The sequence below is a fragment of the Myzus persicae genome, unplaced genomic scaffold, assembly GCF_001856785.1.
Source record: "Myzus persicae strain clone G006 unplaced genomic scaffold, MPER_G0061.0, whole genome shotgun sequence".
Taxonomy (NCBI): domain Eukaryota; kingdom Metazoa; phylum Arthropoda; class Insecta; order Hemiptera; family Aphididae; genus Myzus; species Myzus persicae.
Genome location: NW_019102426.1, coordinates 24,680 through 95,150, shown reverse-complemented (window position 1 = coordinate 95,150; position 70,471 = coordinate 24,680). Strand labels below are relative to the sequence as shown.

The 70,471-nt window shown below is 31.1% G+C and overlaps 4 protein-coding genes and 1 long non-coding RNA gene across 7 annotated transcripts; 3 read left to right on the top strand and 2 right to left on the bottom strand.

The window, feature by feature from the left end:
* Window positions 1-11,382: 11,382 nt before the first annotated feature.
* Window positions 11,383-31,242, top strand: LOC111032140. The gene is made up of 3 exons (XR_002604286.1): window positions 11,383-11,440; window positions 14,721-14,930; window positions 31,077-31,242. It is a non-coding gene; the product is annotated as an uncharacterized LOC111032140 (long non-coding RNA).
* A 7,809-nt stretch (window positions 31,243-39,051) lies between these two features.
* Window positions 39,052-41,555, bottom strand: LOC111032139. Its single transcript, XM_022312368.1, has 3 exons — window positions 40,844-41,555; window positions 40,226-40,441; window positions 39,052-40,149 (listed from the first exon to the last, which is right to left on the bottom strand). Exons 1-3 carry the CDS (start codon window positions 41,064-41,066, stop codon window positions 39,131-39,133), a joined length of 1,458 nt encoding a protein of 485 aa, XP_022168060.1. The 5' UTR covers window positions 41,067-41,555; the 3' UTR covers window positions 39,052-39,130.
* Window positions 41,556-49,688: 8,133 nt separating this feature from the next.
* Window positions 49,689-53,521, top strand: LOC111032135 (zwei Ig domain protein zig-1-like). 3 transcript variants are annotated; one of them, XM_022312365.1, is made up of 5 exons: window positions 49,689-49,863; window positions 51,095-51,201; window positions 51,785-51,946; window positions 52,064-52,180; window positions 52,925-53,521. In XM_022312365.1, the coding sequence occupies exons 2-5, from the start codon at window positions 51,099-51,101 to the stop codon at window positions 53,110-53,112; spliced, it is 570 nt and encodes a 189-aa protein (XP_022168057.1). In that variant the 5' UTR covers window positions 49,689-49,863; window positions 51,095-51,098; the 3' UTR covers window positions 53,113-53,521. The 3 variants fall into 3 exon arrangements, with proteins under 3 accessions (XP_022168057.1, XP_022168056.1, XP_022168055.1); XM_022312364.1 differs by having other exon boundaries at window positions 49,689-49,884; XM_022312363.1 differs by having other exon boundaries at window positions 49,690-49,888.
* Window positions 53,522-56,781: 3,260 nt separating this feature from the next.
* Window positions 56,782-59,392, top strand: LOC111032134. Its single transcript, XM_022312361.1, has 4 exons — window positions 56,782-57,393; window positions 58,242-58,310; window positions 58,437-58,529; window positions 58,998-59,392. Exons 1-4 carry the CDS (start codon window positions 56,794-56,796, stop codon window positions 59,115-59,117), a joined length of 882 nt encoding a protein of 293 aa, XP_022168053.1. The 5' UTR covers window positions 56,782-56,793; the 3' UTR covers window positions 59,118-59,392.
* A 1,084-nt stretch (window positions 59,393-60,476) lies between these two features.
* LOC111032132 (cationic amino acid transporter 2) lies at window positions 60,477-65,860 on the bottom strand. The gene is made up of 11 exons (XM_022312359.1): window positions 65,623-65,860; window positions 64,861-64,989; window positions 63,386-63,541; window positions 63,178-63,282; window positions 62,896-63,051; window positions 62,672-62,796; window positions 62,181-62,278; window positions 61,974-62,113; window positions 61,631-61,906; window positions 61,392-61,555; window positions 60,477-60,940 (listed from the first exon to the last, which is right to left on the bottom strand). The coding sequence occupies exons 1-11, from the start codon at window positions 65,837-65,839 to the stop codon at window positions 60,707-60,709; spliced, it is 1,800 nt and encodes a 599-aa protein (XP_022168051.1). The 5' UTR covers window positions 65,840-65,860; the 3' UTR covers window positions 60,477-60,706.
* Window positions 65,861-70,471: the final 4,611 nt, after the last annotated feature.

The window sequence follows — 70,471 nt, the reverse complement described above, 5'->3', positions numbered from 1 at the left end:
CCTAATACAAACCTTTTAAAAACTTAGAAACAACTTGTTTGAATTTTGAAAAATGTTCACATATACCTATCAACATTTTCTAAAAACTTATCCACTAAATAGTTTATAATAAAAATGTTGGTTTTTGTTTGAAAAATAGAAGTTTGTATCGCCACAGGACACTCCTTAAGTAATATAGAAAAAATGCATAAAATTTGAAAACATGGTCTTAGGGTGTACTTAAAAATTCTAAAAATCAAAATTCAATATATTCATTATTAAAGGAAAATAGTTGGAGGGAGTGAGCAATGAGTATGTTTGGTGGATCATCCTGTATAGTTATGCAGCGGAGATATGATATCATTTTGAACCGTTATTGGAGGATTGTTTGATATCGATTTTTTACTATTTTTTTTTTTAACATTTCGGCTATCAGTATTTTACTGTTTTTCAAGGTTGATAGTATCCGGTGATTCGTCATCAGTTCAGATTTTTTTTCATAACCGCAACATTATCTGTTATACGCACACAACTACGGAAATATACGATTCATCTTCCTGTTTACTGACATGACACAAACTACATATATATTTTATATCTTATCTCCTTTTATTCACGGCGGTGGTCCAGAAGAACCTTACACGATATTTTGGAGTTCAGCAGAATGATAATTTTAACGATCCCGGTCTTCGTTTTATACGTATTTTATATATATATCTCATAAACTCCACCTGTGGTATGGCCATATTATAGTATTATTATGTGTTTATTGTTGAAAGTATTTTTTCAATTTTCGTTGAAAATTATGATTTTTGTAAAACGCGCTTACTATATCATATTATTATCAACAAAATACAGGATGGCGATGTCTGGTTATAGTTCACATATCGTACGCATATTACAATAATATTGTGACAATCAGAGACGGTCTTATATTATGTTTGTGCCGCCTTTGACAATATTGTCCCATTGTCAACGAATGTCTATAACACAATAATACATAGATACTGCACCGGTGAGTCTGCTAAATGTCAATCGTGTAACGGAGATGTATGATAATGAACCTAGTATAATAATGGAGGAATAATGTAGTTGAATTTCGTCTACTTTAGAGTCGTTAACATTCAATTATACCTATGAGATAAATAAAAGGAAGCGGACGGAATCATCAAAAACATTAAAATAACGTCAATGATTGCGTATAAAAATAAACCTTTTCTGGAGGGCGGGCAACGAAGACGTCAACGCTGCTTAGCGCCTAATTATTATTATAAGATAAATGCATTATATACGAACGACGTCTTTGAGTACATCGTATAAATAGAAACTAAAACACACGTACGCACGTATGACTACAACTGCAGATACAGCATAGTTGGGCTTACATTATGACATGCAGTTTTAATAATTATATTGTACAATAATTACATTGTGAGACGTGTTCGATTACATTGGGTTATAGGAAAAAAGGCAATATTGAAAAAAAAGAAAACAAATAGCAATACATTTGTTTTTTCAATAAAAAACATGAAAAAAAACCAATTTAATGAGTCAAGATTTAATATAATAATATAATGTTAAACAATAATTTTATTTAATCATCTTTGGGTAGTTTTTGAGTCTTAATATACCTAATTAGATATGCAAAAACGTGAATTCGGTTATTTATCCCCTATTATCCATCTGAAATTCGGAATTCGTATGAAAGTCCTTTACCAAATATCTAACGTACAAGCAATCACACTGATAGATTGATTAATACATTTTTCAAGTTGGCAATCCACAAACACCCTTTTTGGAACATCGTGAAAAAAATGTAACTATAGAAATTGCAGCCAATGAAACAACATTTTACCAGCGATTAAATTAAATTATTACGTAATTATAATAGAAAAATACTAAATATCATTATTCTTATTTACAAAAAAACATAAAATTGAAAACATACAACATATAATTTTTTTTTTAAAACAAGAGTATTATAGTGATAATAATTTTAATCTTTCTAATTATTTATTAGCTGTATCCCATAATGGTCCATACCATAAGGTTAAGATAATGAATAAGCACAAATTCCAGCATCATTAGGGACCTACCAATAATATTACTTTATTTTTCAATTATATTAAATTTATGTTTGTATTGTAATTAATTAGGTAACTAACTTAATGTTTTTCAATTTTAAAGGCAACACTTGATCTATCTTTTTTTATTACATATACCTAGCCATATTATCTATGTTGACTTTTTTCTACAACAATGTTTAAATTAAATTTTTTTTTCAACATTGCCTTTTTTCTTAAACACAAAAAACCGTCAACTGCCGAGCATCTAATTAGAATATTGTTATGAGATAAATGTATATTATACGAACGACATCTAATGATTATCGTAATAAAATGTAAAACAGACAAGCTCAGCTGGTCGGTACTTCGTAGTTGGACGTATAAAAGTGCAGTTGTAATATCTATATTATTGAACAGTATTTATTGTAATAGTTACTGTGCACAGTGTATTATTAGTATAATATCATTAATACACACGAGTGCCGATTAAAGTGTAAAATAAAGATTTAATTTCGTATTGGCTAAAAGGCAATTTCTAACGACGTCACGAAGAAGATTTATCTGTGGCATGCCAATAACGGGGGGAAAAAAACCTAACCCAACAGCGGAGGGCTCTGCCGCAACGGATAATAATAATAATAATAATATGTGTTGCGAAATGCTGAAAACCAAAGGGTCCATTGGCGGCGGTCATTACTGCAGTTAGGAGAGATATTATATTTATTATATGTATATTACATAATAACCATGGGCGTTTGGGATGGTCGTGAAACTACAGTGATGGACAAAATTTACGATCGGCGAGTGTCCTGGCGGCGGTATAAACGAGCCGACGACGTATTTTCGTATAATTGGTGAAAAATTCGGAGTGTTTCGAGGAACCAGGAGGGGGTCGGTATGAATCATGGCAGCTAATTGACGTGATGGCGGAATCGGCTGCCGTGTAAACTCGCGTTCACGGGGTGTGTTCACAACACAATAATAATAAATTTTATGATGCATGTGTACTTATTTTATATATATATTGTGTGTGTGTGTGTAATGAAATTCGCGCACAAGAGACATATAAACGAGAAAACCCACTTCCGCCGCCCGGTCAGGGTTATTATATTTATATAATTTATTTCAAAGACCCTCTACCGCCGTCGCCACCGGTATGGTAAATAATAATAATTGAATCGCCCCGGACGCGCCCCGCAGCGTAGTATTTGCACTACGATAGTGTTATATAATATTATTATCGCACACATGCAGTGGCGTGTAAAACATTTGGTTTTTGGAGTTGCCCGGAAAATTTCTCCGCATACCTGCACTACCACAGCCACGAATTTCGGGAAAAAAATCCGAAGGCAAATAATCCTCGAAAAGAAAATCCTTGCAGTATAAAAGTTAATCAATTTACATGCTTGCTTAATGATGATTAGGGCCCGGCCGGATTTAAATGCCATATAAACTATCAACAAATGGTCTAAAAAAGACCGAAAATGCCTTTTCAGTTCCATAATTCTCTTTAAAAAAAATAACGTGAGAGGAAAATTCTGATTTAACTTGAGTCATTTTTAGCTTAACTAAACTGATAATAATACAAAATAAAATACCGAACTTGGGTTCACGCAGTATTTAATTCAATTTAACACACATTTCTTAAATATTTTTATCATACAATTTTTCTTTATTCACATTTTATGTTCAAATTAGTTGATATTATTAGTGTCATTTATGAAATGATCAATATTGTATTATTATCATTCTTGAAAAATATTTATATTTAATTAAATTTAACTTGTTCGTCAAATTATGTCATTAATTTATATACCTATATTTATGTAAAGTATCTATTTCTTTCTTGGTGATTTTTTTTTCAAACTACCCCCCACCACAACAATAACCCTCTTATGTAGAAATTAGTTCTTCTCATTTTAATTTTTTTTTTCTGCTGATTTTTCCGTTATGATTAAATTATGCACAAGTCGAAAAATGTTCGGTAGGTACTAAATAAGTTATAACAATATGTATTTTTTAGTAGATACTAAATACAGGCGCTTACCTATAGATACTATAACTAAAAAGGATAACATAACTCACTGCAGTGACATGCTAACATGTTAGTTATTTTATTATTACTATAATAGTACACCAGCCTAGATATGACCTGTGATATGCGTATCACTAGTTTAATTGAATTAACTAAATATGTTTATTTTGATTAGGTATGAATAGGTAATCAATAGATTTTAAATTCTATTAACCTATTTGCTAATTGTTTTGTAATTGATAATTGTATGCTTGCCGTAACTACTAGACGTAATACGTAATAATATTATGATTTCAAATGCTTAACAAACCGTATTAAGATAATAATTTAAAGAATTTGAAATCACCTAGGTAATAAAACCAATGAAAAAAAAAATTTAATTTAACTCGTTTATAAACGCATAAATTCAACATGGAAATTGTTTTGCATACAAAACAATTTCGTTCTACACAAATCATAAAATTATCATTTTTATTTATTCAAAATCGTTATTATTATTTAGTTGACCGAGGATTTTCTGACGGAGGAGATGGAATCTCACCTGGTTGGGGTGGTCACCGCATCTGTATACCTATGTATATTAAATAGTTGTGTGTGTGTGTGTGTGTGTGTGTGTGTGTGTGTGTGTAAGCACGCTGTGAGTCGTATACACAATATATAATTATATGGTAAAAAAGTATCACTGAACGAACCGATATATCAGTGGCCATCACGCCACTGCAGCGGGTAGACTAATATCAGCAGAGAATATATATCATATATTATTAAACAGCAGCTGCTGTTGCCGTCTCTAATTATTGCTCGTCGCACCGCACGTGTCTCGTCGTCGTACACGGTCGCCATTGTCGGGGAATAAGTTTTAAAAAAATATACGAAGCACCAATACCTAAAACACGCCACGTCGTGTAAGGTACGCGCGTATCATTAACTATTGTAAACGTATGTATATTCATAGAGTGAAAAAAAAATTATGTAAATTTGATCGCGACGACACAACCCGCGAAATGCATATCGATGCGAACGAAAAATCGTCGGGAGTAAAGCATAATATCCTATTTTGTACGTGTTCGACACGCGAGCTCAATGGCACTTGTGTTTGTGTGTGTGTGCAAATTTTGGTCCGTCGACGGCCATCACAAAACAAAAACGGAAAAACAAAACAGTTTAACATTGCAGTTGGTGCATTGTGTGTGGCGCTTACACGTAGCTAAATAATGTATAGGTAGGTAGGTGCTAATGTGCTATGCACGCATTGACGGAAATCAAATATCATTATTTTTTAAACAACTTTATAAACTTTGACACGACAAAAAAATCTTTTCGCTTTGCTCGAAGTATCGTCATTGAAGTTCCATAATAAATAATACCTATCAAGACATCTTTTGATTTTTTGGTTTTTAGAGAATTTTCATGTTTCAGGTACCTATCCAAAATTTAGAACATAGAAAAATTATTTTGTCCAGTTATAAGTCCATATCATTGTGACATTAAATTTAAATATCTAACATTTGTATGTTTAAGTAATGTGCGATTTCTACATTGGATGTCCAAACACTCCGATTTCATAAATATTTAAATTTATTTCTCGAGAAAGCACAAAATCTTTGTGAAAAATCAGGGATTTTTTTGCTTTTAAAAATCAAAATATTTTTAAACAACTAAATATTTACAGGTAGACAGATTATTTATATTATATATTATCCATCTATGTCATTACAGACGCTTTCTAGTGCAAGATACGTACGCGCCTGAATAATCAAAATAATTTTTCCAAACCATTTTCTTTGCTACAAGCTCCTCCTCCCCCGGTTTCCATCAAAGGGAAATGCACACACGTAAATGAACGTGTTATACAACTGCGGTTGTAATAACTCCAAATAGTAATTGATAAATGAATATCGCATGTATATAGTTGATACGCGTATGTTGTTGCGGAAACACAAACTAGGTTAAGCGAGCAGACTATATTGTTGTACGCCTACGTCATCATCTGTTGTTTGCGGGCGTTTACCACAATACGATTACATTAAAATATATATTTGGTACACATCATCAAGTTATACAGGGTGTGTCTGTCTCTGTCGATGATTTTTTTTTCTTCGCTTAATACAATTATGATGGCTGTACAGTGTACATTTCTATGGAAATATCTTATACTATTTATCTCACTGCAATACATAGGTAACTATCTTAACACGACCAACGAATTCAATTTCTTTAATCATAACTTTTACTTTGAATTTTTCGATTTTTTTTTTTTTATCCTTTTACGTCGTATTTTTTTTACTACTTTTTAAATTAATTTCGGTCAATAAAAACTTTTTACAGTTATTTTATGATTTTCATCTTGTAAGTCTTTGTTAACTAATTAAAATAATTAAATATATAGTTTTTTCTTTTTAATATAGCTCATTCGTATTTATGATATTTTTTCAACTATCATTTTCTTATCCATTTTTGGGAACTTGTAGTGTCCTTTGTTCTATATTTTTGGATATTTAATGATTTGCTTGCGTTTTTTAATGATTATTTAACATTTTAGTGCATTAATCACTATATTAATATTATACACTTATCCACCTAGCTAATATTTTATATTATTATTATTGTGGTTTCTAACAGTCTCATCTCAATCTACACCATGTTTAGGCTCGTTGAGATTAGATTAGTTTTTATGAACCAAATGTTTACCAGAAATCTAAAAAAAAGTATTATTTTCAAGCTTATTTTTTATATATCCATGCCTAATTATTAGAGTTGACCAGATGCGTACACTTTTTAATAGTTGAACTAACAGTAACTATTTCCATTTATCGTGAAACACTTATAGGTGGTCGGGTGTGTACCTATCTATACCACTAGAAATTAGAATAAACACAATGAGTCAGCGATAGTGAACACTGAGACACCCTGTACGTAGACGCGACATAATTTATAAAATATTGTAAAGTGAAGAGTTTGTCGTGAGAATTACAATTTAAATATTATTATTTTTATAGGTTGTTCAAACGTCGATCTCATATGGAAACATTACCTATAATTACCTATAAATCGTATATTAGTAGGTACTTTTATGACTGTGGTGGTCAAATGATTTTATCATGGTGGGTGGCGGGGGGGGGGGGTATGTATGGCTGATATTTAACATGCACTATTAATTATTACAAATATAATTTATGGTTATCTGATCCTATCATCCTTCGGTTGGCCGCCACTGTTTACCGATATGACTTAATTTCATTTGACACAACCAAAACATGAAAATACTTATATTATAATGTACAGTGACGGTCTTATAATATTATCATGAAATATTTCGGGTTCAAAGTTTATTAAATAATTACAAATGGCTATTATAATATGCGTATGTTGACGTTAGTAGTTTTTGACAGGTATCGGGTTTCCGTTAAATGTTTTAACACGGAATTAACTACCGGACAACTCTGGAATTTATTCTTTCAAAACTCGTTTGTAACGAGATCGGAGTGTCTTACTTCTTTGATATTGTAAAACCATATTAAAATATAATCAAGGCATTAAGCCATTAACCAAAAAATATCTATTTTACATATTATTTGTAGTCATTCATGAATAACTTTTAATGATACTTCATATTATATTATTAAAAAATTTATCGTAATATATTTTGTAGACGATATTTATCCGAGATGATCTATGCCGATAGCTGATGATTTATTGTAACGCGCCGATCATAAAAAACCATAATAATTTTATCACACGTAATACTATCGGAAAATTGTAATCACATAACCTGTAGCTGAGTTCTGGGTCTGTGTGAAATCTCAGATTTCAGGGCTCCCACAAGCGGGAGGGATGGTTATTTTAGAAGCCCGTTGGAATCAATTAGTAATTTTTTTAATTTTGATTGGAATACTTATTATTTATATTAGATAATAATATTTGTTGATATATTTGAATATAATATATATGAAGTCATCTTAATATTGGGTTAACCATGGATTACTTATGCAAATCGTGTACGGGATATCCACTGCATCGCTTCTAATGGGTTGTATTTTACTGGAAGTTTTGTACGGGTCCCAATATTTGGGTATTCCTATTATTATTTATTACCTACATGTCTCAGATCGATATTATTGATATAATTAGTAATAATAGTAATAAATAGTAGTTGAGAAAACTGTTGTTTATAGTCATTGCATAGCGCTGTAAATCCATTTGCTGCGTGTATTATGTTATTATACATATAGTGTCTGTACAATATATAATGATCAAATGTGAAATTAATGCCATTAATTTATGTAGATCATTGGTAAAACTATATATAGTACATTTATACTTGTATTTCTGAAAAATATATAATATGACAAAAGTACCCACTACACACAAATTACTATTGGTAAATATCCTAATAGTGCAATCTATTTAGTTTATTGGGATCCCAAAGCCAAAACTATACAAAGACCATATAATATGCATTGCGCGTCATTGCTATAACGAATATCTAAGTCTGGTGGACATCGTTATGGGTAGTGCCAATACATCATGTACAAAACATATATTATATTTTAAAACGTTTAAGATAATGTAAGTACAATATAATAGAGTTGACGAAACCTACAATTATTAGTATATTGTATTAAACGATTTGTACGATATATATTTATGCGATTTTTTATCTTTTCACTTTAAAATTTCAAATTCATCATTTTTTCGTTATTTTCAAATAGGTACGACCATTTAAATAACAATATATTGTACGTTAAATGACCCGTCAAGACTCGATCCATGTATTAACGCTTCGGTCAAACATATTAATATATATTATTCGATAACAATAACTATACACACGACAAACCGAACACTGCACGGTGTTATTATTTCTGAACCCACGAGTGTGTATAGAACATTACCTATGTAAATAATTCGTTCGCTTTAAGAAATTTCATTCATGTGGACATTCGAAATGATTGTTAAATTCAGGTTTTATTGATTTTTGTTTTGGTTTGGTGCTCAACCCGGAGCTATACGTATAATTATTATTACCAGTATAAGTTTATAGCGGTTTTCAGTTTTAATACGTATTATAAGTAATATAACCTAAACCTTACCTAACCTATATATATATATATGTATTATATTTGATTTGATTTTATCGATTTCCAACAATGGGTCGATTTTTTCGAAATCGAATGAATTTTATCACATCCGTCCTGTGGGTATATTAACAACGTCCAACGTATATTACGTACGTATACTTTATAGGGGAGGGGCGGGGTAACACATTCTTTCGAGTGGTATAATATAGTGTATACCGAAGGTATTCGACCAACCGTAATTTGGGTACCGGCTACGTTTACGATCCACTTTTTAGTTTTTTAACCGTGAGTTGTAAATTATTACGTAATATTATAGAGGTACCCCTGTGTGAGCTCACTTCGGAAATATGTACAATAACTTACAGCACACTCTCTCGGATTAACGTTTATTTTATGCTCCTACAATAATACACATACAACTGCGTACGCGGCTCATCGCACGACACGTGATGTAAATTAATATTCAGAACGACGTGTATCAAAAAATATTTTCGAACCCGACCCCTTTAAATTATAAGACTGAGTTTTATTGTTACACGCGTTTGTTTTATTCAAATGATATTAACCGAGCCGAGGGAACAATAAACAGCTTTGGTATTTATATCGTACCTATAGGTACTTAAAAACATTGTTCATCGTCCGACTCTCCGTGCGCTGTAGGAATATCATAGGTAACATCAGCTCAACTACTTCAATAGACGATTAAACTATTTGATTGACCATTATTTTGTGCAGAGATATTATGCACCATTCAGAATTTTCTAGCCCCAGTGATGAATTTTTTTTTTACTCCCTTTCCCTCTTAGTATGGGTTATCGTCAAATTATTACCAAACAAATTACTATAACTGTATTCGTTTTCCAAATGAAAAAATAGTAGAAAATGATTTCTAATTAGAATATGAGCTCGAATCACGACGAAGGTTATAATATAATAATTGTACAAATGTACAATGCGTTATAATGTAAGTGTTTCTAAACTCAAATACCTATAACCATGTTAGGATATGTATCCCCCTTCTAAGCTATCCCTCTACAGTCTACATAATACGTTTCTGACCGTTTTATTGTTCACTCTGAAAAAAAGTATGATAACTATTATTTAATTTTATGAAAAATACGAATTATACTCGTTTTTTATATAGGTACTAATTTTTCGATTCGTTATCTTTTAATAATATTACAATACAATAGTTGTAAAATTATTTTCACCATATACATAGATGTTACTGGATTCAATTACAAACGAAATTTAAAAAAAAAAACCCATAATTTTAGGTTCCTACATATATATTTTAACAACTTATACTATTTACTATAATTGTACCTACCTACATCTATTTTAGAGGCGTTCAAACATGATGTTATATTTTAATCGGAAGTAATGTATAACACACCGTAACACGCGCATGTGTATATCTACGATGTAGTTAAGTATACATTTTTTTCCAAAATATTTTCATCGTGTCATCTCCTTTCTCGGTCGTTCCTGTGCTGCAGTGTATACGTACAATAATAATATTATTATGCTATTCACAACTGCAGCAGTGCATCGTGCAGTTCGTGCATCCTCGTTCTGCTACAGGCTAGACTTTGACGGTATACAGTTTATAATATTTTCTCGGTCACTCGGAGGGTCCTCGTCGTCGCGAAGATGTTGAAAATAGTCGTCAGATGGTATAATTACATATTATTATTTTAATATAATAAAATATCATTTGCGGGGACAAAATGTCATAACGTGCGAACAGACGCGCCTCGCCCTGGGTCCTTTGAAGTATGGATAATTATCACAATACCATTAATGTTCCTGGTGCTACCATTGTAGCTGCTATAAAACAGCAACTTTGTGTAGCTAATAATACAACTCTCGGGGGGTCGCAGTTCGCTTTTGTTTGCCCCTCAAATGAAAACTCCGAGTAATTTAATAGTTTTTATTTTTCGGTAAAAGCCAGCTTACCGCACCTCCCTTTACACATGTATACGTAATATAGATACATACATATATATATGTGTGTTTATATGTAATAGTCGTATATGTACACGCGATGTCCAAAAATATCATTGTCGCGACTTCCGAGAGTCGTAACTGTACACGAACGGGCCGAGGTCAATCTATAATAATAATAATAATAATAATAATAATAATAATAATATTATAGGTACGACTGCTGCGTTACATTACGTGGACAGGTGCTTCTTTCGTTTCGAGTCGTAATCTAACATCTGCTGTTGTGTGAGTTGCGCGTTCCTTTCCTTAATATTATTCAAGAGCTGTAGGTAAGTACATTTTTTTTTTTTAATACAATATAATATCGTATTTTTATTTCTTTACCTAAGGGTTGAGCGTAGTAATAATAATATTGTGGACACCGACGATGTTAAACGTTCAGACGCGCTGCACACTTGGAACAGTATTATTATAATAACATATTACTTATGTTATTCGAGTTTGAATAGCTTTTAATTTTTTATTCTCGTTCTCACCGAAAATCTGTATTCACAAACAATTAATTTAAGGACGAGAAATATTATAACTGTGTAGAGCTGGCAACTACCCTTGAATTATAATGATTTCATTATCAAGATAATATTATATATGGCGTTCAGACCCGATGTATGGTTTTTATCTCACGCGACAATAGTTGCGACGATCGTATGAAAAACATAATAAATTACACTTGCCAAGATTATAATGACGTTTAAGAAATATTATTACATTACAAATGTGTGAGGGCTGTCGAAAGATCAAAAAGGTGATTGTCTACGTTATGTTTTGCTTTTGCGCTGTAATCAAAAATAAAATTATAAATTAATAATCACATCTAAGCAGCATAATCGAATCAGAATTTCCACGCAAACTGCAAATTATATAATATTCTGTAGGTATGCACAGGTATTCATTGAACACATATTTTAGAACTTAAAATTGGACGAGTAAATGTTAATTTTACACTGTCTTTAATGGTGACAGGAAAGTAATATTGTAGCGTTCACAACCCTAATTTATCCAATCTTACGTGACAGGCTTCTTTGTCAGTATTATTAACAGTTTGATTTTATAATTACAATATAGACTGATATATATAATATATATATATCACAAACTGTACGTATATGGGGTTTACGTCTTATTTACAATCAATTATCAACATAACAATTAATTAATATATTATAATTACGCTTGTTTAACAGGAATGAAAACTTATATGATTGATTAATTTCGAAATTCGATGCGTTCAATATTACATAATATCAATACCTACTTCTATGTAAATTAATATTATAAATGCTTACAAGCAATCACACAACAATAATATGTGACGTCTGATTCCGTTGTGGATCAGAACAACTTCGAAGGGTGACTCGCAAATGTTTAAAATAAAAAGGTTACACCAAAAACGTGGTCACAATCTATTTATGAGAGAGATGAATCATAGTTGAGTTTTGGGGGGTGATTCGTCACTCGATGAATTATTACACTTCGTGCACTCGCCCGTGCATTATATGTATGTGTATGCGTTATACGCGTCTCCTTGGGGATTTCTCTTTCGAAAAGACTTAACACGGACCTTTTTAAACGAACCCGGAAAGTGATTTGAAAATGTGGTGTACGGCACATCTATCACATTTTCAAATCACTTTACGTGTGGCGGTTAGAGTTGCGTGTCAAAACTATTTGTGTTTTCATGTAATAATACTTCTTCAATAGTTGTATTCCGTAGTTTAAGTTTTTATTATTATTTATTAATTTCGTTTCTATAATAACGGTACACGTAGGCAGACTTTAATTCATTAGAAAAATGCATTTGATAAAAAATTCATTTTAAATGCACAATATACTCTTAATCGCTTGAATACTATACAATCATGACTCTATCGGTGGTGTCTGCAGCTCAGCACAATATAGGTGATTTATCATTTACATTGTATTAGGTTTATGTTATATGAATCAAAAAGTGTCATCGTCGGGTAAATACCAAGGTAGGCTGTTTCTATCTTTCGAAATCAGCAAAAAAAACCCAAAACCCACACTAAAACAATGTCTGCCTCCAAGTGTTTTCCTAAAACAAAAATGTATTTTTGAAGATATTTTTCTCTTTTATTTCTCTACTATAATAATATAACAAATCGTATAGTGTAAAATGTAAATTATAACTATACCGCCTCCATACACCTGTTTAGTATTTGTAACACTGTCTTAACATTAAGTTAAGTTTACAAAATTAATCAAATTTATTGATTCAAATTATTTTTATATAATTATTGTTTTAAATCCATTCCATCACCGTAAATATTGAACTTTTTTTTCTAATAAAAGTATAGTAAACATACTTTTTAGGTCCTCGAGATGACTTTTTGCAAAAGTTAAGTAGGATCATGGGTATCTCAGATCTATCTGTACTTTATGTAGTGTCTATGTAAAAAATTCCTTACATAATATGTGTTTGCAGGTATTTCTAAATATTTGAATAAGTGGTCGACTCTCAGTATACATGAACAATTCGGTTGATTTCGAACTCATTTCACGACTACGGCATTTAGACGTTAACTCTGAGTTGGAACAATAAACTCGATGTAAAAGTTCAAACCTGGAATGTGGAAATAAAATTACGTTTCCATTATCTTGACGTGTCCATTGCCTTTGCTTAATATTATTATAAACAAGACGTGTGCAACCTCAGCCGATAAAACCCACGAATTCGCGTTTATGGAGACGTGCCCCATTAGTTGTGCATATTCCAATGTACACACATACCTACGTTAAAATATAAATACAATATTATTGTAATATGCGTAATACATAAGAAAAAAAAACGTTTCAAACAATGGTTTTTTTTTAACATTTTTATTCGTCAAAACCCGTCGCGCGTAAATACAATAATAATACATAAAAACAAAACAAACACGCGACAAATTATTACCTACACTCGTCGGCGGAAAAAGCGTAGACGTATATTTATCATAAGTATGTAGGTACTACGCCAGCGGACCAAAAACGTCGCGTCCTTGGCTGCAGGAAAAACGCTAGTTTTATCGTGGTTAAAGCGTGGTAAGTATATTATATCACATAAATGTCGAATTACGACTTGGTATAATAGACTTCAATACCATAAACTAGGTATTATTAAATTACCTAACAATTCGCGATGACAATTATTAGATTAAATTCGGATTAATACATGTGCACCGTATGCGTCCTTGGAAATAAACGTTTACTCGACTATCCCCCGCGTCCCCGAAGCATAATATTTAACGATTCTGGGTTAGACTTTATACTTTTCCGACGCGGTAGACGGTAAATCCGTTGATTTTGTTGATTATGTTGTCCTTAGTGTTGTTACTTGTTAGATAGAAGCAGTCATTCACTGCAAGTCAGATAACGACTTACAAAATAGCAGAATTTCAAACCAAATTTTTAATTTGTTTTGAACGAAAAAAAAATTGTAAACAGAATTTGGAAGATATTTTAGTATCATCCTTGTGTTTATTATTTTGTTCGATTAAGTCTACATAATGTTATGCTCTTCCGTTTAGTAACGAGATGTTTGTGTATCAGTTATTAGGTGGTTACGTGACATACCGTAACCGTTTTAGCTGTCGTCCACATCCGGTCTTACGTATCATAAGTCATCTGAGATCAGACTCATCACTTGGCAGTGTGGTGAAGTTCAATTTCATTATGGTGGATAGTTTAGGAAACACGTTCGTCGTAGGCCAACAGATGGCTTATGGAGGAATCAATCAACGTACTTGTCTTAAGGAACGGGTAAAAGAATTTAAATATTTGTATCTCATATAAAAACGTTGGGTTATCTAGTTAGTACGTAATAAAAAAGTTAGACATCCCTATGACAACTTTTCTAACGAACTAGGTGTATAAAATACAATTAGGTAGACTTCCTACAAAAACTTTCTCTTTTAAACAGAAGTGTTTTGTATTCTTTAATTAAAACAAAATATAATAATTAACACACTTGATCAAATACAATAAAAATAATATACGTATTGGGAATTAACTTATAAGTTAGGAATATATATTTAAATCAATAGATGACTACGTATTGCAATTTACTATATGAAAAAAACATACTAAATATTATACGACTATAATACTACTTACTTTTGTAATTATTACACAAGGTAAGGTTAGGTAAAACATAAATTTAAGACATACATTTGGACTAAATAGTTCATTTTTCTAAAAAAAAAAAATAAGCAAACACCAAAAAATAAAATTAGATAACAGTTATGAAACCACTTTAAATAAGACTATAATTATCAGAATCAGTTAAAGTATTAGACTAAAAAAATTCTTTTTTTTTGTAAAATTTAAAATTGTTTACATATAAATAACTATTTATTAGTGTTGGTACAATTAGGACATTTCAAATAAAGAAACCTTTCACAACTAAATTGATTTAAGTGTTTCCAAAATTGTATTATAGAATATTTATAACTAAAATTCACTTTGTTAATGGTTCTTAATCAGTTTTACTTGTAATAACAAGGAAGTAAATTGTTTTTTTTTTCACTAAATTTCGACCTAAATTCGACGTCAAAATTATTGGGGTAATCATTTTTTGATGAAAAAAATTCACTTGTCAATCATTCTAAATAGACAATCACAGATTTTTATTGGAGTGTAATACGTAATATGTAAATAGGTATGCATAATTATATATAAGTGCGCAGTGAACACGCAGACCAAATTCGCCATGTGTGGTTCTATATTATTATTATGTAGGTGAAACGAGTCCGAACGATGCGAGAGACATCAACAGCGTAACATTATAATATATTTTTTATGTGCTGGCCATAAATGGTAATTACAATTTTTTTGCCGACACCGAAAGACACAACTCAATGTTAATGGTTTAATAATATGGTCTGATTGGATTGTATTCTATAAAGGTACAACTATGTTTGATAAATTATTTATTTAACCAATATATATGTATAGGTGTACTTACACATGCAACGCATTAGCTATATACAGGTTGGTTTACCAAGTATGCTTACCCTCTTTTTTCTTCAAAAAATAAAGTTATTCAAATTATGATTTTTATAAATATTTTTAAAAACTATATTTCAAAATGTTGGAGATTTTATGTGTTACTCAGAGAGTTTCCCGTAGTAATACAAGAATGTAACCTTCCGTTCTTGAGAGCCTCCCTATTATGTTGTAAATTATTAAACGGATAATTTTTTTGAACGTTTTGATGTATCACAGTCAAAATTCGAACGAGTAGTTATTGAGTTGTTTAAAACTTGGTGTACTGAGGATAACAGGTCAATCAAGTATTAATAAATGGCCATAATCATAATGGGTTTGGAGGGTATGGGGATTATAGGGGCTGTATAGCGTTCTTTAAATTATTTTAGTAATTAATATTAACCTATCATAACACTTACCATTTGGGAAAATGGTCCAAGTTTAATATGGATATTAGATCCAATGTTACATCCATTTTATATTTTTTTAAGACCATAAGCTTTAGGACGCTAAATTATCCATTGAATAAAATGTTGACCAACTGAGAATCTACTAATTCGAATTTTTAATTAGGTACCTGCTACATCAGAAATTTTCCAAGAAATTATCCCCTTATTAATTTGTAGTAAAAGGGGGTGGGATAAATGAAAATAGTAAGTTTGTATTGCCAGAAAACATTTTGTACGTATAGTACCTACCTATACAAAATCTCAAGAATTTATAATTTCCAAAAATCAGAATTTGAATAAATTCATTACTAATTGTAAAAACGTTGGCAGCATGCTTCCACTTGAATCACCCTGTATACAGCATTCATATTTGAATCTGGTTTTTAAATTATACGGTACACGTCTAAATGGACGTACATAATTATATATTATTATAATGTATCATTTCTTGATTTGTGTGAAACTAACCTGTGATTCCGATTCGAAAATGTTTAATGTTAATAATTGTTTTGTTTTATGTTCTTTTAAGTACACGAACGTTTGATTAGATTATAATTGAATGATAATAATATGAACCGCAGACGTATGATGCGTTTTATCGTACTGTCGGTTTGTTCCAAGAGGCATATATCAGTCTACGGTTCTACTCTCCGCGCCGAATTTACGAGAAACAGTGACGGAGACAAACGTTTAAGGTTTGATACCACGTGTACAAAACGTCGACGAATGACATATTTATCAACGAAAGATAATAATATTATCCTTTATGTTGTACAATATTTATTTTAATGGGTTATGTAACAGCTGGTACGATGTCGATTAGTACATTTTTTCATTAACTACTTTCAGTATAAGGTCATTTTTCGTCGGAAATGGAATGATAAAATATTTCACAGTATTTTACATTTTAAGTAATGGACTGAACACTGAAAACACGTTGATAACAATAATATGTTCTTCCGCAGTGCATCTATTGGGGGGTCCGAATCGAAATGACCACATGACCTCCAATAGGTTAGAAACTATAAATTTTTTATCGAGCTCGGACCACTTTGCTATCACTGTATTAAGACGATTATTATATTATATTATATTTGTAATACGTCTTGTTCTTTTACCGTCTTACGTATATTGTGTCACGCGCCGGTCGTTAAAATCCCTCATAATTACATTCGACCAAATGTTTCACTGGCCTCAGCGTAATAATTTAATAATCATTGTTCACTCTTCAATTTATAACTTATATTATACACAAATTCACCAAAATTCGTTGCAAAAACATAATATTAACTAGTGCAGTGGGTGGACTGGCATGGACATTGAGCTGCACGGACTACCAAAGTATAAAATGGTTTCGCAACGTTTAACAAGTTTCCATAATTTCTGAAACATTAAATACTGTGATAATAATATAACCAAACATGAAATTGATGGCCTGCAAGACGCTGAACGCGATATGTCACAAACATCAAATTGTACAGTGGAGGTTTTATCAATTTAAAATTTAGGACATCATTATATTATATACTCATTGATGATATTTTAGACTAAAAATACACGTCTAGACTTGAATAGCCAACAATTTGATTAGAAAAATTTAGAAGATACTTAGTTTTATAGTGATATACAGACATAAACATTATCCTAATCATTATGAAATATTATTATGTCATCGATAAACGTGTACTACTATACTGTCCCGAACAAGTAGTGTTTTTATTTATTGAATTATTTGAAGCCCACATATTTACTCGCTCGAGGACCTCATTTTCTCATAATTTCGATTAATCAGCACGTATACAATAAAACACGGGGGTGATAGTGGTTTATCCAGAGGGGGGGTAGGGTTTTGTAATTACCCATCCACTGAAAGTTGTTAAATAATAACAAAATGTTCATAAATCATTTCCATATACAATAAGTCAACAATTCATTTTTACCCCCCCCCTCCCCCCCTCAAAAAAAACAATTTAAGTACTTCATTGACGAGCGACAAGTGGGGTCCATCCGCATAATAATATAAACGTATTAATATTTCGATCACATCTTTAGATTTTATTGTGTCGCAAATATTGTACTCCTAAACGGACTCGTCGATTATTTTCGGTTTGGAAACGTCTCGAAAATGATATCGTCGCGATATTATGTACCTGGGTAGCTATCGCAATAATATGTATGACAATTATTATACGATACCACGTATAACTATACAATAATCCGTATTACCCCGTTAAACACTTTCAATCGCTCGTGCAATTTCGACAGTCGCAGTTTGCTCATAATTTATTATTATTATTTTTTTTATTTCGGTAATGTTTTTCTCAGAACTCTTCATATTATTATAATATGTACAAACGCTCACATAACGGGGACACAGGGCAGGTGACGTTTTTATATTTTATGTTTCGAAATAAAATAATAGTTGCATAAAGACAGTCGCGCTGCATATTACACTGCACATACATTTAGATACACCAGACCTGGGGAGTGTGCATTATTATTTTGTTGAACGTGTTCCGTATCATTATTTATGGATAAACGGACCGGCGGCGAGGCCTCGCAGAGTCATAATATGTATTGTGTGTGGCAATTTATTTGGTTTGTTCATAAATATTTATGGTCGTCGTTTTTATAATTATTATTAGTACATTCAAAGGGTCTTCGATCCATATGTATTTTCAACACTACTTCATCACTATAATCTTAGTAATTATTTTTAATTGTTTTTTAGTTTCAAATTTAATATCGTAATGTTAACTGTAGTAAAATTGTATAATCTCGTAATTGAATAATTGTCGAGCTACCATAGTTACCGCTTAAAAACTGAAAAAAAAAATTATTATTACTAAGGTTTTGGTGGGAGCCACTCATTATATATTATGTATCATCTATATACATTATACATATTACCATACATGTATTTATAATATGTACAATTTTTCGAGTACGACGTCGCGGCCGTCGTCACATAATATGTATATAGTAATAATATGTAAGGACCGTATATATACATATATATAAATCTATATAGGTACCTACGAATAATAGACATCGCATTTCCTGTGCACTTCGGTGTGAAATAAGGTAACTACACTTATATAGGTACAACGTATAATACACATACCTTTGCGGTGCACTTTCATATTATATGATATTATTTATAGTAAATGGGTGTCTATAGGTTCCCGACGCATAATATCGTTAACTCTCCGTATAATATTATTGTATAATGCGCTGTACGGACAGGGGAGACTATCGTCAAAACGTTAAAATCGAATTCGTGTTGAATCTATTCCGCTGCAGTAGTTTTCGTCGTCGTACAAACATTACAAGTTATATGTTATACATCGTTACCGGCCATCTGACAATATTTTATTATAATGACCAAATATGACTCTTGTTTTCACACCGAAAAACTATACTCGAGACATATTAATATATCATATAATTCCTCTAATCTTCTTCAGAGACTACAAGTCTACAACTGATGTCCGAAAGATGGGGGGGGGGGTCGTTTGAATGAGATCGTAGTAAAAATTCCAATGATTTTGAGCAATTTAGTTCGATGCTTTTGATAGAATGATTTTAATATCCTGCAGTGATGCGTTTGAGCAGTATTTTATCAATTCTCTTATTTCGACAGTCTATTGATAGCTGTTTGTGAATTCCGAATTTTCCATAAACGAAAATAGTAAAAATGTTTTCAATTTTAGGATCCATATTTGGAACATTACACGTGATAACTTGTGTAGTAACTGCATTATAACGAATTAGCGTTTCTTAAAACCTATTCTTATGTTCGCACAATACTGTTATTCGTGCCAAAATTATTATGTTTGCGTTGATATATAATAAATCTACATTATAATATTAGATTTAAATCTCTAAGATTTTATATTTGATATTTTGTAATTTGTATTGTACCTATCGTACTCGCCCAAAACATATTGTTTTTATCATGAGTTGTAAAAAGCTAATTCGCCCAAAAACGCGATGATCGGCCGAAAAAGCCAGACGGCTGATTTTTCCACGAATTCGATATCGTGATGAATCGTCGCATTCAAGGTACAAAACCGATGTTATTGATGATTTCGTGTACGACTTACAAGTCTACGATAATATTCTTGTAATTGGTAAAGATCGATTTCGCTATGATTATAGAAACTTCTGTTTTTTGTAGGTATTATCTTTACAGTGGCTCGACTGCTGATTGTGGCTTGCACGCAAAATAACGCCAAAGGTTGAAAAAAAATTTTGATTTTATATTTAATTTTAGTGGTTTTCCAATTATTTTAAGTCAACCGAGAGCATAGTTAGTACTATATTAGGTCACACATTTTGCTTTTGACAACTTCTGTATTTATAACACCTATACTCATGTACAGTTATGCTGACAATTCTGGGATCGGCTTGAAATGTAATTATTACATTCATATAAACTATTATGTATAACATACAAATTGAAAATAGCACGCAAAATAGAAAAATCCTCGTAATGTTGTTTATTGTTTACAACGCTCCTCGAGTATTCAATATCAAAACGCGAAACAATGTTAAAAACGATTAAGGCATGAAGTATTTTATGTTGTGTTATGCGTATAAGTATATTAACATTAAAAACTTGTTATTATTATTATTTTAAACCTTACACAATAGATATTTACGCGAACAGAATTTGTGAAATACCATGCCTCGGTTTTTAGTTCGCGGTGTGCGTTGTTCGTCTCTTGCAAATCGATTTTTGGGAGCTCTTAAGCTCCCCTCGTCCCTACACGAAAAAACGTCTGATTTTCAAAAAGAAACTTGCACCTGGTGTCTCCCTTCTAGACTGTTGATTTAGAACATATATCCATTTATCTCCCTATTCAGCTGCAATCTCGGGTATAACGATAAAGTTTTCGAAAACAGAACATATCGTACAAATATATGTAATATACATATATAGGGTGGTTTATTAAACACGTACATTATTCATAGTACACTACTATTATCCTATGTAATATTTAAAACCGAAAATCAAAATCCTTATCCATCGTAAAATAATATTGTATAAGTATATATATACATAAATATAATGAAAACTAAAAGATACAATTTATTTGTCATTTAATTTACGTAGCAAAGAAATTCTTTCTCAATTATATTCAATTTTTGACTGAGCAATGAGCCCTTTGTCTATTTTAAGTGTTCTCAATCGTACTGTCAAAAAGGTTTAACGAAGTTCTCAAAATAGTACCTATACTCGTAATGGTCTTATTTACAACACCACTGAACAATGATTAAAAATGAATCGATTGATTATTCGTGTATTCTATGTATACAAATATTGTGTACGTAATATTGTAGCAGTTACTAGTATATAATATAATCTTTGTTTTTGAATTTTAATGAACATAATATTTTAATATATTTTAAGTCGTTTGCAGTTAGCAACGTGGCTTATAGAACAATATTAATAACAGTTTCAATGACATTTTAATAATAAGGGATTAATACCAGACTTGGAAACTAGACATGATGGCCTCTTTGTATTACTACACAGCGACCAGGAACAGCTAATATGGGAGATCAGAGATTACTCAGCGGGACTTCTCAGACACGTGAAAGAAGAATATTGGTAAATTAGTTATATAAATATCCTATATAATATCTATTTACAGTATATCAGCATTAAAGAAAGGTATTTTTTTAGGTACTAAATGGAATGTCTAACTATTTAAAATATCCTCAAAACGATAGTAATATTATATATTATGATAGTATTTTAAGAGATATCAAATAACGTAATATGCGCGTATTATAAAATACTTAGGTATACGTCATATTATAAAGTGTTATCTAACTTTTTAAAACTTCTTGTGGCTGTATATAAATATTGTATTGATAAATACCTAAAACAATCTCTAATTCGATCTATTGATTTTGCCACTGTACACTCAAAACGATATTATTTCGAAATAATTATCATAGTATACTATAAGCACACCTATAACAGCCAAAAGTCGGTTATACGAGATGAACTCGATGGTTTACAATGCGATTTTTATATTATCTATGTAGATTTTTAAACCCAAGCCAGTTACAAAATATGATGTTACTACCCAAAATGTAACATCAAGTCGCGGTGGAAGTTGACAATAATTTCCATTCGTATTAATAATAATAATATTATATTTTAATAATCACGTGTCCTTATGATAGTAGAGTAGAACAATGGCGATTAAACATTTACAAACACTGCTAACAAAAATAATGCGGGTTCATATGCTTATGTAATTTTCATTGTTCTTGATTGTACTCGACTATTTACTCACGATGATAATATCGGATAACACCACAACATAGCTTTATAATAATGTCATTTCTCCAGTGGTATATCAAAGTCAATCCTAAATATTTAAATTTGTTCGCTCGTGTATATGCGCATGCCACGTCGAACCAAGAAGACACACTATTTTCTCAAAAGTTTCTAAAAGCCTCATTCGCATCAAACTGACCGAATCGCTTCAGTGTTTAAAATTTAAATATTCAAGCCTAAAAAGTGATAAACTGTTGTCGCGATTCGAGGAGAAACATTATTCTACGAGAACGCCTTAATAATATATTATATACGTCCTCGAGAAACCGTGTTCGACGATTCGTTTATCAATCTGCCAAGTGATCGCATAAATAATACCTACACACGTCTTTGTTCCGATAAAACCTGTCGATTTTCACCATATTTTAAATTATCGAGAATTCATTATATTTATATACCTACTCACGAATGCATTATATAATAAATATTAAATACCTACCCTACGTGTAGGCATTATCGAACCTTTATGAGTTTTATGACCATTCAGGAACGTCTCGGTTGTATTCTAGAGACGACTAAAAGGGGTTGGTTTTTTATTTTGACACATCGGAAGCTAAACGGTGTATAATTATGATATTATAAATCAAAAGTATTATACCTCTGAAAAAGAGACATACTGACCTTCTTATTTTAGTAGAATATAAAATTGTCCATATAGTATAAAACGGTATACTAATATAGTAGTGGTGTACTTACATTCAAACTGAAATTTTAAATTATTAGAAATTCCAGAATGAATAGTGATGTCTTGTAAAGAAATATAAATATCAAACTAATGAGAGATCCAACTATAAAAATATCGGTAATGTTAATAGAATATAATATATATTGTAACATTTGAAAGAAAAAACATGTTAATAACAATCCTAAAAAATAATTGAATACATAATTATATACGTTAGAATAATATACACTAACACAAATAAAAAGAACATAAAGTATGTCCCAAAAAATCCAAAGTGAATTCAACAATAATTATTTTGTCCTTGATTTATTATAATTAAATAACTACATTCTAAAATTATTTTAAATAGCCAATATTTTTGGAACGTTATGGATACCCACTTAGTAAACTATTTATAATGTGCATACCTACTAATAGTTTATTTTTTTTTTTGTTAAATAAACCTTATTTATTATAAAAACTTCACAAACGAATTTAAATAAATGATAAAGAATGTAAACAGTTTATGAGATTTGTGTATGCAAAACAAAACTATTACTTTGATATAATATGCATGTTTGTGTTTTCGTCTATGGACGTGAAATAAACTGGATATACTCTAAACATTTTATTACAATTTATAAACCATAATACACTAATAGGTTTGGTCAAAAATTATACATGTGATGATGATATTATGTTATATTATAAAGTTCACACCTATCATACATATTAACGATGCACTGTAGGTATTCATTAGGCTCTCGATTTATGATTCGGACACGGCGTTGGCGTTTTGACAAGTTTTCATAGGGTTTTTGGAATCCACAACAGCATCGACCATTGGCCAATGGAAATATGCAGTTTTCCGGTCACAAATAAAGTAATAAACTTAGCGTACATACTTGCGATGTGTTTGTGTGTAATAATCAATACAAACACGATGATAAAATACAATTATGGTTACGCGTGTAATCCCATGTAAATAGTATACTATGGTGATAGAAGTTGTACACAATTATAATTTATACCATTGATATTTCCTATATGGTTTTCTCTGCACCGGTGAAAATCTTGCTCTGTTTCACTGCCGTTTAAACTTTTTCGACAAATTGCAAGCGGTCGTTAAAATTTCCTCGTGTCATTCGGATTTTCACAAAATTGCACTTTTGCATACAATCTAAAAATCAACATGCCACCGAGTAGAATTTCACAATACAAGCACAATATTATAGACTGCAATGGAAATAAACATAATATTATATTGATACTTTGCGCTGTCGTAGACTTGTTCAAAATTTAATCTCGAGGCCGAGTACGACTTTGGTGAATTTACGGTGGCCGTCATCATATTATTTTACTTGACGGTGTTGACTCTTGTCTGTTTATATTGATCGCACGATCAACGAGTATTGAATAAGTCCTAAGATTGTAGTCGACCTTTTCAGTGTATACAAGATTTATTTCAATACAATATAATATTCAAACATTTGATTGAATAACTTCGGTTATCGTAATTTTATTGTGAACACGTTACAATGGTGTTGAGAATAAAGAACAAACAGTCATTCTAAAGAGTCAAGATAAGTTTGTTGAAAAATTAATTCAGCTATACTTTTCGCCATTCAAAATATCAAAATTGTGAGCTATATTATTTTATTGGATAAAATATTATGATAATTTCATATTGAATTTGCAGTAAAATTTTCCTGCTTATTATAGTCGTTCAATTTGTATTACAACCGTGCATCCGGTGTAGTCTTAGCGTGGGAAAAAAGAGCAGTTACAAGAGAAAAATTGACCCCAAAAGTTAAAAATCAAATTAACATAAAATGTATTAATAGAAAAATTTGAATTTGCTTTACTGTCTTAAATTGTAATTAATTTGTATTGTCAATTTAGAATACTATCGCATCGTAACATTTTATTATTGTTTATACTCACATGCTACATGCTGCAGTTATTTCTCATTGTATATAGGTATGCCTACGAAGTTAAGGCGAGTACAGACCGTCGTGAAATCCATAAAATAAAATTATATACAAGATGGTATAAATTATATGGTGGTGTGCGCCGACGAGTGACTTTTTGTTCGACAAGGTGACACCACCACACCGCTGCCGCCGAGGGTGGGTTTTCTGGAAAGGCGTCGGCGGCTTTAGAGATACTCTTTTCGTCGTTAAACGATATAAACGCGAAAAGAATACACACACACACATATATACTCGTATTTATATATAAAATATAATATTATGTGTAACAACAATATGCAGCACGCGAGCCACACATCGTTTTTTAATAGGCTTTTAAGGGGTCTCGCCTCGTATGTTATAATAATATATATTATTATTATGTATATAGACGCTTGTGTGTATTATATTAATAATAATAATAATAATAATAATAATAATATTATATATAATGCGTAAAGTAGTCGTCGTCGCGGGAATCCGTCGTCGGGAGGCGCGACACAAGATTTCCGTCGTCAAGACAATCGCAACGGGGGACGCTTTTTACGACGAGGGACCGCTGCAGCGGCGGCGTGCTCGTGCTCGGCTGTACGAGTCGCGGATTTATTTGACGTTTTTACGGTTCCGTGGCTCGCGCCCGTCTTAAATCTCTACCTCGTATCACACGTAATAATAATAATAATAATAATAATAATAATAATATATAACAACAATATTAGGCAGATGCATATTGCGGGCAGGTTATAGTATAATACCTAATACGTACGTAGTGCGACGTACGTGGCTGCCTCGCGCGACCCTCCGCCGCCGTCAGCGCCGCCGCCGTCGTCGTCGTCGTCGTCGTAAAAGAGAAATTGCCAAGACACCGGGCACAAGACCGACGCCACCGCGGCCCAGTGAAATGAATAAATAAATGTGGAAAAAAAAATGTACGGAAAAAAGCAGATGGTCTTGGCGAATATATAATATAATAATGTATATTATAAGAGTGGTGTGCGCCAGGTGAGAGGGCCGCCGCCGCCGCCGCGCACGAGAACCCCGCTGTATATATTATTATATATGTGTAGGGTACGGTATTATACTGTTTTATATACATATAATATTGTGTTGTATTGTTGGCCCAGATTTCGAAGAACAACCCTCCTCCTCATTTTCGGTCCCTCGCCGCCGCCCCTCCATGTCCCCGCTTTAGAGCGCCGACCGCGACACCCCCCTTCCCGCACACAGCCCCGAATCTTTGGCCGGGGGTTTTCTTTGTGCGAAGCCAACCGTCTACGGAGACTCCACTATAATATTATATAGTCTTCTCACTCGCTCACCCCCAAACCACGTTAGCCCCCTTCCCGCAGTAGAATGCTAAAACACCGGTCCGGGGGGAGGGGGGGGGAGAGAGACACTCTCGGGGTAGGCTACCCCGACTATACGCATTGTATATACGTATAGATCGTTATGACGCACGCTTTATTATAATATTATTATTATTATTATTATTATTATTATTATTACTATAGTAATGTATTATACACGCACGATTGCGAAACGCTTAAAGTCTGGGCACAAGAGCTCCACAGCCCGCGGTTTAAAAGTTCTTTGTAATGACTAGCCATCACGGTGTGAACAGTTTATATTTTTTTATTTTTTTTTTCCTGTATGAATCTAGTATTTCACACCCGCGAATGAGTGTCTCTATTCTTACGCAGATAACAATGTTATTTCTGTTAGTGAATAAGGATTATCACTGATCAAATACTATAAAAACGCCTCCTATTATCAATCAAAATCAAAAATAATATATATTAGCACAAACGGTTATTATGATTTGCAACAATTATTATTATTGTTCAAATGTTATTCCATACACTTTGAAAATAGCTCTAAGCTTTATTTTGAGTTCGATTTTAGTCGCTAACCTATATTTTTTTTGTGGCGCTATTATAACTATCGTGATTTATCATGAGTTATTTCGAACAGTGAAGCCATGATCCGTTTGTAATAAATTATACAAACTAAACAATTTCGAATGTATTTCCCAATATCACAGATCACACATATAAAAAAAAAAAAAAATTCAGTAAATAACAATATGATGGAATTAAGGTAAATGTTTATAGTACTTGGTCGACAACCCTGCAGCAGTGTTTATGTGGTGTATGTGTATGCATTGCATTAGCAGAAAAGTGAGCTTATACAGTTATACATTAATAACTTACAGAACGTAGGGATGAACATTGAACAGTGTCTTGGATATTTGTATGTAAATCACGTATAATATACCTTAGATAAACTTTTTTCTTTTGTTGTATGCGCCAACCAGTTTAGTTGCCATACACACACACACACACACACACACACACATTATAAAAACAAAGATAGGATCGCTTTCATAATAATAGGCCAATGAAGCGAATGAGCTGACTCTGCACTTTGTAAAAATTATATTTAAAAACGTAAGCACCAACGTATCGGGGCAGTGCTAGTTTTTGGGTCTACTATACTTATGACTGTAATGTTTCTTTGAAACCCATAATTTCGTGTGTTTGTTTTAAAATATATAAGAATATTCAAATAGTGTGAATTATTTTATTTTGCGCACCTTTCCAAAGATATGTTACGCTTACTACAGTAATTTAATTTGTGTGTGTGTGTGTGTGTGTGTGTGTGTGTGCACTTAACTAGTTGGCGCATACAACTGTATCCTTTTATTTTTGTCTGCATAGGTAACTATTAAAATTAACATTGAAAAAATGTATAATATGAAGTGTCAGTAGGTATCTCATAGTTTGTATCCAGAGGTACAGAAAGTATCTACTCATCGAAAATAATAATATTTTTAAGCATCATGCAAATTTTTGCAAGTGTATTTTCTATTAAGTAATAAGTACACAAACAAAAATCGTTTAAGTATAAAAAATCATTATAAACCTGATAATTTATAAATTATGCTCATCCTTATTTTTCCTTTTAATGAATTTATTGAAATTTTGATTTTTTTCGGATTTTAAGTATATTTTATTACAGTATTTTTAAATCTCTGAAATTATTTATACTATCTACTATTAAGAAGTGTTCTGCGTGAAAATGTTGAAGTGTCTGCTAAAGTCTAAATTTGAACGATTTGTTCTTCATTTATTAAAAACTTTATACTTATAAGAATAATCCGTAACAATGATTTAAAAAAAATTATAAAATATAATATATGAAATATCGGATTAGTATTAATTTAAATACTTAGCTACATTTGGACCATTTTTAGAAACTATAAATGTGTTTATAGAATAATATTAATTACTAAAATAATTTTCAACCCACCATAGCACCCGCGTCTTTCAAACTCTTGATAATGGATCTCATATTATATCATTGGTACCCGTAGTTAAATGACTCGGACACTATTAGGTAGAATTTAAGTTTTGTTACTTCAACATTTTCAGAAAAATTATCGGATAAAAAATGTTCAGTATAAAAGGAGTTTTCTTATTTGAAAATCAGAAATTGGTTTTTCTCAAGGAAGCTCTTCGAGTAGGACAAAAAATTCTATATAATTTGAAAATAATATTTTGATTTATGGTATTCTATAGTGTAGGTATTCAAAATTCCTAAAATCAGATTTTAAATAACTGCAGCCCTTTTGAAAATAAAAAGGGGGTGGGTATATTTTTTAATCACTCTGTAGATCGTGTGAATTCGCTCGTTATGCTCGCTGTATTCGTATTTTGTCAACAAGTATCTATTTTTCCGCCCAAAACCGCCTGTCCCGTATCATATACAGCGGTATAATATTATGATACACGATATCATGACAGACCGGACACGACGTATAAAAAGGTTCTCCGCACGGTCCGACGTATCAAAACGCTAATTTATTATTCATTAATCATTATAATAATAATAATTATGCATCGCATATTATAAACGTTTTAACAGGTTTCGTTGTCCTCTTTCATTGCTAAATCATAATAATATCGTAATTATCATTTATGAGATGAATGGCCCTCATACGACGACGGGCCGACGATGAATAAGTCACCCGGTCCATTCATTCCCCCGTGAGCAGCGGCGGTAGGTGTTATTATACGAACATTTTTAATGGAGGCACCTCAATTCGTTTTACAATCATAATAGGCAATAACAACATTTAATATACACGTTGCAGTAAACCACCGTCGTACTTTTTTATGAACGGAACAAATGACGTGTGTTCGAACGTATTAGTTTTTTTCCGACCGAGTTGTACACGAAACCGTAAAACGATGCTTTATTTTTCGCGATTACATAATAATAATATAATATAACCCGTATGTAGCTGGTACAGTTGGTACACCCATCACCCATCAGCGACATCCAAGCCATTTTATGTGTACCCGGAAAGAAAATAAGTCGTATAATAAAAAATATATTATTGTACACACACCCTGTTGAACATTTTATTAATTCGGCATAATAATGACATTATTATTATAATATTATTATGTAACACGCGTAGTGTTTACTATAATATGTCGGCGTCCTTTATTATATAATATTATTATCCATATCGTCAGTTATGGCCTTTGGGATGTATATCATGTCTATATGTAATACCGTTACTACATTACACGAGGTCTTGGTATAAGGTTAATGTTCCCGGTGACCTTGCCCTTAGTCTATTATCGTGCTGTAATAACATAATTATTATGACAAAAATATTTCCGTCACCTCGAGAGCAAAGCTCAACGATACGAAACTGAAAATTGCGTTAAGACTTACGGTCTGCGTACAGCATAAATGTATTAAGCTCTATAATATGTTAAATTCCATACGGGGTGGTTCACCAAGCATGCACACCACCATTTTTCGTGAGCGTGAATACGCGAGTTCTGATTTTTGGAATTTTGAAAGATATATTATATACTTTGAAGACAATATTTTCAAATACTCGACATTTTTTTACTACTACTAAAGGTACTTACATCAATATTTTTAGGCATGACATAAAACACTATTTTTTGAACACAGTCTTACAATTCTACTTACCTCGAGCTGCAAAAACAGCGTATTTTTTATATGAAATCATTTTTTTTTTTATGAAAAATAAGTAACTCTACATGGAGTACAGGTGTAGCTTGCAGTTGAACGTCAGCTTAGAAGACCAAAAAAAAGTCTTCGTATCGTCCACTTCAGTACGAAATCTGAAAATCAGCGGCGGCGATTTAGGCTCCACACGACGATTACATAATATTATTATTATTACTATTACTATTAAATACTACACAGCATTTGTAATACGTGTGAACGTATTGGGCGGATGGCCAAGGGGGAAAAAACTAATCTCGTCCAAAACTAGTTATGACGACTATAACGTGGAACTAGAATAATATTATATTATTATTGGGTACCTACAACTATTATAATATTTATGTCCGTCGTACGCCGTTTTTCTCGTTTATTATTATTACTATTATTTGTTTATTATTATTACGTTTTTTTTCTTCCTCGCAGATTCCGACACGATTAATCCGGACCTATAGCTTGTAAGCTTATTGCTTAATGTCGACAGTCAAGATAATAGAACGCCGCGCCAACTCGCACGTGCGGTCGACTTTTCTACTAAGACGCGATTTGTATTTAGTTTTAATATAAACAATAAAATAATGTTATACCTATTGTTAAATTATACAACGTACGTGAATATAAATATTATTGTACTCATAATGTATGTAATTATATTGTTAAGTTGATTGTAATCACGTTTAATAGAAATAATATTTTTAATATTATTCAACAAGATTTTTAATGTAATATGAAGACACATTCAGTTCAAATTTAAGTAGTTTTTTTTGGTAAGTATGTCGACCACATAATTAAATCCACAAATAAATAAAATACGTTTATTATTTCAAGTATTTATGACTTTAGATTAATATCATTACTTTTACTGATTATTATTGTCCAATTAATTTTATTTCAAACATAATGCGGGACAGCGAGATGACAAAATAAATTGAACTTAGTATCCTGTATACGTAGAATCACATTTTTAATTTAATTGGTTATGTTTAAAGGAAGAAATTATTTTGATTCAACTTAAAAGCTTCTGCATGCCAGCTTTTCTTTATGAGAAAATGTGCTCCCCCCTCCACATCCAACCATTTATAATCGAAAGGTATTGAAACGAATAGATTCAATTCTGTTAAAGTATGTATAAATAATGTATAGTACACTTAAACATTGTTTAAAACTGATATTGGTTAGCAGGAATGAGAAATGTCATATTTTTGGGTATTATAATATGATGTCAAAATAGTCAAAGTTTAAACACATAATTTATATTTTCAATTGAACTACTTTACGAATCATTTCAATACCCTTTGGTTAATAAATTCACAAAGTGTATCAGGAAGATCTGACAAAATTTAACAGTTGAAATTATATATTTTTTTATTGTATCTGAACATCGTGAAACAACCTGTAAATACGACGTTATATTCAGTGGAGTCATTTGGACCACGTAAACCATTGAGTATTTAAAATCCAATACATATTTGTGATATGGGCGCATATGGCCCGTTTTTTAAATAGGGGTTGGTCTGAATTCTTGACGGAGTTTGTGGCATGCATAAAAATATACGCATTAAAAAATAAATTGAAAAGTCTCTCTTAACTCTCCCGTGACTATAATATATTATGTACGTCTATTACAATGTCACAAGAATATTATTGTATTTGCCAAATTTTGACTTAGAATAATCCTGTCCGAAAGGCTATATGACATGGGTAAGTATATAATATATATATATATATATAAGTATAGTTAATTGAAAAATATTGATTTGCATTCTCAGGTCACTAACCTAACCGTGTAGGTACAACTGAGAGCTCGAGGCATTTCAATTTTTTTTTAACTCAAAATATTGGCTACATTACGCGTGTACAGCGTTCAACAGCTCGTACAAAATTAGAATATTAATCTTTCGTAATAAATTATGTTAATTGTTTGCGGAATGTTTAGAATAATATATATATATATATATTATATATTGTATATTGTGTGTGTGTGTGTGTGTGTGTGTGTGTGTGTGTGTGTGTGTGTGTGTGTGTGTGTGTGTGTGCGCGCGTGTATTACGATTGTCGATTGTATGTGAACTAATAATAATATAAATATTCGAAAACATATTCGATTAATACGATACACATTAAGTGTTTCGTTCCACAAAGCGCATTATGCTTTGACGTCTTATAGTTATTAATTATTTTTAAAAAAACCATCTTTTAAATTCAATGATTATAGGTACCTATAACCTATGCCTAATTGATATAGATGTAATGATATGTTTACGACGTTATAGGTGGGTAAATTGGTTGTCAATGATTGAGGGAAAAAAATCACGAGCCCATCATCGCACGTCACGTTTACGGCAAAATATGTATATTACAATATTATTTCGATTATCTTTAAAGTTTTGATGTAACTTATAAATACCTAGGTATATGTAATAGTAATGATCGTAGACATATTTTATGGTATGCATATTGTGCAACTAATAATTCACCTCTGCAGAGTTTCTAATTAAATTAATTCGTGTAAAAGGTTTTATAATTTACTCTGATAATAATATGATAGTGCGAGCCGTGGGCTCTTCGGTATGTATAGTTAATTGGTTACTATACATTATTTTGTTAATATAATCTATGTAGGTCTGTAATCGAGTTACTCTAGCGTAAAAATAACTTTTAAAACTTTGTACAACCTGAACTCTGAATCCAATGACGTGCATCATTACGTTATATTTATTTTATTTTGACTTTTCGCTACATTCAATTATAATATTAATTATTGGCAATATCATAATGATTGATGATTATTCGCATTTTTATGCATACAATATCTGTCTATATGCACAAGCCTGCAGATAAACGTTTTCATCCATTTCATTTGAATCATATTGTACGCTTATAATATTTATACTTGATTGATAATATACAAGTCCACTTATTTGATACTGAAACAATATCTTTTGTAACGTTTTCAGACGTTTCCATAATATGATGTTATAATTTAATATAGGTAAATAGGACGTCTGGTACACACAATAGAACGACTGTGGCGATTATTATATCGATTATCGTCGTGATTTCCAGAAACACGCCCCCGAATTTTAAAAATAAGCATAACGCATAATAATGTAGGTACTGCCAATTCAAACAAAATATTGCAGAAAAAATTCGTTTAATTTTTAATTAAAATTTTTTTTTTAATTATAAAATATGGAGTTTAGTATTTGATAGGCATAATACATTTATAGTATTATAATTTATAAACATAATATTATTACAAACAGCGGCGGTGACGGCGTACAATTTATTATTATAATTATTACGGTCACTCCGGCGTGCACTTGCGTTTAATTAAATTACACCTTAGAATTAATGTGCTATTTTTTCACCGCTGTTAATACCTGCTTTAATAATATAGTTCAACTACTATCATAATAACTGCTCACACGTTTACTCGTAAGTAGGTACATTGGTACATATACTCCAAATTTGTATCCACACACACATACACACTCATTTATACAAGAGTGAAAATAAACGGAAGTGGAAAAAAAAACTATTATTTAAATCGTTGTGCGATTCATGAAATGTTGCCATACTCGCCGTTATCACCCATCAGACGTGGTGTGAAAAAACCGGTCGTTTGAGGACGACGCCTCTAGACAAGAAAGAAAACGCATATTATTTTACACTCGCAGATTCTATGTTTATATATATATATATATGGTGAATTTACATGCCCTCCTATTGTATCCTTTAACCAGAGGAAACTACCCTTTCATTTGTTGTCTTCATCATAAAACATATTATACTATTAGAGTTCACCAATTTTTTTGAGAGCTTTGATGTATACCAGTTTAAATTTACCCATTATAAAATTTAAAGTTGAGAACATTATCTGTTTAATATGAGCATTTTTAATTAGAGATATTTCACATATTACAATACTCGCATTTATCTTAATTAAAAATAAAACTTCGAAAAAAAGCCAAAGCTTATGCACCGATAGTGTTTTTACCTTTTTAGTTTGACAATAGCCCAATTCGCCCAAACATTTTAAGCTAACAGCACAAAATTGGTTCTGTTAAACTCAAATGTGATATGTTATATATTTGTAAGACGGAGACAGCACCATGCATTGGCATATGGAGTCCTCTTAAGGGGAAAAGAGCAGTTATTTCGGAGTTCAATATTGGTAATTTTCTAAGTGCTCGAGTACAGGTATTGTAAGTGTGTAAACGTGTGAGTAGTAAGAAATCGTTAGTGTGTGAGACTGTGGTGTGTAAAATAAACAGCCTAGTACTCCCCTACGCGCTACTCGTTCAAGTCACCACCACTACGTTTCTCGCGTTCACTCAAAATAAGTAAGCTGATTATTTTGTACTTACTTTTTGTCAAAGCCACCAATGAACGTAATAACGCGTCAAGAATTATTTAAAGTTGTTAATATATGTCTACTTGAGATCGATTATCCCGCACATTTAAGGAGTCTTAAGTTCAATTTGTAACGTTCAGAGTGGCGATAATATTTTTTTTTTCCAATAAAAACTTATCACTGAAAATATTGCTAAGCAGATATTTTTTATTTTGAATATTTTTGTTGTCGATACCTACATTGAAACTAGAACGTGTTGTTGCAGAGTTATTAAACTTTATTTATACTGTAAGTATAATAGGTTTAGGACATATTAAAATGTGAACAAGTTATAAAATGCTAATGGATTACATTAAAGGCAGACATTATACATAAAGATTGATGACTATAGTTTAACTAAAGCCCTCATAATATTAAACTTCTCTAAACTTATCATTGTAGTTAGGTATTGTTCTAGTTAAAAAAAAATAATGATAATATTAATGGCCCCTTAAAAATGTGTAGAAATATATTTTACGATTTGGAAAAAAATTTACCAACTCTTGAAAATTCGAAAAATCACAATTTGAATAAATTGTAACTACATGATATATAACTAAATGATGAAATGGGGGTGAGGATGCTCGGTGAATAAACCTGTATTTTCGAAATGTTTGTACATTAATTGAAAATATAAAAATATAGGAACTACCCCAAGTGAATGTACTGAGACGAGCGTTCACGTCCCGCTCGAAGGTACATTTCTCTGAGCCCCTCGTCAGTGGCCGCTGACCGGTATTATAATGGGCACACGTGCATGCTCATATAAACGTTCCTAATATATTACGTATAATATTATAAGTATACATTATTATATAATATGTAATACCAAGCGGTGGTTTTAAGATAAAGCTATGGGAACTTGGGGCATTAAAAACGCGTTGTCAAATATATTTACGGCAACAATATATTATTGCGTAAGCGGCGTTAGTATATACGTACATAGTTTTGCCCCACCAAAGCGGTTTTTTCTTCTTTATTTTGCGTACACACACACACACACACACTTATATATATATATATGTATATGTATATACTATCTATATAAGTATACGCAAACACTCGCACACTTAGTTATACAAAAGAATTATGTACCAGAGACATATATACATATATGCTAAGAACTAGTTTATTGTTGGGCATATTCGAGGGTTTCGTCACTCATCGTCGACACTGGACAGCCTCTACATTATACGATAGCAGTCTCTCATCTACAATACATAAATATATATGTATATATATGAACTATATACATAAAGTATAATGTATGTACTCGATTCGTTATATTACATATTTACATTTCACGGATTGCCACAATTAGGGGGGTACTTGAGGGTAGATACATCAGTTTGAGTGCCCACGGCAGCCGCGACTTGTTCCCCAAATGTTTGGTAATCCTTTTTTTTAATTTTCAATTTTTTGTTTCAGATACCTGCAAGTACCTGCGGACTCCTAACCTAGTCGCTGCGGACTCCTAACCCCAAAAACAAACCAAAAAAATTCTAAAATAATCGATTTTAATCCGAAATTATAACGAGTCATAAAATAGGTTGAATTATTTGAAAAATAAAAACACGTTTAAGGTTATTTGTAAAAAAAAAAACAAAAAAACAACTCCGTGGACTCTCTACAGGGTTCGGTGGACCGCCGGTTACGAAATCCGACTTAAGCGGTTATTATATCGAATCGCCGTTTGCCCGCAGTGTTGCGTAAATCCGTTTCTCAGCGGTTTCCCCCTAAAATCGCTTACCTATATACTCATTGTTACGCGATCGAGTAATCATCACAGCAGTATATGTAGTAAAAATACGATCAATAATATTTGGACACGTGTCACTGTTATGTGGATTTGACGGTTTTAGGGAAGCGTCTCCTGACGTTATTATTGCGCCCCACAATTACCTACGCACCTAGCAGGTACCTGTGTCATGAGCATTCCGTGCATGTCTGTGCGATAAATACATTAACGTATTATATCGTTTTAACTCATATGACGTGTTTACAGTGTGTGCGGGGTTCCGTTTGTCGCGGCCGACGCGGAAATACGCGGCTCGGAAACAATAATTATATTATATATATTATATTACATTTCCTATTCGTATAATATTATGATAAGTAGGTACACACCTGCGCCACAGTGGCGTATGTAGAACGGACATCGGAGTCGGGATGGCGAGCACCGGTGACGGTTAAATGCCTATACCTAGGCCCCTCTGAATATTGTACAACTTATTTTGACTTTGTGGACACCATTTAACGGTCGGTCACTCGCTGTTTTTCACTTCCCTCCATTAACCTTATACGTACACCGGAGTAAACGTCTATCGATTATTTAAATTCGTTTATGTATTATTATTGTGTAGTAATGTACTAACTAAATAATGTACATTGTCAACTGACACGATATTATATATTATATAAACTCGTATATCGACACAATATTATATACATAATTAATATTTAAATATAATGGACATTATGCCTACAAATGCTAAACTCTAACTTCAAATTGCGTACGCGCATCACTCACCCAGGTAAAAATAATTTCACTCGACCAAATGGATTATTAACTTTTTGGTCAAAATTATTACACTAGCCCAAATGACGACCCCTTTATTTCGTCCTGGGAACCAATCGCATATTTTCAGACCTTAGTAATAGGTATACCTATGGCTAAAGCGGGTATATTGTCCATAATATTCACAACAAATATTCATGTTGGCCGGTTTCCGGTGTAAATTATATGGATGATAGTAATAATTAATAATAACATAATAATGTAATAATACCAGTGGCGGTTTTGAGAATTTTTTTTTTTCTGGGAGGTTAAAAAAATGTATTGACACATTTTATCTGAAAATTATTTATTTATGCAAATGTTGTTAGGGGGGGGGGGGTGCTTGTGGTGTTTGGGAGTTGTAACCTCCTTCCCCCCGGACACGCTTCTGAATTATGTCGTCAAGACATGATATGTGGTTATAATACGACGAAAGCCAATAGTGTGGTAAGCATGGCTTAATGAATAAAACGTTTCGTCGATTAAAAAACAATAAAATGCAAAAACGACCGGAACGCGGACCGACGAAAATATTATTATGACGTGTGTGTGGGATCCACCTGATTGGAAATTGGTCGCGGGTCGAGCGTTTAAAAATGAGAAACCAATTTCACATACGCAATTAGCAGTAACTTTTGAGTCGCGCAATAAACGTCTCGCGGAAGAGGCGACGACCGTTACCGGATTCTCGGAAGACCACTTGGTACCGAGTCGAAACACGTAATAGGTAAGCGGTACCTATCGTCCTGTAATGAGGACCGACCGCACTAGGCAGCTGATGGTCAGGCCACGCTCAAACGCAAATCGATTTGTTCTTCAATATTTTTCAAGTGGCACGGGTATCAGATATTTTAAACTGGTCGCAATTAATCGATGTCCACGTGTGCGCTTGTGCCGCACAGTATTAATCAAATCGTAGAATTTATTGTTGTACGGGCAATAGAATTTACGTTCAAAAATTAAATGTACCCACTACATATATATTATACATCAGTTGTATACCTATTTCCTACGTGCGATTGTATGACGCGTATGTCTGATAAGCCGGAAACTCAATTGATATAATCTAGTGTAATAAAAAAAAATCTCATGCCACGGCGTTTGTGGTCGCATTCCTCCGAAAAGGTTCGACTGATTAAAATGAATTTTTTTTTTTTTTGTAGGTATGAGAATAGGTCGTAAAGTATAAATATGTATATTGTTTACCTACCTAGATAATAACAATCTCATCAGCAATAACTATTCAAGACGATGCCACGGTAATCGGAAAAAAAATCCCTGGAAAAAAAATCCCTGGAAATAAAATCCCCGTTAAAAAATCCCCGGTAAATAAAATCCCCAGAAAAAAAATCCCCGGAAAAAAAATCCCCAAAGCAACTATTTAAAAAAGTACATAATTATAATTAGTAAAAAATTTTAAAATTAGTAAAAATTAGATAATTAGAAAATAAGTAAAAAAAAAATAATATAATATTAGTTAGTTAATTAATAATAAAATAAATGTATATAATTATAGTCAGATTCGGTTCAGTCGGTTCGTTTTCTTATATTGTTAGACACAGCTGTCAAAAAGTCTCCAATGCTTAATTTATCTTCACTTTGTCTTATAACTAACTCTTTCAAGCGGATATTTATTGTTTGATTTTGTCCTCTTTTTGTACGTCTTGGTTCACCTAAAGCATCCAATGCTAACTGTGCTCGATCGGCGTCAATTTCATTTTTAATTTTCCTAATAAGTTTCCACATTGTAGGATGTTTTTGACCAACTAGTTTGGAAAACCTATTATTCCACCCTTCAACGATGTTGTTGGTTCTGTGGCAGTCATTGAGGGTGGTTTTATTTACATTCCACACAGCTGGTGGGAACATTGGTGGCAGTTTTCGAAACCTCATGTTATTTTCGTCGTTTCCAATTCTTCGATACTTGCCATTTACATAATACGAATCAAAATAATCTAATAAATCCATAAGATTTTCAGGCAAACTATATTTTAAATATTTCATTCCATCTTCTACGAGGTGCAATGGAAGGAATGCAAGTGCATCAATCATTCCACATTGTTTTCGAAACTCTTCATCCTTATGGTATTTCGAAGCAAAGCCCAATTCTTGTATTTTCCTGAACGTCGATTGACATAAGTGATAGAAGCAGCCTTTTATATCAATATGGACACCAATTACTTCTTTAGCTGCTTCAATAACTGCGCTTTCAAAATCGAGATGTAAACATTTGGGGTCAGGGTATACATTTCGTTCAGCACATTCATCCATTATAATTTGAAACATTTCTACGTATGTATTTTTAGTTTTCCTTTGTAAAATACAGTAAATCGTAGTTACAAATACATTATTTTTTTTTACCCGTATTACATATAACTGTAGGAAAAACTTTGGAGACAGTCCGAAATTCCCGTCTAAATACCAAGTATCTGATTCTGAAAGCAGTTGCAAGTGTTCATCTGTTGCAAATATAATTATCCTTTCAGATGCCTCTGGACCATTATCCCTCAATAATAGTCTATTATTACCCAATAATGCCCATTCACCTGTAATAAAATAGATATAATTTGTTAAGTATAGGATTTTATTTTCTAATTAATATAATTAAAAAAAAAAATTTACCATCAATAACAATTTCTTTGATATTTTGAGGTTCGTTCGGATTATGAAAACTTCGATGATATCTAATACTACGTTTTAAATATTCTTCCTTGGGTAACTCAGCTAAAACATCGACATCCAGATTCCCGATTACCTCCGAAAATATTTGGCCGGGTGTATCATTTGAGGATAAAGCTTTATTTTTTATTTCTTGTTTAACTTTTATGGCAGCTATAGCTATAAATAATAACAATTCTTATTTATATTCATTGGCGGAAATCTTGCGAACATAAAATATTTGTAGTTTTATATTTGTTTTTAAATTTGTTTGTATAATATTTTACATAATATTTTATAGGAAAATTAAAATTATAAGTTGGAACACTGTCCTATAGTGATTTATTTTATCGTCTGTCGAATAAAACAAAATCTGTAAAATTATATTCTGGACGTACTAATTGGTTACTAATTCAGTAATAGGTACCTACTTATCAAGGCCTATGATAAAATTGTTATCGACAATAATTTGTCGTGCTACATTAATTTATTAATTAATTAAAATTTGAGAACATATTTATAACACATAAATATATAAGTGTCCTAACTATATGTAAATTATTAAATTAAAATAAATCTTACCATTTTTATCGGCAGAATGATTGTGTTCATGGATCTCCCTTGGATTACTATTTTGAAGCGATGTTTTTAAAATGGCTAAACATTTAAATGAACTATATTTTGCACACCTCCATCTCTTGAAAAACTTACAGTCTTTTTGGTGTACATAAGTATAACCATTTAAGCAAATTTTATAGTTCCCTTGGTTAGATTTAACAATTTCCATAGTCGCATTGATTTCCATAGCCGGACAATTACGGCCTCGCACAGTCACACAAATCAAAGTTACTTAATAGGAACTGAAGATGTACTAACCGTAACCGTTATAATAACGTATAGATACCAAATATTACGTATTTTGAGTTATTTTGACTTGTATTTTCCCAATTTCAAATTTTATTGCTCTATGCCAAGGCCCACCCAACTAGCGGCCCGCGAACCTTTTTTATCTGTAAAATGCTTTCTTATTGCACACTAAATTTGTAGTACGAATGTACCGTGTAAATTGCAAGCCTCGATCTATCATTGTTCAGGCTCAACGTTTATCAGAGAGTGTCCAGTGAGTTAGTCAAGTTATATATTGGTAGTATTATAGTCATTCCGCTTTTAAATAGTTGCTTTGGGGATTTTTTTTCCGGGGATTTTTTTTCTGGGGATTTTATTTACCGGGGATTTTTTAACGGGGATTTTATTTCTGGGGATTTTTTTTCCGGGGATTTTTATTCCGGGATTCGATGCCACACCCTTGTGTGTTGTCTACTTGTCTCCGTCTTACGAACATAAGTAAACTTGTGTTCAACTTGTGTAAAAAAGTGGTGGGAGGGGGGTGTTCTCATTTAAAAAAGAAAAGTCTGTATCACTCCTTAAGTAGTACAAAAAAATATGGTCGCCAAGATCCTTGTATTTAAAAATTCAAAAAATCAGAATTTGACTACATTTATTAAGTAAAAAAAAAAATAGGGCTGATCACATCCTTGATGAAGTACCCCGCATAATGGTGAACGGTTTTTACTATAAATTGGTAGACATTTTGAGGACACATTTTTATGATGGACTTTTTGTATCGCATAATCATATATAGTACTTACCCATATTTTACATTTCTACCATATATAATCTCTTCTTCCTCCTGGGCGGCAGCGCACGGCACTTTAAAAGTTGGAACAATAGCCCGTCCAATCTTCGCTGCCGCAGTACATATTATTGCGATCTTGGCCAATGCGACATAATATTTATTTGTGCCGTGTAACATGGTAATATTTTGTGAAAACAAAAAAATCTTTTTTTTTTAAATTGGTGTCATACAATAATATTATATACTCGGCTATATAATATCTAATCCATTATTCTTACTGCTAACTGTATATTAAAATATTTATCAACCTATATATCAGCAGTATCGTTATGCGTAGGTAGAAGTGGTTATGTGTACATGTATATTATACGAAAAAATCATTTCCCGTAGATTACAATACTGTAACACTTATATTGTTGCCGTACCGTTGAGAAATACGACGTCTGAGCGGGGGCGGTATATTAAATTCATTCTTCTTCGCCAGTTTCGAGAATAATATGTAGTATCATTTATTTATAATATTGGTTTGTCAAAATACAGAAAAACTTAATAACAGTTGTAACGATTCGTCGCCCACGCACACCGCTGTGCACATTCGAGTAAGACGCACGAACTACATTATTAGGTCCGTTTTGAATGTGATTTTAACCTCAATTTAATATAATACCGCGGTGGTTTAGTAAAACCCATATTGTGTTTATGGAGATCGATAGGTTCAGGTTCATATACATATTACATATGCACAACTATACATTACAAATATACGTAGAGTGTTATTATTATTGTATTCGCCTATTCGCTTAACATTAAATTTTTTAATAGGCAACGTGTCCATTATTGCTTTATGAGGAACCTATTTAAACGGCAAGTGCATGTAACGGATAGATAAATCAGCAAAAATATTAAAATATTGGTTCTTGAGCCAATCGTAAAAAAAAAATCCGAGTAAAATAATCTATCACGATGTTTAATAATTATGTTTTCTTTTCTATGAGGAGTATTTGCGAAGTTTGACGAAAAACAAAATACATTCATATTTTATAGATTACAACAAATGCAGCTTGTGCAACTTTCAAACTTGGTTGCTTACGATTTCGAGTGGCCGACTCCGAGATTCCGTACGTATTCAAAAGAAAATAACATTATCGGTTTCGAAATCTTTTTAATATAACAACAATACAATTCGGGTACGGGTCGAATTTCGAGTTTATCGTATTCATGAATAAGGAAAAAAATATTTTAAAAAACCGTTCATTAAGTGAATGGGACAATTAAATGTTTGTAGAAGAAGAAAAAACCGTTTATTTTATTATTAAAAGCAGTAGGATACAGGATAGTGTTTGAGGCAATAACAATAATAATAGGTGATATTAATAAAAAATAAATATAAATTCCTCGCCGCCTCCGATAACGGATGGTTCCCACGCAGGTATTTGTATGAAAATTAAAAACCGTTTTCTATGCTTTCCTCGGCAATATTATACCTGACACTCTGGCAGACTTCTGAGCTGTAATAGAACATTACTCTTTATATCGAATACCAATATAATTATCAATAAGTATCGACGAACGTGAAATCCATTCTTTCGATTACGTATATCTGCGTATGTGTGTGCGTGCAATAATCGACAAGTATACATAGTTACATAATTGAATTAAATTCAATCATTTAATGGGTATAATAAAGCCTTTCCAGCGCTACAAGTCGTAAACGATGGCCTTTAAAATATAAAAATAATAATCCACAGCAAATTGGACCTTGTAATATAGGTTATAGGTATAGTATATAATATCTCAGCTTTAGTTAGTTTTAAAACCTGTAACAAAAAAAAAAAAAGGTGCTACATGGTGAGTGATTTAAAACTATCGTAGATAAATTATTGCTGCAGACGTCGAGTTGTACAATAATAATAAAATGATATTGTTGATAATGTTAAATAGACACAGTGTTTATTGACAGTGTAGTTAAAGATGGAGAATTAATGTAAAAAAAAAAAACATCGGTTGATACAATTTGCCAGTACTAATTATAATTATTAACAAGTACCAACATTAACTTTTAAATAAAATAGTGTAAATAGCTTAGACAATATTAGTTAATTATTGTATTGGTGCCTACTTATTGTCAGTTGATAAAAAAAATACATCCCTTTAAAATAGGGGAGGCGTTAACGATTGTATTCGATTAGAGGGAGCCACACTTCATTTTTTGGGCAACCAATAATTTACCGATAAAAAGTTGGTGATATAGATCAGTGGTGTGCAATCTTTTTTATCCACGATCCCCAAAATTATTTATTTTGATAATACGACCCCCCTTCCTACCAACATTATGTAAGTGTATAATATGTATTTACTTCATAGTCTTAATGTATATAAACGTATATTATTCAAATAAATGAAGTCGTTAATTTTAATATTTCTTTAATTTAATTAATCCAAAACATGAAAAAAAATACAACATTTAAGTCATATTATAATATCTAAAATTAAAAAACTACTGAAATAATTGTAATGATAATCAACATTTTAATATTTTTTAAATTATAAAATTACAAATAAATTCTTTTAGTGAGAAACCTGAGCTAGCATTGTAGACATGATTGATTCTATGTTTGGTTTGATATTTGACACTGCTACTCTTAAATCAGCTTCAACATTTAATCTGGAGCGATATTTGTTTTTAACTATCGCAAGTGTTGAAAATGCTGTAAATAAGTTGATGTAAAAGGAAGTAAATTTGATATGGCTTGTTTTGATAATTCTGGATATTCAGATGTTATTGAAATCCAAAATGTATCACATGCATTTTCTTGAAATTTGATACTTAGATTTTCATCTGATGACAAGTCAATAAGTTTTGCGCTTATTTTTAAATTATTGGCGACCCCCTAATAAAATTTCGTGACCGCCAAGTTGCATCCCATTGACATAGATGGTAAACTGCAAGTAAAAAAATGTACCTGGTCAATTCACAGCACTCACTTTATCTCAAGCCCATAATATAATAGTTGATGTTATTTTATTGAATTTTCTTGGCGCCTTTACGGGCGATAATAATATTATTATTACTATCTGCGGCGACAGTAATAATTATTCAAACCCACTTTTCACACGTTCAACGCTTAACAATAATATTATGCAACTCAGACCGTGTGGGCGTATCGTTCGTGTTAGAGTGTAATTTTTTTTCACGACCAACCGTACTCGGCGTAACGTGTTATTATTATTCTATTTTTCGATTTTATTTCTGACGCTGACAATTTAATTAGTCGATTAACGTGTTCGTAATTGTGTTGCACGGTAATTGTATGGCCATTTAAAAAAATAATATTATATATTATTATTACGCACTGTGTAAATACACATTATTCTTCAACGGTCGAGAAAATGTCATGCAATTCTATAGCGCGCTCTAGTGGACGATTCTTTAATGCAGCTATGTAACAATGATATTACATTTAGATGGCGTTCCACACTCGAGTTTAAAATAGCATTGTAATAAAACAATAGTATTAAAAAAAAAAATTTTACAATAATTTATATTAAAACGTAAATCGGTTTTTTCTGTTTTTGAGACTAACCGTTGTTTTAATAAAAAGTTCATCTGTAAATACCGAAGAATAATAATTCAACATACTAAAGATATCTAACAATTGTATATTATAAAATCGTATTTGTAAAATATTTCATTTCATTAGGGGTGGTCTAATGTTGAGGGGGGGGGAGGTGTGGATATCTCCCATGTCCATATTTCAATATTATATTTTTTATCGATATTTTTATAAAAAAAACAATTTGTATAAATAAAATACATTGTGAACATAACACATAATATCATAAAGCATTAACCATTGCTTTTTAGGTTCGTCCTCATTTCTTTTATACAGTTAAATTGTATTAAAAACCCTAAAAATATTGATTTAAAACGTATGGGTTGGTTACAATGGCTATATTCACCATGTGGTTGTAAATATTATAACCTCAAGTGATGTAATAGATACCTAAACTGAAAAAAGTAAGTTGCAACCTATCAATGAACCTTGTAATTAATAAATTTATATACAATCTTTAAATTTAAGTTATTACTTATTAACGAACTAAGTTCGTTAACAACCAGCCTTATCTCTCCTCAACCCTAAATTATTTAACCACCACTGCCGCGATGTTATTGCGAATGTCTTAACTGTTATGGTGAATGCTAATGTTGATAACTGATGAATGTAAACATACACAACCTAAATCAGGGCATGTTGAAAAATTTTAAAAATGCTGGCAGTTAATGTCTTGGTGTTTTAAGTGAGTTCTGAAATTTAGACAACATTTTTTGAAAATTTTGAGATTTGTATACTACGGATTTAGTTTTAAGTTTGGTTGACTATATAAAGTATACTTTTAAGATACCAATTATCGATAGTGTATAAAATATTGTATTCAAGTGTCGTTTGTATAAAAAAACAACGTTCATGAAGTTATGAATAATTGCACTCAATTTCAATAATTGATTTAAGGTGAACTTCGTTTTATTGTTGCTTCGGCTATTGACTATATCATTATTAGTCCTTGACCAGTGGCTACTTTTTAATTCTATGAGAATGCTTGTAGTACCAATTTTCAGCCAATTAAGACTTCGTCGATTGATATTAAACTGTCATGTCGACATGACATTATGAGTTACGTGCAACTCAATTGTATCGATGATATTCTATGTCAAGTCTCACTAATGATAATGGTGCATGTCAACGTTCACTAGTGAGTAATGACTGACACCATCCATTAACTGCAGAAGTTCCCAGTTGCATACCTATAGTAAAACACTACATAATTTTATATAAAAACATTGGTCCTTGATTGTGTTTATGTGCATAATATGTAAATATTACATATATTGACTAGTAGGCGACTACACATATCCAGCCTTTCTGATCGTGTCTTGTTAGATTTCTAATATATAATAATAATATATACTATTTTATAGTCATCGTGATTTTTAAAATTTTTGTTCGTCTAAGATGCTACATTAAACAAAAATTAATATGAAATTTTTTTATTAGCTTTTATAAGAATTATAGCTCAACAATTACATTACACTTAAAATTTAAATTACCTAACAGTATCGTCATATAATTGTTTATTTAGATCCAAACTTGACAACATACACATATAGGAACAAATATACCATTTCACAATAATTATTATAATGTATAGTGGTGCTTTCAATCGTTATATATGAAATATTTACATTGTTCGATATTTAACTTAAAATATTACAGTCTTATAATTTAATAATGGTCTGCCTCAAAACAGGTAAAAATGTCAGAATTTATGCTAAATAATGTTGGAGGGCAGCTGTAAATTAAATGTGATAGTTTCCGTTTATTGTATTTTGTGGTCAACGTAAATGTTAAGACGGCGTATTGGATAGGCAATATAGGTGCAATCGTGTGTAGAGTTCAAAGGATGTATAAGTACATTAATATATAAAGTTGATCCGATGGGAAAATGATGACTACTACGGTTGTCAGGACGACTCGCCGCGATTAAGCGTTGATTAATATGTGTAAATAATAAACGTTTAATTTAAAAAAGATATTTCAATACATTTGCAATTAATTCATCCACAATAAAATTGTTTAACACATCAACATCTTAGGTTTGTTCTTAAAATGGTTTCTTAGTAGAAAGAATTATGAAATACCAAAATATTAAATTTGTGAGTTATAAAAAAACTTGAAAATTACCTAATATTTTCAAAATATTTTTTTTTTAATAATAATATTATCCTGGACTTATAATATACATCAGTTAGTCTAAAATACAAATGTAACAGTATTTATTATGTACTATCTTTGAGAAAATTCAAACAACAGAAATGCGTGTGTACGCCCAGAAATGTCTAATTAATATTAGTTGAACTTATTAAATAAAAATAAACAGTTGTTGGGAAGAAAATGGCTCTGTTGATGAATAATAAATGAAATTAAATAAATTTACGTGACATAAGACCCAGCATTTAGGATTGTATTTTGTGCGTTAAGCTCAGTTGCAGCTGTAGTTGTCAGTAAAAATAAATGTAAATATTATGCCATTTATGCAAAAACAGTGGCTATCAATTAATATATTATGTTTTATTATTAATTATTGGTACACAAATTGAATCATAACTAAGGCTCGTTGTCATATTGATGGTTAAATAAATTTGTATATGGGGTTAGTTGTAACAGAAGATAATGTTTTGTTAATAATTTGAATTTTGAAGTTTATTAAGATGTGGAAATTGTTTCATTATATTTTCTGTTATAATAATATATAGTGTATAGTGTATTATATTATGTAAATAATACGTATAACAGTATAATATACGTATACATAATAGTAAATGTTATTATTATAATAAGTTATAAACGTGTAGTAATTTCTAATGAGAAAATTATCAGTACTATCAATACTTTAATTATTGTTTAATACATGAACATCTTTGGTTTGTTCTCAAAATAGTTTCTAAGTAGAAAGTATTATAAAATATCAAAATATTAGATTGGCGAGATTTACAAAAACTTGAAAATTAGCGAATATTTTCAAAATATTTTTTTATATTTTTTTTTTGTTTTATTTTGTTTTATTTTTGTTATACTTAAGTATTGATGGACCCCATAACAGAGCATACATTGAACAATATAAAAAAAGTTGGATGTTTTTTATTAAAATAAAATCCAGTATAATATTCTTGTTCAACAACGCTTAATACTAATATTATCCTGGATGTATGATGCACATCGGCAAGTCTAAAATATACACATATATAACTTATTTAATAAAAATAAACAGTTGATGTGAAAGAAATAGCTGTGTATGTGAATTATCTATTTGCTAATTTGATATAATTCACATAAATTCACATAATTAAATTAATTTACATGACATAAGTATATGACGTTACTAATATATAATTATCAATATGAGAAGTCTAAGGTTCTACGGTTCTAGCGGCTATTTGATTAAACACCTCACCAATTTATATAATTTATATATTTTAATAAAGCGTTTAATAACCTTATGATTACTGAGGAAAAAAGGTAAAACCGACGAAATATATTGTAGTTTATGAATTTATTAAAAAAAGAACATATTGTATACATGCATATTTATAGTTTTATAGATGTACACTTCTACCATGTCGATCGGTCAAATTCTTAAGAATTGTGTGTAATTAAAGTAATTAAACCTTAAATTTCATTTCCTTATGTTTCTGGTGTGTTTATACTACAATTCCCATCAATAATTGTGTATATACTTTACTACATTAGGTATATATACTTATCATAGATAAGCCTTCTATCATTGATGTTAGGAAAGCAGTTTTTGAGACATTTTCAAACCGGGGTTTCTGACGATTTTGATAGGTAAAAGCCGTAATAATAAAAATAAATGTCGAAAATATTAAGTTTTTTCTATTTTTGTAGCTGGAGAGACGTCTTGTTGTTGGCCATTTCTACATACATTTTTAGAGATGTTAGCTTGTATTAAACATACATTATACAGTGGCATAAAATTGTTTTATACGAGGTATTATATACACGGTATAATATTATTATACATATTATACAGGTAGTATGAAAAAAAAGACCACATCAGATAATTGATAAAATTACACGTGTTATATACTTGATACAAACATTTTAATTGCATTTTCATATACTGCAGCCGTACTAATCATAATATTATATTAAAATAAAAAAGATAAAATGATCATTATTTAAATGCTATAATATTATCAAACCTTATCTAGTATTTGCAAAACAAACGTCACTGTGAAGAGGTATGCTAAATCATAAACGCTCTACAACAATACTTACTTATTAGTTTATACATTCGCAAGCAAATCAACAACTACTTCACAATTAATTATTTATTCTACGTTCATATTTTTCATACTGTGTCCGACGTCCGTGTTAATACAACAAAGGTATACCGTAATTTTACGAAGGCGAGTAAGTGTATACATTATTTTATATCCATTTGTTAAATACTAAGTTGCTATATTAATGGTATAATAAAAAAAAAAAATGATTTTGTACTCAAAACTAGTTTTTGTTAATTGGTATACAGTATCTGACGGGTGGGTCACTCTAATATGCGTGTTTAATTTGAAATTAATTATATATTATCATTATATTATGCGAAACACGAGTTGGAGAGAAAACGGTCAAACCAGCCTATATTATTAAATTTATTTATATTGGTATTAAAGTAATTTATCTTCATTTTGTGAATATACTTTTAAAGTTCCTACGAATAATATTTTTGGATCACGACAAAGTTAATACTATTAGGCGTCAGCAACTAAGACTATATACCTTGCTGTACATTATGTTAAATTCAAAGCTGAAATATACAAGTTTTTACATAGGTTTAAGGTTAAAAACAGTCAAAAGTTTTTATAATATTAATTTTGGTTAGAGAAGCTAGGCTTTTTGTGTGGTTATCCTCATTGGATGTCTCTTCTGGATTGCTTGGTATTGATAAGGTGTTTTGAAATTTTTTGTATTTTTGAGTGATATGTTTAATGGTTAAGTTGCCTATGCATTCATTGCTTATAATGAATGTTGGATTTTTATACTTATAAAGAATACATGGATTAAAACATAGTGTCCGATTCTAGTTCTTGTAAACATGATTTCCTTTCGCCTTTTGAAGTGCCGTTGTGTAGTAAAATCTGTAATTATATACAATGAGATGTCCTGACTGATCAATCAACATACAGCGAAGAGGCTTAATATTTATATGGTACCTCCATACCACAATTTTTTAAATCCAATCTAGCTGCTGGACTTAAAAATGATTTTGAATTCAAGTGCATTTTGTTTCAGCTCACGAAAATTGAATATTTTTTTGTTAATCTATAATATTGCCATTGAAAGTTATGGGAATAATGCATTGTTATCTATATGATTTATCATTTGTTGAATTTTGACTAATGTTTTTGTTTGAGAGCTTTAACTGCTACATAAGATTATGACAGACTCATGAATATAAGCCAATACATTCATCGCACCGTTCAAAATCTAAAATCTTAATATTATTTTTATTAGAACAGACAATTTCATAAAATATACATCCCCAGTATTAAAACTAATCAGAAATTCATGTTATTTATTATATATTATATGAGTAAGGCATTGTTTTTTTTATTTCAGAAAAATGATTGATCTCCCTAATCAGTTGAGCATTTTACCAATGGCAGTTCTGGTAATATTTTTATTTGCCGATGAAATGTGGCAACAAGTTTATTCAGAAGAAATACGTAATTACTAAAGTGCATAAATAAACAAGTATATCTATTAATAATAATGTTGGAATGCATTTTCCGCTAATTTTTTTAGAGTTAGGTACAAACCATGCATTACATGGGTTTCAAATATTAATGGTTTAGTTACTAGTAGTATACTAGAATATTTATTTCACTAAATAATATTTCATAAAACAACTACGTAACTTAGTTATGGGCTTATGGAATACAGCGCTTTCATAACTATTACTTATTAGTTATTATTGTACTTGGAAAAACGCATAATAGTTCACCTAGTCTCACAAAAGTATGAACTTTAACACGATTAAAAATACACAAGAAAAATCGACGCATAATATTAATGTTCTTTTTTAAGCAGCTTACTGAATTAGGACTGGTTAGCTCTTTATCGTCCGATATTTACATATATATTATTGTAATGCTGAAAATCAGTCTACTTAAATATGTAACTATATTAGTACTAAAAAAACCCAAAATTATGCCAATTTTAACTTTAAGAACGTACAAATGTATTTATGATCGCGTTAAAACTGAAACTGAGTCGCAATTATTTTAACTAAATATTTTTCAAATGCAGCACGTCAATTGGTGAGAATTAATCAATTTTTGACCCCCACAACGATCGAAGTCGGCTCGGACCTAACGATTCCTTGTTCGGTGGAAGGCTATCCAATACCCACTGTGAGCTGGTACAAAGACGGGCAAATAATACGGAACAATATACGGAGACAAGTAATCGGTAAGCGTGTGTAGCTACCCAAAACGAAGACATATTGATTCTTTTACATTATGCAATTATAATTTAAAAATAACAAAATCTATCTCCTTAATAATTTCTATACGTGATTTTACTTAGACAATCAGTTGATCTTTTTCCATACCAATGTATCGGATTCGGGCTCTTATACGTGTTTTGCTTACAACTCGTTCAGTTCCGACAGCCAAACCGTAATGGTTACAATACAAGATATAGGTAAGTACTATAATATACTATAGCTGCAAGAAGCATACACAATTATGTCATATTATAAAAATAATAAATTATATTTTCATCGTTTTTCTTTTTTTTAATCGGTTACAGGGGGTGGAAGAAGGTTAATTAGCTGTTATAATTTGTATAATGGGTTGAATAATGTTGTTAGGTATCGTTATTTTTTTCCTCAAATTCGTGAATTTGGAAGAAAATACATTTCTACTCTTACCGTGGTAGATTAATAATGAGTTAAGCTTTCGTTGAAAAACGAATACAAAACTTTTTATTGCAAATAATTAAACTTCAAAGGATTTATACTGTTGGCCTGTTAAGGCAACTCTAGAATTTTTTCATGTTTCAAAGACCTTTAAATGGCAGGCATACAGACAGTATAGCTTAAATATTTATTTCAATGATAACTATTAATTTACGTATATAAGTGTACAAGTAATAATTTTCTGCCAAATAAACAAAAATAAATTTTGAATAAAAATAATAATGGTTATAATTTATTACTTATTATAATCTAGTAGTAATACTATCACCTAAATTTCGTCTAGTTTCCTGTTATTAATATCGGCGTGACTATGTTATTTATTAGTTGTATCTTATATTTTACTTAAAAACAGTTAAAATTCTACTGATAGATATTCTAATATTAATTATATATTGTAATATTTGTAAATATGGGACATCAAAATTGAATTATTATAAAAAAGTTCACCGTTATTCTATGTATTTCAGTAAGACGTGATGAAGATAAAAATATCAATGTAAAAGTTATTCTGTGGATTGCTTTAGTACAGCTCATATTCTTATTACTCGTATGTTGCTTGATCCACTTATTGATAAATCAAAGAAGGAAGGATGAGAAATTGAAAGAGCTTATGAACTTACACCCAAAACTGGTTCATCCGACGAAGACAATTTGAGATAGAAATTTATGTTATAAACATTTTCAAGCTGTGATATTTAAATATTGTTATTAATTTAATGGAAATTGTCTTTTTTTTATTCTGCATGCATAAGCTACTATTGATTGTAAAAATAACTGCAAATCGAAAAACATATAAACTATTAATTATTTTTTCATAGCATCAATTTCATGGTTATTAGCTGGTTTTCATTGAAGGAGAGGGTGAGATTGGTTTGGAACACGTGTAATGTGCATGTGTGGCAAGGATTTGTCACTAAAAACTATCACCTATCCTGGAACTAGTGACACCCGGCCGTACTGGCACCCAGAAGACGTTTATTGTAACTGAAGAATAAAATCAAGCTACATTTATTATTATTGGTTATTATTTTTAGAAAACATAATAAATGTAACAAAAAAAAAAAGCAAATGCGTTAAATAGTAAAAATAAGCACACAACAAAGTATAGTTATTAAATATTTTACAAAATGAACATTGGCGCCTTATTTCGGTCTACCAACAGGCTACCATATATAGAGTAAACATAGGTATAATTCTTACGGGTCAGTTGGAGTGACTATTTTAAATGTAAAATGAGCTGAGTAAGCACTGACCCAAAACGTACACGTGTTGTGTATAATTTATTACCGATTCGCCTGAATAGGTATATTAATTAATTGCTTATTTTATTTCAGTGGTTTGATCAGTAATAAAATAAAATATAATTGTTATGTATTGACGAACAATTTAATTAATTAAATAGTAATAGACTAATATTATTATTTATCAAAAATTGAGTTATATCATAGAACAGTAAATCTTATCATATTTTGTCAATTTATTACAAATCAGTAATCACGCGGATTTTTGTTTTAAGAGAGATACAGACTTGCACCCAATAGATAATTAATTACAGTGGTATGTATTCAAGGAATATAATAAATTATACAAAAAAAATACTTATATTTTACTTATTATTAATATTTTTACTATACCTATTATTATAGTAAGATTTAAAATATTAGATAACAACTTAAATATTAATGTCTCAGTGATTGAATAAAAATAAAAGTAATTCCCACTAGCAAATTTCATGATACTGCATATTGGTTTATTTTTTAAAACAATTAGTGAAATTTTATAATTTTTTTCCGTCACAACATAATATAACAAACGGGTTACACAAGTTTTTGGCTCGTCTGCTCAAATTTATAAAATATCAAACAATTATTATGTATTTTAAATTTTATGATTTGTATAGGTAGTGATAAATTAGCACATTAGTACAAATACATAGGTAGAGATTAATAATTAATAAATTTACAGTTAATAATGACTCTTTTATTGAAATTGTTCCTCCAAAACCATTTCGGTAATATATTATTATGATTTTTATCGAATCGCCGAAATCAAATATGCACATCGGTAGTAAATTATGCACAGTGTGTTACGTACATTTGTTATAAATGTAGTATAGCGATCTTGAAAAAATAACAGTCGATCGAATGGTAATTATTCTGTCATTTCCAGTAGTGCAACTTTCGAGTTATCCTTTTACCGCCATGACTGATATTATAATGCGTTTCATGTCCTAAGCAACCACATACGTTTCAACACAATAGTTCGCATAACAAACATTTTATAACGACAAACTCGGTCATACGACCAACAGTACTGTGAATATGACATCTTTTGTAGTGGCCTTAAGGCCATTCTTAGTCTTATCAAAAACTTTGGGATTCATAAGCATTACGTATACATTCGATTCCGGGTTATTGGACAAAAACTCGAATAATAAAATGTATTATGTCTGCCTAGAACTGACGCGAACGATCGCGTTGATAGGTTTTACGTATGTCTTCCACGTGAACAACACGTTTTTCCTCCGAGAGCTGGTGTTGCTCAAATTTTGGACAACTGTTGTCATGGCGAGGGTTTACGAAATTTGGATCATCAGGTATCATTACGTACGATATAACATTAACTTAAACATTATTGTTTTTATTATCATATTAGATTATATATTATGTCCATAATATACATTCGTATATCTATTGATTGCGCCATCTACATAGGCTGATGAGTTGTGCAGTTTAATTTTTTGTAATAATATGACGAACAATAATATACATGCTATTATAAGCACGATGAGTATAATAATACAAGAAATTAAATATTTAGTACTAATTAACAATTGGATAATATTACTAAGTAGTAGAAAAAGTCAACTAATAATATCGGACGACTGTCACGTTTTAGACGTCGTTGTAGCAGTTTACGAATGCGTAGGTGAATATTGAAATGAAGTGAATTTGTTAATTTATACAGTAAAATATGAAATTTTTCAGGAACTTATGTTTAGTTGAGTTTTAAAAATTTTGAATTCCTTGTGAACGTTTTAATTTCATATGACGAATACGCTTTTGCTATTATTCTGTTTGCTTTATTTTGAACAGCATAACAAAATGGTTATACGACTAAACGAGCAGGACATCTTAGAGTACTTATTTAAAATTAGTTTTTCTTTAAAATTATAAAATTAAAAAAATTGCTTCTAAAATGTTTATTATACTATTAACATTTTAAACACAAAGTGAATTTTTAAAGGTCTATAACCTAGAATAAAGATTTTTTTTCAAATGTTTATTCTTTGACCCCTTCGGTCGGTACTCCACTGCAGCTGTCATAATCATTTGACACGTCATCATATTTTCGCTTATCAAGCAATTATTATAATTTATTATTTCGAACTTACAAATAGCGAAATAACATGATGCTATATTATAATCAACTGAAACACTTAATTGTAGTCATAGCCATTCTTTATAACTGATGGTCAACAAGAATCTCACCATAGTAATATTCCTTTATATATGTATATATATGTTACGGGCAAAGTGGAAAATTGGGGCAATGTATACAATGCCCAGGCATTGTATACAGTGACCGGGCATTGTATACAATGTCCGAGGTATATTGGGCTATGTAAATTGTGAAGTATTTGTACAAATAATCTGCATAATATTATTATACCTAATCAATGATATTATATACTAATTTAATTATACTCGTTTATATGGTTATTTATATAAGAGTATTACAATTTTTTTTAAATGTATTTAAAGGTAATGAAATAAAATATTATGTGCATAATGTTCAGTTATATGATATTATACATGAAGTTCATTTGTCAATTGGACATGGAGGTAGAAATATAATGGAACACGAGATTAATAAAAAGTACAAAAATATAACAAGAGATGTAATAATGTCATACTTAAATAATTGCGAATCGTATAAAAAGAAGGGAAGTACAGCTAAAAAAGGGTTGGTTGTAAACCCAATCATATCTTTTGAAATGAATTCATTCTGTCAAATTGACTTGGTCGACATGCAAGCACAATCAGATGGTGATATAAGTTTATATTAGTTTATCAGGATCATCTAACAAAATATATTATGAAGATTATTTGTATAAATACTTCACAATTTACATTGCCCAATATATCTCGGACATTGTATACAATACCCGGTCACTGTATACAATGCCCGGGCATTGTATACATTGTCCGAATTTTCCACTTTGCCCGTAATATATATATATATAAATAATATATTCCATACAACCGCCGTACACCGTTTTAGGTTGATCAACGGCATAATCGAATTCGACCAGAGACTCGACGGACTAGCTCTGATGACACTGGGAAAACCCGCGGCACTTTTGTCGACGACGAAATACGGTTGGAACACATTTTTGGCCGTGTTGCTCGCGTCGTACTTGGGTCTGGAAATATTTTCTATTTGGCTGTGGCCGCCCTCCAAACTGGATTTCGGTACGGTGGTCAGATATTTTTTCGAGATCCCGTGCGTCACAGAGTTCGCGGTGTTCGTCACGACGTACTTCTATCTCAGGAACTTGGGCTCCAGGTTCGACACACTGAACTTTGTCTGCGAGCAATTCCCCCCCGGACTCATCGGGACTGCCGGCACGTGGCCCCAACCCGAAATCACTCGGCTGGTGGACAGAGCGCGGATGTTGCACTCCGAACTGTGCGAGCTGCTGCGCGTCTTCGGTTTGGGCTACGGGGGGGTGCTGTTGTGCTACTTTGCGTTCAATTTCGTCGACCTCCTCCGGAATTTCTACTACCTGTTGCACGTGTCCAGATATAACCCCTCGTCCGATGTCGGTACCAACTTCTACACTCTGAACGTCGTACTGACCGTCACGTTCTTTTTGCAAAACGTCGTATTCGTAACGTGCCTACTGATCACCGTATCGTGGATAAACGAAAAGGTAACGTATCGTAGGTAGTGCCCATTAAAGCTATAACCAATTATCAACCTGTAATTATTATGAAAAAAGGTATTCATCTTGGCATAATAACGATTCCTTATCGTGTTTTATTTTAAGTTATACCGTTGATTATAAATTATAGTAGGCACTATTTATAAATAATGATGATACATATTATAAGCATATCAATACAATATAATATTAAACAAAACAAAAAATACATCACCTATAATGTACTTCACTTAACTGTCAGACATGTCAGAATTTATAATATATAAGTACGAGTATGTATAATATTTGTATAATAATTAATATTATAAACCGAAATTCGTTTATATTTTATACTTTTATAGCGTTGTATGTATTTATTTGTTGATTGTGAATTGTGATACTCGACATTATTGATTATTCAAACACCAAAACAAAATATTTTGTAAACTGAAAGCATTTGCACTACAACTTGTGTAGTAGTATCTAAAAGTCCAAAATAATATTTAATATTTTTTGAATAAACGATATTATATATTTTATTACAACTTTAACAAGTTGTTTTTTTTAAATATTCGGTTTAAAAACGTTAACGTTAATATTACAGTATACACTATACATATTATGTAATTTGATTTTAATTTTCTCTCATGTTTATGTTTCGATAATCAATAATGGCATGCAACAACACTATTTAGATTAATCGATAACCAATACTTTACCATTTTTCATACAGCGTATTTATGTAGAATGGCATAATGATCTATGTGTAATGTATTTAAAGTTAAAGTTTTAAAAATCTAATTTAATAACACGCTTTTTATTAAATAAATAATGTTATGTACTATTTTTGTTTTCAGAAAATTGAAATAGTTTCATTTCTAAGATTAATACATATTTCACAACTACCCATTGACACGAAGTTACAAGTAATACTACTATTTTTAATCAGTTTATAACAATGCAAATAATAGTATACTTACAATAATGATAAATTTATGTACCACGAGACTTTAATCACTTCTTTGTTTAATATTTATAATAACTTCGATTAGGTTAAAATGTTTATGAATCAATTATCAGTTTTCGAATGGGATCAATTAACAGCTTTTGGATTTTTTCGTATTAATTTGAGATTTATATTATCAGTAAGTACGTAAATTAATTTATTAGTGCATAATAGTTTTAAAATAGGAAATAATTTGAATAAATACCTGCTTTCGCATTAGTTTATGATATTTATTGCTTTATGTTTACTAGTTTAAGTATTCATATTCATATTTAGGAAATATGTTCTCCGAAACTATTTGAAAATTCCAAAAAAATGAAATATCTTAAAACGTAGTCAAAATGTAATCGGTAAATAGGATGTTATAATTACAATGTCCGCTCATTAACATTCTAGTCAAAAAAACACACATTATGTAAATGTTGTATTATTATTATTATTAATTTATAACTGGATGTATATGATGTGGATAGGATCAGCTGTTTTGGAACAAATAAAAATAACATTTATAATATATAAATTATATTATTGTGGAGTCTTAAAGTTAAAAATTGACGTATGGTACATCTGAAGTAAGATTATTGATATCATTATTTTGTTCTTACAGATTTTAATATTACTCACGGCAACTTTGGCCACATCGGTACAAATGAAAGAACACCCATATGTTATTAGATTTAACAACGCTTATCATTCATACTTACAATTCGAGTACAACATGGGATAGGTGTACGGTAAATTTCGGGCTCAACCATAGCATATTTAGCTTATACAAGATTCTTCGCATGCACATATTTTAATTCGTATTCTTATCGAAACATTATACGGTACTCGTGTTTGACATTTTTTTCTTGATATATTATCTTATTGGGTTGTAATAGATCATCTATCATATTATGGATTAATTGATTATTAATACTGTAAGACTTTAGTATCTACGTAAGTGTATTTTTGGTATTGTACTATTTTTCTGTAAATTAATCAAATTTGTTATTAGTATTAAATGGGCAATCTAATAGTTATACTTTATTAATAAACAACTTTTAAAATAAAATATAAATGTGTTGATGTCTATAAAGTTTAATTATAAAAAGACAAATGGTACTATTTAAATCACTATCAAATGAAGAATGAGTAAATTTGATCGATTTAGTAAGTTCTAGTGTTGGATAACTCTTTAAATAATGAACCTACAAGGTTGGATGGGATTTTGAATCATAGAGAATTGATAAATAAGCGTATGAATAAAAAAGCGGATTTTCAAAAAAAATCAATTTAGCACCTTTTGGTCCTTAGCTCATACAGTGCCAATTTCGATATCTCTATGCACACTCATGTCCTAATCTTGTCCTGTTTTGTTTCGTAACAAAAGTTTTGAGGCATTTTACCCTCTTATATGATTTTTACACTTACGTTAAATTAGTCGTTATCACAACAATAGCGAAATATGGACAGGAACAGCTTGATCATTACTTCCCTAGTTTTTACTGAAACTACGATTAACGTTGGTACTTTAATTTAGAAATTGCACATATTTTATTTTTTACAAATCATTCATAGAACTTACATGAATATAATATATATATATACACATAAACAAATATATATACTATAATAATTATATTATATTGTGTTCGTTACAAACGCGTAATAGGTACTAAAAATAAATATCATAACATAATACATTAATTCATTAATAGCAATAAAAAAACAACATTGCGGACAATATTATTAAAAAAATAAAAATATTTAAAGAAAATGATTTTCCTCGTACGATACTTTTTTTTGTTTAACAAATTTTACTCACTATAGGTACCAATATAATATTATACTTAATAATATAATATCAAAGAACAAACATTTTTAAATGTACTCAATAATTATTCAATTATTGTAATAATATTATATATATGTACGAAAAAAATACGTAAATATTATTTCTAAAAATAAATATCACAACATAAAAAAAAAATTAGAACATTTAATACACGTATAGGTATTAAAAGTCCCGTCAACAATATTATTATAATATAATAGTTTCGTAGAACGACCTAGTTTCGTATAATAATAATATAGTGTTATATAGCCGTTCGTTCGATTAATTTTAATATATTTTTCGTTTGTAAGACGTAAATAACATAATACTGGTATGTTTAGATATTTTGCGAACGATAGTCACCCCGCGCAGAGCGTTTTTTAAAAGTGACATCGTTCGCTCGACAGTCGGGTTTGTTTTGTGTTTGAAGTGGAATGTTAATATTTTGATCGACATCTCCTTGTCACTTTATATACTTATATGCACTTTACGCACACGTCCTATAACTTGATGATGGAAATGGGGTGCACCGCTGCGGTGCTCGATGGTCTTTTTTTCGGCTCTTCCAACTGCTTCCTACCCTCGACACTGTGTTTCATGCCATACAGTACGTATATGAACAGTCCGATCAACAGCCAAATGCCGAAACGGATCCAAGTGTGTATGTCGAGTTTCATCATCAAGTATATGTTCAACAAGATGCTCATGCACGGTATAAGCGGCACCAGCGGCACCTGTGAAAACGAGACATGAGCATTATCAGTTCAATTTTTGTGTTAATGAAAAACGTATGTGTATTTGTCTTAAGTACGATTGTTTTTTAATGTTAAATAAAATATGATTTTCAATCGAAAATAGCATTGCAAAACATTTATATGAAATTATAGTCTGTAGGTATGGGTTATAGCAGGTATACCCCACTCAAAAATTGTAGTCTACTATTACGCAAACTTCTACCTAATAATAATAGATAAATTTAGAACAAAATGCTTAAAAATTGTTCTAAACTCGAATTTTAGCATCAACTTAAAACGATACTTTGTTATTGGTCACCGGTATATGGTTAGGGTAGAATCGAGTAAAAAAAAAAAATATTTTTATAAAAACGTAGTACAATAATGAAAAAAAAAAACTGAAAAATGTTATTATTTTATTACACAAACACAGATCGATAATGATTCATACCTTGAACGAAAGTTCTTTGGTCGATTGGGGCTGTCTGGCCAGTAACAGTACCAGGAGCAACAGCCCTATGGCCAAAATAGCGCTCGAGTACGCAGCGACGTCACTGCTTTCTTGGGCGCCTTCTTGTTGGACGGTGATGAAACAGAACAGCGTCGACGTGAAAACTGCAAAAAGACAAACGGCGTGTAAAAACATTAAAATTTAATCGTCGGCTACAATATTTCCCTTTAAATACGTACTGAACAACATGGTGATGATCGTGGCCACGCTCTCGGTCTCTTCGTTGGCGTATTTGATGTTGGACAGGTTAAAGTACTTTACCACCGTCTTGACGACTGTCTCCACAAATCCGCTGGTCTCCGATTCGTCGGTGCCCTTGATCACGAACTCCACGTCCGAGTCGTTCCTGTACCGTAACACCAACACGCAAATGCACACGATCGAGTACGCCAACAACGTCCCGATCGACATCATGTCGATCAGTTGTTCTAGGTTGAATATCGCTGACATAATACCTGACATAAGCCAATCGCATAGGGTCAGTACCGCACAGTAATACAATAATTATCTTTATATATTTACCAGCGAGCAGGCCCGACAGCAAGGTGGCCAATAGAGGTGTCTGATACTTGGGGTGAATGTCGGAGAACATGCTGAACAGGAGACCGTCACAGGACATGGCATATAGAATCCTTGGCAACGGGAACATGGTTCCAATGAGACTGTAAAATACGTGGTTTATCGTGGTTGAAATTTAACAAATAAATCTCCTGACAAACGCATGCCTACCTGGTGAACAGAGCAAAAATAGCGCCGGAAGAAACGATCCATTTCACCGTTGTCCAGCCAAGATGATCGTAGACGTACGGGAACGGCGCATCAGCGTCCTATAAAGTGTGGAATGTTAAGTTACAAATTGTTCAAAATTAAAGTATGCAAACTTCGTTCATATAATACTGTTACAAATCAAAATATCGATGAAAATTATTCAAAGTTATCTTCAGGTAAATTATATAGTCTAACAACATTTTCACAGCTCATGTTTCAATAAATATAATACAACTACAAATAAATATAAAGATTATTTATTCTTATAAGAAAATAAATTGTCAAATATGACACCTAACCTAACTTAACATGTTATGTATTGTATATTTTTTTTTATTGAATCTCATATTTATTATATTACGTTATAATTAAAATTTAAAAAAATGATGTAAGTCAACCACATCCTATTATGAACGACGGAAGGATTTTGTTTTCGAAAATGATCGATTTACCTGTTTATAATATGGCCACATCAGGGTTAATACCGAACTGATACAGCAGTAAGCAAACGTTATGATGGACAACGACAGTATGATGGCCAACGGGATGTCACGTTTCGGTTTTTTCGCTTCTTCCCCTGTCGACATATAATGTTTAGTTGATGTTTTACGTAAATATAACAGGTTACGGAATGAATAAATCATTGATCATTTGTTTTCCATTCGATGATGCTCACCCGTTGTAGCTACGGTGTCGAAACCGATAAAACCGTAAAAACATTTGGCAGCGCCCGCGGTCACTCCGGCCCAACCAAAAGGCATGAAACCGCCTTCTCCGCCTCTCGCACTCTTCGGGATGTCTTTTTTCGGTATATTCCAATTGTAAGAATTAACTATAATGAACGATGAGAAAATATTATATATCAACACTCAGTGTAGTTTTATTGAAGGGTGTCTATACAGGTGTTATTATCGACACTGATGACTTGCTATATTAATACTTAAATTATATACATTACCTTTGAATAACCCGGTTATAACAACGGTGGCCACGGTCAGTAAATTAACGACTGTAAACACGTTGTTGATCATCGTAGATTCGCGGACTCCCCATGACAGTAAAACTGCAATGTTATGCATCGATTAAATATAAGTTATGACTTAAATCACCTAAATGAATATAACTGCTGCTGTAGTGCTTCGTGTTTGGAGCATTTTTTTACTCACCCGATAGTAGTAACACGACGCTGAACGACAAAAAGTCTGGGAACTCCGACAAAAAGCTTACATTCATAGGGAAGAGTTCTGTCATCGTTCTTTTCATGGGGTACTCCAACAGCGCGTCGATATAGTTACTGAGACCTTTGGCTACACTTGCAGTGCCTATGAAAAAACAAATTAATATAAATACACGGAATTTTAACAAATTTCTCTGAGGCTACTCTGAGACTCTGAAACCTCTAACCTTAAAGTTTCCATTATGTGCAGTATGACGTAATTTTATTTTCCAAGTTTCAAGGAGTTCTATAGTTTAGTTTAAATATAATATAATTTTTCCTACTATATGAATTTGTTAGAATAGTTGAAATCTCTAACCGTAAGTTGTGGGTCTTAACATTATTTTCTTTTCACCTACCCAGGAGTTTAGTATTTTAATACTTATTTTTCAATATCCCTAGTAGCAGATCGTATAAATTAAACCATACAAGTGAATAGAAAAAAAATTGAATGAATAAAGATATTAAATTACATTTTTTAAAGTTATTTATACAATAATATGTGCGAGTACAACGTAGGTAAACAAAGTATATTATTGTTTTACAATTGTGTCGTTTTAACTATCATCTAAATTGATCTAATTTAAATCAGTGCTAGTTTTTTAGTTAGTGCACTGTCTTATTTAGGTCGATTTGCTCTAATATTAAAGATAACAACACGAAATCAGTTTTACTGAACACAAATGTGCTATGCTGTACGTTTTTAAGTGTGAGACAACACGTTCGTGTGTAGCATAATATTTAGGAGAATCGATCCATGTTTATAAGGAGTTTAGTATAGGCAATTTCCTATGTGCTCTGGTGCAATATTCGTGTAAATGTGTGCGTAGTAATAGCGATCATAAGTGTCAGTATTGCTGTGCTAAATAAATAGTGGAGTATTCCCATAAATGACACACATGTCAATAACTCCCACTACGCTAATATTAAATGTTATTTAAACTTTAATATCTTCTGCTAACTTATTAACTACAACCTGTTTTTCCGATACAATTTCAGAAAACATGCTTGAATTCTTCATGAAATTTACTTGAAAACGATTTCTTTATATTTTTAAATTAATGTTTCCACTTCAATTTTATTACAATTTTAATACTCAACATTCAAAAATATAACTTTGAAGGGTCGTTTGAAAAATCCGTTTTTAATCTTAAACGTTATGACGGATATGTTTTCCAAAGTGTTATGCGATGCTTAAAAAATAGACGAGGCGATACCTACAATACAGTAGTGTCGGCATGAGATAGGTATATTCTAGTAGAAAACACAGACGGGATCGAATCCCTATAATATAATAAATATTTTTAAAAACAAGCATAGCAATGTACAATATACCGCAATAACCTATAATCGGTATTGGTCCCTCAGACTGACCACCCTATATATTATGCAGTGAAAAAGCACTATGGCCAAAACTTCACTCACCGATGACGTATTCGAGTATCAGATTCCATCCAATCACGAACGCTACGAATTCACCCACGCCGACGTAACTGTAAACGTAAGCCGACCCTGCTTTTGGCACTCGTGCAGCGAATTCGGCGTAACACAGACCTGCGGATATAATGATATAATTATATAATAATATACTGTTAAGCTGTTGAGTCGTTGATAATGATATTATTGACATATTATTTCCGGTTCGGACTAGCTAGGGTGCTCGGACGTCCCGCAGTACATGTACAAGTATGTAATAATTCTTCCCGAGGGGACGGTCTTGTGTTATTATATATTATTACACAATGTCGAGTACCTATGGAAAAGTTATTTATGACGGGGAAAAAGTCGTGTGTAACACGCATTCGTATCAATCGGGAAAAATGTTTCCCCGTCCAATTTGTTTGATTATAATGCCTTATTGCAGTGATGAACGTATCGTGCTTTGGATTTATTTCTGATGCTTACCTCAGTATAATATTATGCTGGGCGGTAGAAAAGTTTAAGATACACAATGAAGTTGAGTATTCACCCCGGTAACATACAAACCGTGGTGGTATTTAACTTTAATACCACGGGTGTACCATTGCAATCACTATCTAACTCGTTTTCATCGCGTGCGAATCAGTGTGTGGTATTTTTGTTTTTTAAACCCATCCGGCCTATTTCGGACACAAAACGGAAACAGACGTCGTCGTCCTGTAAGTTTTTTTTCAGTTTTGCTTAACATTTATTTTCTTCTCGTCTCACCCGCGAAAGCAGACGCGAAGGCGGCTAAAATGAACGACAACACGACCGCCGGCCCCGCATCCGTTTTGGCAACGGCTCCAGCGAGCACATACACGCCTACACCCAACGTGGACCCTACGCCGAGTGCTGTCAGGTCCACCAGGTTGAGAACCCTGGCCAATTTCTCCTTTCCCGGTTGGTCGATCAGTACGTCGTCGTCACTTTTCCGTCTGGACATCACCTGTATCAGTTTTTCTCGCTACAAAAAAAAAAAAATATATTATTCGTCGAGTTACCGTCGAAATCTGTCGATATTATATAGATATCCAAAGAGTAATAATTATAATTGTCTATTTATTAATGTTATTTTAAAATTCACAAGTCTACGGTGCCGTCTTTCTTGTCCTATTGATCACGTCAAAATATGATGTTTCAACACATTGGAAGTACAAATTATTAGCAACTAGCATGAAAACATGCTGGAACAATTATGGAATATCTATTATTAATAAGTCGATCTAATACAGAAACAAAGAACTTTCAAATTTTTAGCTAGCCTAATACCTATGTTTTCAAATATTAATTGTTGAATATTTTTCAACTCCACAGCGAGAAATGTGCGAATCGAGTTCATAGACCCGTTGACTGTAACCATTAATTATAATTTTGCAATCACAGATCACTTTTATAAGAAATAATGATCACAGATAACCGCAATAAGATAGTTATTTACAATAGGTCGTTCAGAAAAAGTAGTTTATATTTAGGTAGGTCAGTCGTAACAAATTAAGCTTGATACAAATATGTTACTTTTTCAATTTTTATAATTATTCAGATGATAATTTGTTAAGACCCCATGCATCGACATTTGTGTTTTACTTTTTTTAGTGCAATAACTTTTTTTTATTTCCCAATTACTCCACAACAGCTGAACCAAGACGGAAAATGTACAAATCATTTAGATTTTAAAATGTAATCTTCGACTCTTTTTTAGGAAATACTAAAATAATTGTTCCGAATAAGCTAGTCGTCAAAATTGAGACACATGGAGGTACTGTTAAATTGTCGAGAATTTAATTTGCAGTACTGTATTGAATGAATGAAAATGTTCTTGAGACATTTCACAGAGTATTTGTTTACGTGTTTACAGAATGAATGTGATAGATAATTTAACTTATTGTATTTTATTCTTTAGTTATTTATTACATTTTGCAATAGTCTGGATTGCTGTAAATTGTTAAGTTATTTTTTTCTAAGAAAAAAAGTAAGTATAAAAACTGATCAAAATGGTTAACTCAATGGCATTCGCTTTATTATAATAATAATTTATAAATCTTCATTATAAATGTATAAACATACCAAACAAATTAAACTGTAGTCATTTTACAGTATTATTAAATTGTATTCAGTATATTCACGTTATACATTTTTGTATTACATTTACCTAACGATTTCATGAATCTACGTTCATAATTAAACGAATAATCTGAAATATGATAGCTTTCATTATGAAATTAATATATTTTATTCAATAAATTTATACAAAGTATAGTATAAGCTATAAAATATAATACAACAGTGTCGGTAAGGTATTATTAGATTGCATACAAACGTACATTGTTAATCGTTTTGAAATAATAAAGAAACAATAACTTCCTATTCAATATAAAAAGGGAGCTATCACATTTAAAATGTAAACTTCTGTTTTTAGGTTTCGAATATTCATGCATACCTATTACAAATAAGTAGGTACAATGTATTGTACATTACTGTAAATAATAACTGCTCAATTTACTACCGAAGAGTTTTGATTGTGAGTTGAGATAAGATCATATAATGTTAATAATTATATGTTATACTATAGTAATAATGTAGATTTACTAATAATAATATGCTGGTTGGAATTTGACTGAAACGATTTAAATCAGATTAAAAAAATATTCAACGAACACTTTACAGTGTATCAAATTATGAAAACGTATACAAAGATATATAATACATAATTCTGTAAAAAATAATTAAAATGCTTTAAACAATTGCAGTGATAATTAGGTATGTTTAAAACTCAAATTCGATTGAATGAATTGCAATAGGTAAGTAATGAATTTAAAGAAGACAACATTATAGATAATAACGCACCTCGTTATAAGTTATAACCGTTAATTATAATCGCGATTTTCTGTACTAAATACTAATTATATTTTTCATACTAGATAAAGTGAATGCGTGATATGTGACTATTAGTTAAAAATAAATTACATCTGTTAAAATGTAATTATGAAGACGACGTAATGAACAAAAATATAAACTAAACAATTATTATTCAAACATATTGTCCAACGATCGCATAACGTATTTGTATTTATATATTGGGACCTACATAGTAATTATGAAGTCCATAAAAATGTTTTTCCTAATCAATATTACATATGTGTTTGATTTTAAATTAAAAAACAGACATTTATTATTTAGGTCAAAACACGATTACACCCAAGTTTCAAGACTTTATGGTTCTACAACGTTTTATAATAATATTGATGCTAATATTTGCTACTTAATGTATACACATCCATGCATAAGACAAAATGCATAATAGTATGATACTGCAATATAATAATATCATACTATTGTAATTAATCAAGGCTTAACAAGGGTTTGTTTTATCGGAGCTTTAATCACTTACAAGTGCACGATTATGCAAGAGAAGAGTTCACGTGTTTAGCACAAGCCGTAGCATTGATGGTTATTAATAACACATTTTCTGTATTTAATTATTCAGTAAGAGATAATATCGTATATTCATCAAATTAAACCTGAAAACTTACTAAATTTATAATTGTTAAAATATATTTCATTAGAGACAGCGAATTATTTAAAGTTTAATATTATTGTTGATTATATAAGAATAGTAATGATGGTATTTAACGTATGATGTAATTTAATAAACTGAATTGAATTTCAAACATATTATAACTAAAAAGTTTTTCATTTACTGTGCCGACGACTCTTCGAGAAAACCCAATAAACAGATCATATATCATCAACAGCTATGTATACATGCATATTATATATTATAATATACGTCTAAAAAATGAATAGGCACTTTAAAATGTGGCTTCAAGTTTAAAATAAGATTATATTAGCTTGTAAATGTACCAATGTGTAGTAAATATATTTGCTAAGGTTTCTCGTATATTTTACTTTACTTTCCAGTAAGATATATCTAGTACAATATTTTGTATATACGGTGTAATGTTATACAGAGTGTTCCACAATGTCTGTTTTTGTAGATGAATAATAACGTTTTTTAAAATTAATTAATTTGTTTAAATTATTATTAATTAGGTACCAAAATAGGTGCCTGAGTAATAAGTACGTTGTTGTAATTGTATAGTGACCATTGACCACGAGTATTTATTATTATTTTTATATTATCATACTTGAAATATTTTTATACTTTGTATATTATTGTTTATCATCTGCTCTAGTGAGCGTTACCACCAATAAATAAAAATAAATATTACTGAAAATATTCTATTCATGGGACTGATTTTTCTACAATTTTTTTAAAAAAATCATCAATTGTATAATATATGACGTGTGACATCTAGATAAAATTTAGACCGATTATGAGTCCTGACAGTTACCGTCTCAGTATTGCCACCCACCCATCATATCAGTGATATTTTCGACTTAAAATCGTTATTCAAAAATCGTACAGAATATCAGCAGTTGTAGTTTTAGGACTAATTGACTAATTTATGGGTTAGTTGAAGGAACTATCGATGCATGAATTAGAACGACTAGACATTCGTGCTCCTAGTTGTACCAGGCCCAATTGATTATTTTATCTACCAGTAAATTGTACTATTTTTTCAAAATATTCTCCTCTAATTAGGATGATGCCGATAACAATGTATAGTTTTTTCATTCATTGGTCAACTTCTATATCTTATATTAGAATTTTAAACATAGGTATATTCTCTGTTCAGCTAATTTTATACATGATTTCAATTAATTTCGTTATAATATCTTGTCTCTGTTATTTAATTCAGAACTTATCATAAGATATAATCCACGTATCGTTTATTTTAATAAACAAATATTAGCTACCGATAATATAAACTATGCATTAATATTCTGTTTAAAAACTTAAATTCCATGAATATTTGATTGATAGTATCTATGACCTATTATTTTTTGGAAAAATGAACCAAAAATATGGTCGTTTGAAAATAATAATAACATTCTATACAGGTAGTTTAATGTTTAAAATGTCATATATTTAACAATAATGAATTAGAAAACAAGTAATGAGAAGTGAAAATTAGGGTGTATAATATAATATATAATACATTTTTTATAAAAATACTTTTATTTATTTTGAACATTTATACCTTGTAATTTTTATACATTTTACGAGTGATAAAAAAGACAAGAGCTGACCTTACATCGTCATCGCACGTGATATTAGTGTTATAACTATATAGACTCCGATCTATAAATTAATAACATACATTTTTTTTCTACACATTCTGTACAAAGTGCACCATAATACCATATTTTATTTGTGGACCAATAAATAAAGATTCGTACAACCAAAACGTTTCAATAATAATTGTATAAGTATATAAACACTTTTTATTGTATAATCATATTCTACACAAGTATGAAATATCACTATTATGTTTAACCACAACAAGGATGGCCTTACGCGAATTTGCATAAATTAATTTATCATTTTGAAAATATTTTTGCATGGCAACACCTACGCATTGATGAAATATATGAGTATCAATGTGATATTTATATTTTTAAATTGTTATCTATATATGTAATGAATGCGATGAGCATAATATAATAAAATATT

What these genes read in the sequence shown, in the direction of transcription:
- LOC111032139 (XM_022312368.1), bottom strand. Translation starts at nt 41,066, where the DNA reads ATGGAAATCAATGCGACTATGGAAATTGTTAAATCTAACCAAGGGAAC. An exon ending in TCATTCTGCCGATAAAAATG is followed by an intron (nt 40,442 to 40,843) that starts GTAAGATTTATT and finishes TATTATTTATAG; the next exon opens with CTATAGCTGCCATAAAAGTT. An exon ending in CAAAGAAATTGTTATTGATG is followed by an intron (nt 40,150 to 40,225) that starts GTAAATTTTTTT and finishes ATTTTATTACAG; the next exon opens with GTGAATGGGCATTATTGGGT.
- LOC111032132 (XM_022312359.1), bottom strand. Translation starts at nt 65,839, where the DNA reads ATGTCCAGACGGAAAAGTGACGACGACGTACTGATCGACCAACCGGGA. An exon ending in TATAACCGGGTTATTCAAAG is followed by an intron (nt 63,052 to 63,177) that starts GTAATGTATATA and finishes CGTTCATTATAG; the next exon opens with TTAATTCTTACAATTGGAAT. An exon ending in CCAAAGAACTTTCGTTCAAG is followed by an intron (nt 60,941 to 61,391) that starts GTATGAATCATT and finishes TCGTTTTCACAG; the next exon opens with GTGCCGCTGGTGCCGCTTAT.
- LOC111032135 (XM_022312365.1), top strand. Translation starts at nt 51,099, where the DNA reads ATGATTGATCTCCCTAATCAGTTGAGCATTTTACCAATGGCAGTTCTG. An exon ending in TATACGGAGACAAGTAATCG is followed by an intron (nt 51,947 to 52,063) that starts GTAAGCGTGTGT and finishes GATTTTACTTAG; the next exon opens with ACAATCAGTTGATCTTTTTC. An exon ending in GGTTACAATACAAGATATAG is followed by an intron (nt 52,181 to 52,924) that starts GTAAGTACTATA and finishes TATGTATTTCAG; the next exon opens with TAAGACGTGATGAAGATAAA.
- LOC111032134 (XM_022312361.1), top strand. Translation starts at nt 56,794, where the DNA reads ATGACACTGGGAAAACCCGCGGCACTTTTGTCGACGACGAAATACGGT. An exon ending in TATCGTGGATAAACGAAAAG is followed by an intron (nt 57,394 to 58,241) that starts GTAACGTATCGT and finishes TTTTGTTTTCAG; the next exon opens with AAAATTGAAATAGTTTCATT. An exon ending in CCATTGACACGAAGTTACAA is followed by an intron (nt 58,311 to 58,436) that starts GTAATACTACTA and finishes AACTTCGATTAG; the next exon opens with GTTAAAATGTTTATGAATCA.